A 72,089-nucleotide genomic window follows, 5' to 3' on the forward strand; every position below is an offset into this window, starting at 1 on the left:
TCAAATTTTAAAATGACAGTCGTGTTAGGTACGATGAGGGAGGCAGAAGAGACGCCAGGGTCAATCTCACTTTCCCGGATCGTTCGTGCAAGAGGTTCAGGTACTCAGAAGTATACACTGCCTTTCATACATGTTAAAACAACACAAGGAACTATACACACGCACCCACAGAAACCCATGCACACGTGGCACGGGTCATCCAGCCGCAAATGCAGAGATACTTTTTTATGCCCAAACAAGCTTTGCAAGGGTGGGCGCTGCTGAATAACAGCTGGAAAATGATGATGGTAAAGAGGTATCTTATCCAGGGAAAGCTCTGCTTAAGAGACTGTTGTTGTTCTTCTTCAGCCACTAAGCCATGTCCAACTCCTTGCAACCCCATGGACTATAGCCCGCTAGGCTCCTCTGTCCATAGGGATTTTTCAAGCAAGTATTCCAGGTTAGGTTGCCACTTCCCTTCTCCAGTGATCTTCCCAACCCAGGGATCAAACCCTTGTCTCCTGCATTGACAGGCAGATTCTTTACCATGGCCCCATCAGGGAAGCTGGCTTAAAGGAATAGAAACACTCAAATGCTACATAATGGCTACTCTAGTACCAGTGGTTGAATGCTCTCAGTTATTTTCCCCCAGCTTCATTTCTCTGATTTCCAGAATAGAACACATTTCAATTGTGTTTTGCAATTAATCCTGAACAGTTCCTTGAAGCACTGACTCTTGATGCTAAACACTGACATAAAAGAATTTATAACTTGGTAATTTTTTCAGGGCATTGGCAGTGTCATTACATGAAATTCAGGTGTCTGCTTTTGAGAAGTGTCCAATATGGAAGTTTACAGATTTTTTTTTTTTTTTTTTGCTAAATGAGTTTGCTGTGTGCTCAGTCGTGTTCAACTCTTGGTGACCTTATGGACTTGCAGTCTACCCAGACTTCTCTGTCCATGGGATTTTCCTGGCAGGAACACTGGAGTGGGTTGCCATTTCCTCCTCAAGGGGATCTTCCCCATCCAGAGATCGAACCCGAGTTTTGCCTGTCTCCTGCATTGCAGGCAGATTCTTTACCACTGAGTTCCCAGGGAAGCCCCAATGCTATTACTAATTATTTCTAGATTAAAAACAACAAGGAGTGGCATTACAACTGGGAGAAGAATTCTGGGTTCTGATTGCTTAATGCCACTAATGGGAAGCACAAATGGGTAGTGGATATAGTGAACCTGCCTTCTATCTTTATTTTATTTTTTTAGTGCACAACTGAATTGGTAGAATTATTTAGTCTCCTTAGATTTCTGCTTCCAGAAGTGTATCTTCTCCCCCATTATATTCATTTTTCTGTGGTTTACAAAAATGTGGGAACCCATTTGTCTACAAACATTTGCTGTATTTTTCATGTCTTTCTTTTGATATAATTTATGTCTGCCTTCCAGTCCAGAGGTACCTTTCATTTCAGATAGGAAGAAGATGTTGCAAAATGTTCACCAGTGGGGTCTTAGCAACCAACAGACTGTGCTGTTCTTTTAAATCCTGAGGAGAGAGTTTGATAACAACTGAATGACTTCTTAATAATTTGTTAGATCTAATTGAATTGAGAGTGTTGTATTTTTCTCTAAGCCTTTGGGAATGTTGGCCTAATGCAAAAATGCCACAAAGCTAGGTACTGTGGAAAATTGTTTTAAAAAAATTATTTGGAGAGTCATAATTTTCTCCTTAAATGTGCATTTTAAAAGATTTACTACATTCATATGTACAATTTTATTATATCTTAGGGCCAATTTGTTTTCCCACAGAAAGCACCTCAATTTTATAATGGAATTCAAATGAGTGTTCCACATTCATGCCATTGAATATCTTTTAAAAAAAAAATCGATGTCCAGACAGCTTCCCAGGAAGGCACAGGATGAGTCATAGGCATTAGAGGCAATCGTTGATGGAGATATGAACTCTATCAAATAGTCATTTAATGAAACTTCTTACCATTCAGAAAATATAGATAGAGAAATTATATCATTTCAAAAGCCCCACATGAAATGAGCTTTTCTAAAACTCAGAGGTCTTAGTCCACATGGTGAGGTCAATGCCCATTCATGTGTGCCTTTCTGGGGACTAGTTCAAGACTAACAGACCCAGAGGCTAATTCAGCCTCCAGCCTGTTTTCATTGCCTGCCCACGAGTATGTCATTTAATTTTGCTATGCCTCAGTTTCCTTATTTAATTTTGTGATACCTTAGTTTCCTTCAGTATAAAATGGATTCAATCAGACTTACTTTGTCTACCTCATAAGATTATTATAAATTTCAAATAGAGTCATCCCTTGGTATCAGCCACGGGTTGGTTGCAGGACGTCCCCCCATACCAAAATCAAGTCCCTTATATAAAAGGGCATAGTACTTGCACCTTCCTTGGGCATGTCTCCAGTACACTTCAAATCACTTCTAGATGAGTTATAATACCAAATACAATGTAAATGCTGTGTAACTAGAGGCCAAAACCCCGCAAATCCAAGCTTTGTCTTCTGGAACTTTCTAGAATTGTTTTTCCAACTATTTTCCATCTGATGTTGGTTGAATCCGCAGATGCGGAACCCAAAGATTGTATAATAAGTAAAGGCATTTTATAAATGTGAGGAAGGATCATAGTTTCAACAGGATAGGATACCAGATAAGGAATTAAAATCAATATAAAATGCCTAAACATTTTCCTCTTCTTTCTTGCTCAAAAAAAAAAAAAAAAAAAAGCAGATACTTAAGTAACCACCTAGAAATCCACGTGTAATCTTTGTTCTTTGTCCATGTATCTTGATGGAAAAGGATAAGACACTTATTCCCAGAGCAGAAAGAAGCTCATTTCTCCCAACCCTGATCATTACGACAGAGTCAGTGTGAAGGATGTGAGACAAACATGGCAAAGACTGCAGGGTTTGGAATGAAACTACTGCAGAAGAGCAGTAAAATGCAAACCGAGTCAGATTCATCCGTGAAATATGGAAGAGGGGACTTTAAGGTTCCTGGGGTGGGACAAGGTGGAGAGAGTCTGGCTGATGTCACAGCAGGAGATGCCATCAACCACTCATGAAACCCATGACCTCTTCTGAGACCCAGCTCACTCTCCATTTCTTTCTCTTGCTTCTAGGAATTTAATTCAGGTAACATGAGACGTAAACGTTCAAGAAGTCTCACCTTCCAGAGCCACTTTCGTGATCGTATAGAAATGCTGCTCTCGGCACAGACCTTGGTGGGACAGGTATTGGTGAGTACGTTTCCAGTGACCACTTGCTAAAAGACTTTAGCCACGACTGTGATGCATGGTCCACGTAAAGGCATCTGCTGTTCCCTGGCGGCCTTTCCCAAAACATCACTACCTCCCAACGGCTGTCTCCCTGCATCTGTGGTCTCCAACTTATGCTTCTGCTTGCTTTTTCCTTTGGAGTGAAGAGACTCATTTGGCATTGTGTTTTCTATTTGTTGTCAGTCTATCCCCCAGAAGAAAAACTTTATTAGGGCAAAGGTTGTGTGCATTCTGTTCTCCTTGTATGTAGATGGTTTGTTCTCTTTGTAATGTAGATCGATGCCTGGCATATAGCTGATGCTCAAATAATGTTGGTTTGTAGTGGATTCTCTGCTCTGTAGGGGACAGGTATTTCCCCCTCCTTTGATGCTAACAGCTTCCTTTCTTCAGCGTTGACGTATATACACTACCATATGTAAAACAGATAGCTAGTGGGAGGCTGCTGTATAGAACAAGGGGTTCAGCTCAGTGCTCTGTGATGACCAGGAGGGGTGGGATGGAGGGGTGGCTGGGACGGAGGCTGAAGAGGGAGGGATGTATGTATGCTAATAGCTGATTAATGTTGTTGTACAGCAGAAACCAACACAACATTGTATAGCTATTGTCCTCCAATTAAAAGTAAATTTTCAAAAGCTAGTCTTTTTTGCCTCTGAATATTTATCATTTACTTCCTATTTTCACCCAGGTAAACTCTGATGCATTAAAATTCAATCAAGGCATCATCCCATCAGGGAAATTTTACCTTATCTCCCTAGCTCTCTTGGTAAAGACTCTGCCTGCAGTGCAGGAGACCTGGGTTCAATTCCTGGGTCAGGAAGATCCCCTGGAGAAGGAAATGGCAACCCACTCCAGTATTCTTGCCTGGAAAATCCTATGGACAGAGGAGCCTGGTGGCTGCAGTCCAGGGGTCACAAAGAGTCAGACACGATTTAGCGACTAAACAGCAACCACCATATTAAGCTAAGAGTCCCCACCTCTAGGTTTCTATCATTTCCACTGTTCTTAAAATTATCTGTGCATAAGCCTGTCTCCCCGCACTGCTCCATGCGCTCCTTGAGAGAAAAAGACCATGTCGGGGGGATGGGGGGAAGTTTATACCCCATTGTCTGGAAATAGCAGACGCCCTGTAAATGCATATCACCCTGATCATCATTTCAGTAGTATTGTTTGATCTGAAACATTCAAAATCAGAATCCGTAATGTGAGGGTGTGCTGCCATCACGTGGTAACACAGTGGAAGGAGATGTATGTGAACCAACGACGATCGTCTTTTGTGATTCATACATCGTTCTTTTCTAGAAAACTCAATGTTACTTAATTCAGATCTAACAGCTTTTAAAACTTAAAGTACATAAATAAAATTGCGTTGATGAACTCTGCAGTGAATACTGAGTCATCTGAGAATGTGCCTCTCCTTTTTTTTCTGGTCTCTTTTTTGAAATCCTTAACCCCAAGACCTGTTAAAGAAGGATTTTCTGGTTCTTTTTTTAAAATTTTATCACGGATTTGTTGGTTAGATCTCTTCAAGTGTTCAAATCATGTTAGATTATATGTGGACAATGTTGGGACTAAAGTAGTCAAGGTGACTGGGGTGAGGCAAAAGAGAACTCTACACCGTCTACCATATAAGCACTGCGTATACAGAGTGGGTGGCAAGGAATAAGTGTTGAGTACATGCCAATATATAGTACTTCTTTAATGACGGAAAAATTGTTCTTTTGATCTGACATGGGTTATGATTAAATAGTTGGAAAACAGGAAGCAGAATAGTCTGGCACTGAAAGACAGAATTGAGAGTCTCTGTGAGGGTTCCAAGCAAGTGTGTATGAAAGGATGGGGGGCGGGGAATGGCTCCTTCCTTCCACCCACCCTTCCTTTGTAATTTCCTTTCTTCCTTCTTTTCACAAATATTTATTGTTTGCAACTACATGCGAAGCATATATTCTAGACATGGTGAAAAATGCAGGCGAGAGTCTTACACTTATGGGACTGAAATTCTCGTGGAGGTAGAAATGATAAATATGTACATAAACAGAAAGGATAAATTCAGATGGTTACCAGTGAGAGAATGATGAGGGGTATGTTTGAGAATTTTGGTGGTTTTGGAGTTAGACCACATTAGATGCAGTGATCTGAGAGGAAATCTCTGAAAAGGTAAGATTTGAGCTGATACCTGAAGAATCAGAAGAATAAAGAGATTAAAGAGCAGAAGGAACAAGTTTCCTGTTTGAGAGAAGAGACTTGTGGAAGTAAGGGCTCAAATTACGGTAAATGCCAAATGGGGTTCCTGTGTCAGAGGCCAGGAGGTAGGAGAACAGTGAGGTCTGAGTAGAGATGGGAGGGCCCTGCAATGCGTAGGTTGCTCAAATGGAAGGATTTATTCTGATGCAACAGGGAGTCATTGAGGAGTTTTTAAGAAGCATGGGTTGACACAGTCTAATTATGTTTTAGAAATTCAAGAGGCACTAAAGTTTGAAAATAAAGGAACTGTCAAAGGCAAACTAGTTTGTTTCATGATATACATGTGTGTGTGTGTGTGTGTGTTAATCACTCAGTTGTGTCCAACTCTTTGTGCCCCCATGGACTGCAGCATGCCAGGCCTCCCTGGCCATCACCAACTCCCGGAGCTTACCCAAACTCATGTCCATTGAGTTGGTGATGCCATCCAACCATCTCATCCTCTGTCGTCCCCTTCTCCTCCTGCTCTCAATCTTTCCTAGCATCAGGGTCTTTTCAAATGAGTCAGCTCTTCGCATCATGTGGCCAATCCTTACCTATTGGTTAAGGTGATAGAAGCTGCATTTTGTCCAGGGGCAGAAGAGGCTCTGCCCTCCCCCTACTACCTGTGGTACCCAGCCCAGGTAGAGGTGGCCTTGGCCATCTTGTATTCATCACGCTTCCTTTAGATCATCACTGCGGCTCCCAGAAGCCTCCAGCAGCAACCGTGACACTCCTCAGACAACACCATCCACAGGTACTTTTTCCTCTCGAGGCCAGGAAGCCACCACACTGGTCAGCTCGTATCACAGGGGCCTGGTAGGAATGGGCACCTTTGAGGACGGGTCCCCGCCCATCCCAGGCTCAGTTTCTCAGTGCCCCATGCAAGAGAGTGCAGGAATGGAGTTTGATGTCTCTCTGTTCCTCTGCAGAAACAGTGTGGTACTTCTCAGACTGCTTCCTTTCCACACCTTCATCATTCTGTCCCGGGGTCCTGGCCAATAACTTCAGTTCAGTTCAGTCACTCAGTCGTGTCCAACTCTTTGTGACCCCATGGACTGCAGCACGCCAGGCTTCCCTGTCCATCACCAACTCCCAGAGTTCACTCAAACTCATGGCCATCAAGTTGGTGATGCCATCCAACCATCTCATCCTCTGTCATCCCCTTCTCCTCCCACCTTCAATCTTTCCCAGCATCAGAGTCTTTTCCAATGAGTTGGTTCTTTGCATCAGGTGGCCAAAGTTTTGGAGTTTCAGCTTCAGTATCTATCCTTCCAATGAATATTCAGGGCTGATTTCCTTTAGGATTGACTGGGTGGATCTCCTTGCAGTCCAAGGGACTCTCAAGAGTCTTCTCCAACACCACAGTTTAAAAGCATCAATTCTTCAGCGCTCAGTCATACATGACTACTGGAAAAACCATAGTTTTGACTAGATGGACCTTTGTTGGCAAAGTAATGTCTCTGCTTTTTAATATGCTGTCTAGGTTGGTCATAGTTTTTCTTCCAAGGAGCAAGTGTCTTTTAATTTCATGGCTGCAGTCACCATCTGCAGTGATTTTTGAAGCCAAAAAATGTCTCTCACTGTTTTCATTGTTTTCCCATCTATTTGCCATGAAATGATGGGACCAGATGCCATGATATTAGTTTTGTGAATGCTGAATTTTAAGCCAACTTTTTCACTCTCCTCTTTCACTTTCATCAAGAGACTCTTTAGTTTTTCTTCACTTTCTGCCATAAGGGTGGTGTCATCTGCACATCTGAGGTTATTGATATTTCTCTCGGCAATCTAGATTCCAGCTTGTGCTTCTTCCAGCCCAGCGTTTCTCATTATGTACTCTGCATATAAGTTAAATAAGCAGGGTGACAATATACAGCCTTGACGTACTCCTTTTCCTATTTGGAACCAGTCTGTTGTTCTATGTCCAGTTCTAACTGCTGCTTCCTGACCTGCATACAGGTTTCTCAAGAGGCAGGTCAGGTGGTCTGGTGTTCCCATCTCTTTCAGAATTTTCCACAGTTTATTGTGATCCACACAGTCAAAGGCTTTGGCATAGTCAAGAAAGCAGAAATAGATGTTTTTCTGGAATTCTCTGCTTTTTTGATGATCCAGAAGATGTTGGCAATTTGATCTCTGGTTCCTCTGCCTTTTCTAAAACCAGCTTGAACATCTGGAAGTTCACGGTTCACGTATTCCACAGTTCGTTTCCTCCTAAATCATCATGTTGGTCAATTTCCTGATCACTGGGCTTATTTTCGTCGCTGGAGCAGCTTGGATGAGCTTGGTTTTCCCGAGCTCGTGCTCACACTTCCTCCCCAGTCGGCTCTGCCGAGGGCCACCAGTCGTCTTTCTTGTCAACCTGGAGATCCCTGAACCGTGAACCTTGGCGGCCTCATCTGGCCGGGCGCAGCCTAGAAGCCACATCACGGTACTGCGCATGCCCAGCTCAGTCCCACTGCGCCTGCGCAGCCTGCACCTGGCCAGTCATCTGGGCTGAGTGCTTTTCAACAGGTTATTCAGTTGAATTTCATTTATAAAAACTTCTTCCTCTGAGCACGTCTTTGGTCACATCTCATAGGCCTTGGCAAGTGATATTCTGGTTTTTAGAAATGCCTGATCGTCTTTAAGTTGTTTTAAGTTTTAATTTTGATTTCCTGTTGGATTCCTATTCTATTGAGAAGAAGCGTGCGTGCTTTTGTTTCCTTAGGAATGGAAAACTCTCTTTTCTATTTTGGTGGAATTGATGGACCAAGAATATCACTGCCTTTATGATCTCTAGTTGATGGAATTTATGGGGAAATTCTTTGTTACCTAGTACACGGTCAATTTTTATTACTGTGTAATGGACTTTTGAGAGAATGTTTATGGTTTGACATATAGGCACTATAATTATATGTATTTTCCCTACCCTTAATTAATTACTGACTGCTTGAAAAGGGCATGTCAAAATTTTTCATTCATGATTTTATAGTTTTATCAAATATCTTGCATTTCTATCAGATTTAGATATTTTATATAGCATCAATTGATGCATAGTTACCTATTGTATATCCATGGTTGATAGTGCATTTTACTAATATGAAATATCCATTTTTGTCACATTGACTAGGTGTTTTTTGTCACATTGAGTGGGGATTTTTTGTAGTTTTTTTTTTTTTTAACTCCTGGCATGTTTTGGGATATAATATTAGCATGTAACATTGCTTTCTTTTTATTCATACTTGATTGGGATGTCTTTGCCCAGCATCTTTCAGTCTTTATATCTTATTTCCTCTTATGTGTCTCTTTAAATATCATGTAGCTGGATTTTTGTGTTTATTGATTTAAGAATACATTTATTTGTTAATTTACCAGGAGGATTTAATTATTTTCCTTTATGGTGATCTGTTTTGTTGGTCTTTATAATATTTAGAGATTGAATTTACTGCATAATAGATTATCTAAATATCTGTGGCTTAAGCAAACAAACGGGAGTTCTGTTAGTAAGAAAAGGGAGAGTGGGTGTTGGATAAACAACTAAAACCTTTGTAACGTATTTGTTCCTTACTGGGGAGGCAAAATGACATGGTGATTGAGAATTTTGAAAGACGTGAACTTAAAACATTGGCTTCTGCACTTCATCTTGAGCAGATTAATTTTTCCCAAACTGAACTTCTTTCATATAATGTGAATCAGATCAGATCAGATCAGTCGCTCAGTCGTGTCCGACTCTTTGTGACCCCATGAATCGCAGCAAGCCAGGCCTCCCTGTCCATCAACAACTCCCGGAGTTCACCTAGACTCAGGTCCATCGAGTCAGTGATGCCATCCAGCCATCTCATCCTCTGTCGTCCCCTTCTCCTCCTGCCCCCAATCCCTCCAAGCATCACAGTCTTTTCCAATGAGTCAACTCTTCGCATGAGGTGGCCAAAGTACTGGAGTTTCAGCTTTAGCATCATTCCTTCCAAAGAAATCCCAGGGCTGATCTCCTTCAGAATGGACTGGTTGGATCTCCTTGCAGTCCAAGAGACTCTCAAGAGTCTTCTCCAACACCACAGTTCAAAAGCATCAATTCTTCGGCACTCAGCCTTCTTCACAGTCCAACTCTCACATCCATACATGACCACAGGAAAAACCATAGCCTTGACTATAAACTTCCTTAAAATGCTGCAGGGAGTATTGTAAACCCTTCATTCAGTTAAGTTCAGTTGCTCAGTCGTGTCTGACTCTGAGACCCCATGGACTGCAGCACACCAGGCTTCCCTGTCCATCATCAACTCCAGGAGTTTACCCAAACTCATGTCCATTGAGTTGGTGATGCCATCCAACCATTTCATCCTCTGTCGTCCCCTTCTCCTCCTGCCTCTGATCTTTCCCAGCATCAAGGTCGTGGGTGTACTAAATACTGACAATTGGATGATATCTACATTCCTTATTTGTTGAGGTGAGTGAAATTTGCTCAGTCGTATCCAATTCTGTGACCCCGTGGACTATACAGTCCATGGAATTCTCTAGGCCAGAATGCTGGAGTAGGTAGCCTGTCCCTTCTCCAGTGGATGTTAGTGACCCAGGAATCAAACCGGGGTCTCCTGCATTGCAGGTGGATTTTTTACCAACTGGTCCTCATTTGTTGGTTTTTATTAATTTTATTTCTTTTGCATTTTTGGGGTAATATGAATGGCATTTATTTTAAAAGTCAAACTTTTCCAAAACTTAATTAGAAGAGTACTACTGTTTTTCGGAGAAGGCAATGGCACCCCACTCCAGTACTCTTGCCTGGAAAATCCCATGGATGGAGGAGCCTGGTAGGCTGCAGTCCATGGGGTCGCTAAGAGTCAGAGATGACTGAGCGACTTCACTTTCACTTTTCACCTTCATGCATTGGAGAAGCAAATGGCAACCCACTCCAGTGTTCTTGCCTGGAGAATCCCAGGGATGGAGGAGCCTGGTGGGCTTCCGTCTATGGGGTCGCACAGAGTCGGACACGACTGAAGCGACTTAGCAGCAGCAGTACTGTTTTTATAATTTTGCAAATGTCTTTACTGTCTGGTCTAGTTCAAGACAGCTAGAATCTTAAATTTGTTTCTACAGGCAGTATGTTGTTTTGAAACATGCCAAGAAAACCCAGCTTCATGTAGGTCTGTAGTTAGAAAATAAATGCTGCTGCTGCTGCTAAGTCGCTTCAGTCGTGTCCGACTCTGTGCGACCCCATGGACCACAGCCCACCAGGCTCCCCTGTCCCTGGGATTCTCCAGGCAAGAACACTGCAGTGGGTTGCCATTTCCTTCTCCAAAACATGAAAGTGAAAAGTGAAAGTGAAGTTGCTCAGTCATGTCCAACTTAGCGACCCCATGGACTGCAGCCCACCAGGCTCCTCCATCCATGGGGATCTCCAGGCAAGAGTACTGGAGTAGGGTGCCATTAAATGATCTCACAGATTTCCTTTGAGAAGCCTTTGGGATTCCTAGAGCTGAGTCCTCAGATCACACTTTGATAGTATGCCGAGGTCCAGCCCCGGCTGATCCAGGGTATTCGAAGGGGAGACGGCATCGGCGACTATTTATTTATTTATTTATCAAAGATATAAAGAATAATAGAATGAGGATAGCTCAGTAGGAATTCAGTGGAGAAAAGAAGCTGAATAGCTTGGTTTATGCGGAAAATCAATATAACCTGTGACACCAGGTTAGCTCTGACCACGGAGGCCGCAGGCACCCTCTCGAATAGCGGAAGGTGCCCCACCTTAGACACCTTCTCAAGTGGGTCTTAGAAGCCCAGGCAAATAAATGGTCGCAGAGGATATCCGCACTCCAGATGGAGACTCAGCTGGAAGTTAAGGGGAAGAATGACATGGGGAGACCAAGCATTGGTGAGCAAGGCCTGTAGCTTTATTTTCAACAGGGGCTTTTATACGCTAAGTTACACATAGAGGATAATAGGGGATGCAAAGTCAGCAGTCTTTGATCCTTATCAAAAACTAGGGTTTCTATCCTGCAAATTTATCGTATACAAATGGTTTAGGTGATTTACATCATTTTCTGGCCAGAAGGCCTATTAACATTTTATGACTCTTGACAAAGACTTATCAACAAAGACTTATTTTCTCTAAGAGTAATTATTTTAAGGTTTGGCGCCATCTTCCGAAGATAAAATTGCATGCCTATAGGGCGGATGTGTAATGGGTTTACAACAAAGAAAAGAATTTATTACCTTAAGGGTCTAAAATTACTAACACCAAGGCCACTGCTTATTTTTTCTACATACCAACTGTATTAATTAATACACATTCAAGGATACAATTCAGGGGATGTGAAAACTTGACAACAAGCATTGGCTCATCAATGAAATCTTTTACTAGTTTTATTCTGACAGTTTCTAACTCTCTGAGAGGCTCTAAGCTATTTGAATATCTTAAGCTTCCCGTGCCTCTCGAAGCTGGGAGACTGTAAACAATCGTGTGCATAGCTGTAGGAGTCCGGGTAAACTTGCCAGGCGAGTTAGAGAGCTATCTGAGGGGTCTGGATTTAAACACTCCTAATGCCCAGGAACTTTATTAATTGGAGCTGTAAGTTAACTCTTTGACAGAGAGAGCGAGATGGTGGTGGGGGACAGCCCCCAGTAAAGTCAGAGGTGAGAGCACAAAGCAATAAAGTAGGCAGACTCTGGTTTTTTGGGGGTAGATGCTCGAGAATATCCAGGGGGACTCCTGAGGCTCGATCCCGCCTTTGTGTATGCCGAGCCTCCTTCCTCATGACCTTTGTCACGAGTGGAATGTCTCTCGCCGGCTCCCGGCAATAGTATGTGGAAGGAATGTGCAGTTTGGGACCAGAGAGGGCAGAGGGCTTTACCTAGCTCTGGGCTCATCCCCTGCCTCGTTCCCCCAGAGGCCTGTGTTTGCCTGGCAGCATTAGCTTCTGGCCTGTGAGCTCTGAATCCATCAGCCTACGGCATCAAGGGGAGCCACTGGTGCGTCTCCACCCTCCCAGGTGAAGCGGCTTAGACTACAGTGTTGCAACTGGCCTGACCATGTTGTAAGTGGCCATGGAACAGCAAACAGACCCACTATTAGTATTCCCATGACAGATTTCTGGATTTCAGCTACCTTTTCTGCCTATCTGTTTTGGATGTGGTTGTTGGTTTAAACCCCTCTCAGTGTTAGTGACAAGCCTCTAGCAGTTGGGCTGAATTAATTGTGGTTAAGTCAATACACAAGTGGCCTCGTGAGTGTTGAAATTGTTATTGTTGTTGTTGCTTTGTCGCTAAGTCGTGTCTAACTCTTTTGCAACTCCATGGACTATAGCCCACCAGGCTCTTCTGTCCATGGGATTTCCCTGGCAAGATTATTGGAGTGGGTTGCCATTTCCTTCTTCGTCTTTTGCATCTTTTGACTTGGGTTTTTCCATTTTTAATAGAATATCATAAGCATTTCAGTAAATGAAGTTCAGAACAAACTCCCCATCTATATTTCTCTCCAATCATACCTCTGCGTGTTTTATATCTGTATACTGCTCTCCCATGAGACTATTGGCACATTTTTCCTCCACACCACCCCTCTTTCCTTCCTGAAATTGTTGCATTAATCTGAACATTCAGTTCCAGATTGCTACTGTTTTTTAGGGGCTTTGTTTTGTTTTGTTTTTGGCTTTTAGCATTGTACAACTCATTAGATTTCCTTCTTAATATTTTCTTTAGAGTTAAAAATTCCATTAATTTTACCTGTTTTATTAGGCATCGCTTTTCTTACGTAACTTATTTTAACTTTCTATTTTTTTTTTCTTGAGTACTTGCCACATTCGTTTGCAAGGGAAACTGTAGGTGTGTACTTTCTGAATTCTTGGATGTCCAAGAATTCTTTTCTGTTGCTCTCAGAAGTAAACTATAATTTGGCTGGGTTTAGAATTCTTGGCTTATAATCCTTTTCCCTAAAATCTCTGGAAGTGCTGTTCCAAAGTGTCCTGGCTCCTTAAGGATACTTGCTAGATGCATGTCCTTGCTTCTGGTCTCTGAATCCCCCCTCTCTCCTCTGCTTTGGCATGTGAGGCTAGTGCTCAGCAGCCACAGGTCCCTTGTCAGCTCCCTTGTGCTCTAGAGTGGGGGGAGGAACTGCTCCTTCTGTGTTTTGCGTCTGTTTTTTTTCAGCCTCACTTCATCAAAGTTTTTTCACTCCAGCAGCCATGTCTGGTTTCCATTTCCAGTTTTTGCCAACACTGCTGGAACCAAAGCTCACTAGCCAATCCAGGATGCCTCCGCCCAAGTCTGAAGCCCACCTCCAAGGGCACCTCTTTTAAGATGCTAAATACTGAGAATCCTGACCTTTCTTTGTTGATCTCCCAGCACCCGGGGGTACAGCTTCTTGCAATACTGCCTGTGTTACCCCATGTTCCTCTGCCTTTCCAATCCTCCAGTACTGTTTCACAGATTTTTAGAATTTCACCGGAACACTAATGGGAATTCTGAAATGTTTGATTATATATTCTGTGTTCACTCTTTCCCTGGAAGTTATGTAGTCTGTTTTGTCGGCCCGATCTTCCTGTTTTCTTATCCTTTCTATGTAATTGTCAATTTTCTGTTGTCTGCTCATTTTCACAAAGGAAGATCTAGGGTTTTCATAGTGCCCCTTGTCAACTGCATTGGCGGCTGTTTGTATTCTGAAGACACCCATAACCATCCACCAGCTGAACAGGGGTTTTAAGCCCCACTGGGGTTTCCCAGGTGGTTCAGTGGTAAAGAATCTGCCTGCCAGTGCAGGAGATACAGGAGACATGGGTTTGATCCCTGGGTCGGGAAGATCCCTTGGAGAAGGAAATGGCAACCCACTCCAGTATTCTTGCCTGAAAAACCCCATGGAAAGAGGAGCCTGGTGGGCTACAGTCCTTGGGGTCTCAGAGAGTTGGACTGAGCATGCACACACGCAGGTAGAAATCAAAGCCCAGATGGAGGGCTTCCCACCTCTCCCAGCCAGCCAGCACTTCCAGACTCTGCTCCTTCAACCCAAGGGAAATTCCTAAGTCTTCTCAGAATATCTCCCATTTTCACCTGAACAGCCTTCACAAGCTGTTAGCTCCCAGAGCCTTACTCTGCTTTGGTACACATTTTGTTGTTTGTTACACATAATTTCTGGATCATCCTTTTTACATTTACATCCTTTTTACTTTTTACATGAAGTTGATGTTCTTCTTGAATAAAGCTAAAATTTCCCTCTTTTATTTATTTTTTTGTTAATTTCTATGTTGTGGATTGCTGTAAATATATGGCCTTGCCACCATGTTTCTGGAGATTTGTCAATACATGATTTACACATGAATAATCACTTATGGAATTTAGCCTTGGAGAAAAATATGTAATTATATGTAAGGAGGAGGAAAAATATTTCATGAAAACTATTAATAATGATTAATCTACTGATATATATATATATATATATTTTATATATATATTCACCCCCAACATATTTTCCTGAACTTCAGACTACATTTGCAACTGAATATCTCCATGAGACCCACTAACTTAGTGATGTCTCCATTGATTCATGATTCAGATGTTAGAACTGACAGTAAGAGTTGAGACCCCAAGAAAAATAGATGTCAGTAACTCCCAGTAAGCTACAGCTTCTGCCACTTACAAAGCAGTTGAAAGAAAACCATTTGAAAGTCTTAGCATCTTGACCAATCCCATGTAAATCAGGGTAAATTGGGAATTGGAGGGAGCTCTTATTGTGGCGGGGTGGTGGTTGGGGCGGGGGGGCATGGAACTTTCCTCTCCTGGCAAGTGATAGACCACTTAGAAAGATCAGATTGCATCTCTTAGAACTTTGGGGATGCAGAAGCTGAGTCTGGTTCATTGGTGAAGAGAGATGGCCACCCTGAAGACAATCGGTCCTTAAGGAAAGCCCCATGCCCCCCGCCCCAACCACCACCCCACCACAATAAGAGCTCCCTCCAATTTCCAATTTACTGATCACCTCCTCTTGGCAGAGAACTCAAATTCTGGTTCTGGTCTGGTCTGATTTCTGGTAGGGCCGAGTTCCAGTCCTCCCTTCTCTGGAGTCCCAGAGAAAAGTCCCATAACGCCTGGGTATCTGCAGGTGGCAGGAGGCGTCTGTAAGGCCACCCCTTTCGGCACCCCCCCACCCCCCGCCTCCTCCTCCTTCTTCTTTCAACTTGGCTTCCTTTCCTCTCTTGAAATGTTTGATGTTAGTACTTGGATCTGAAGTTCTGTGTCTCTATAGGAGGTTTTCTGAGAGACTGTATTCTTGTATTTAAGGGCTTCCCTGGTGGTGCAGAGGTTAAAGCGTCTGCCTGCAATGTGGGAGACCTAGGTTCAATCCCTGGGTCAGGAAGATCCCCTGGAGATGGAAATGGCAACCACCCCAGTACTCTTGCCTGGAGAATCGATGGATGGAGGAGCTTGGTGGGCTACAGTCCACGGGTCGCAAAGAGTCGGACGCAACTGAGCGACTGCACTTTCCTTTCACTTTCACTTTTCTAGTGTTTCTTGGGGCACAGGGTGCTCGAGCTGGTCCCTGGGCCACACATGGGTCACGGGGGAGAGTCTTCTGGAACCTGTCCAAGTAGGCCTCTGGAGGGAGGAGTCCCAGCAGAATCAGGAGTGGGAAGTGCACTGAGAAAGGAGTTGTGAGCAGCCAGCGAGAGAAGATGCTTCCACTCAGCGCAGGAGAACCGCAGTGGGGACACTTAGCTTTAAATATTATCTAGATGGCAGCCAGTCTGCCCCCTCACCTTGCACTTCTGATCTTTTCAATTGCTCTCCTTTCTTTTCCTAGCACGCATCTTCTCACATATCACCTAAGGTACGTGTTAATTACTTCATTGTCCAGACCCTGAGCTCCATAGGGCAGGGATCTTTGTGTATATTTGTGACAGATATATCCCAATCCCCAGAATGATTCTTGGGGCATGAGAGGTACGAAACAAATAGCTGTTGAATAGGAATAGAAATTAAATCGGGATCTCTACAGAGCAATGAATCAACCCAGGAAAGCAAACTAACACCTCCCTTGCCTGGAGAGCCCAAGGGTGAGAGCCTAGTGATCTAACACCAGCCAGGTCCAACATTTCTGGCTGTTACCTGTCCTACCTCCCCTTTCGATTCACTGCCTGACACTGATCATGAATCTCAAATCTCTAGAGGCCAGAGGCAGCCTAGTTACTAGGCTGGTGCTGCTACTGCGGCTAAGTTGCTTCAGTCGTGTCCGACTCTGTGCGACCCCATAGACAGTAGCCCACCAGGCTCCCCCGTCCCTGGGACTCTCCAGGCAAGAACACTGGAGTGGGTTGCCATTTCCTTCTCCAATGCATGAAAGTGAAAATTGAAAGTGAAGTCGCTCAGTCGTGTCCGACTCTTCACGACCCCACGGACTGTAGCCTACCAGGCTCCTCCATCCATGGGATTTTCTAGGCAAGAGTCCTGGGGTGGGTTGCCATTGCCTTCAACTAAAAAACAAAAAAGCTTAATAGAGAAAAGACATTGACCACTTTTCAAATACAGGTAGCCTGTCCAAAAGGCACCTGAGTTGGAGGGGAGTGAAGCTTTAATTGTAAATAAAATTCTGAGTTTTACACTGGACTGAACATATTTTTTTTAATGTTTGGAAACTAGAACTAACTGATTGTGTATAATTGATCTAAAAAATCACGGAGGCTGCAAAAGATTTCATCCAAATGCACTGAAGATTCTGAATGGGTAGATTTCTCATTGCACTCCACAAGTTCTTATTTTACAGACCGGATACATTGGCAAGTTCAAGCACTTGTTCTTCTCTTCTCACTTTATAGCACATTCTCTCCTGTCAAGAGTCTGATCGTCCTTTAGAGGGGCAGGTTTGGGACTGTTTCTTCTCCACCATCACTGGCAATTCAAATTCAGAGTCCTAGTCCAAATTCAGGCCCTCATTTTCTAGCGTGTAATAAAGTGAATAACACATATTAAGCACTATAAATGTTTGGTGAATGCGTGAGTGAACGATAGGACTTCCAGAGCTCAGAAAACCTTAGAAGCAGCAGAAAGGACCAATTGTTTATTCTGAACTGTGTGAAAGTTAAAATTAAGGAAGTTATGGGAGGATACAGGTTCATTTATTGATTATAGTAAAGGTCCAGTCAGTTTTTATTTAAATTTGTCATTTATTTAATTTTTTTATTGTTGTAAAATTCACATAACATAAAACATATGCTCCTAGCCATACTCAGCTGGAAAGCTCAGTGGCACTAAGTATAGTCACATTGTTGTGACTCTCACCATCATCTGTCTCCCAAATTTCACCTTCCTAAACTGAAACTCTGTCCCCATTGAACACTAACTCCCCATCCCCCCCACCCACCCCTCTCCCAGCACCTACCAATGTACTTTCTGACTCTATAAATTCAACTTCTCCAGGCATGTCATACAGGTGGACTCAAACAGCATTTGTCTGAACCAATCCATTTTTCTTGAATGAATGAATGAATGTTTGAAAAAATGGCCACAGATATATAAGGAAGGGAAAAAGGGAAAACATAATTTTGTTGGTATGTTTATTCATCTATGTTCATGTTAACAAAATGGATCTGTACATCTCTCTCTCTCTTTTTTTTTTTTTTTTCCAGGTTATCCTTGTCTTTGTCCTAAGCATCGGGTCTCTTATAATCTATTTCATCAACTCTACTGAGTGAGTAAATTTCCCCAGTCTTGTCTGCTTATATCAGTAGGCTGCCAGCTAATTTGGAATTTTCTCTCAGGAATAATGTTTAATATACTTTCACAGATACTCACACACAGAAGCTCATAAAAAAGGATAAGTGTTTCGTTTCCCCCAGAAAGTACTAAACCCAGCTCCACACACACATACACACACACACACAAATGCATGCGTTTCCTCTGTATCCTGTCATTCTGCACTGCTAGAAGCTGGGGTGCTGTGCATAAGACTGTTTTAGTTTCTGGGACTACAAGCCTCTAGCTGTTACCCCTCCTTTGGATCCTCTATGTGGGCCATACAGCCTTTGGGCTCCTTAGGTGTTGACGCAGAAGTTCGGTAGGCATTTCAGCGTTTCTCATAGATTTCAGACAAGTTTGGATGGTCTTGAGAAAATTCTAGCCCTCGTCAGGAACATAGGAGCACATTATCCTGTGTTCTTCCCTGCAGGCACTCCCCTCACTTCTGCCACAGTCAGGACAGCCTCTGGGACACAGCCCAACAGAGTCTGAACTCCATGCTGATCCTCTGGGAACTGTACTGGGCTCCAGCTAAAGTAAAATGAGATTACAGGGCCACACAAGTCAGGCAACTTCAGAGATCTTACAAAAACTAGTCATCTTTGCTTCGTGAATTCCTTACTGATCTATTAGGAATGTTTTCTTGGAATTTGGTTCAGATCAGTTCATTTGACCTGGAGTAGCTCTCTCTCAGAAGTATACTGAAGCCAAAATGTCCTGGCTGGGTAGATGGTCTTGCAAACCTTAAAAAGCCATGTAAGCCATGTGCCGCTCAATCCCATTGATAAAATGGAAATGCAACCAACAAACCCTATGAAAAGAAGAGCAGGTAATTCTGTTTTTCTTAGCTCCATTCATAGTGCGGTGGTTTTGTTCATGCAGACCTCTGCTCCCAAGAGAAAAGTAATTTCCTCGAGATGTGCACATAAGAGTCTGGGTTGACCATTCATGGTAAATAAATAGAAAATTGCCCACCTATTCTCTATTGTGTCCTCTGTGGTCACAGCTTTTAAAATGTCCATCTTTATAAACTGTCCTTGTTTCTTTTCTAGCCCAGTAAGAAGCTGTTCTTCATACAAAGACAGAACCATCCCGATTGATTTGACCTTCAACGCTTTCTTTAGTTTCTATTTTGGGCTGAGAGTAAGTACCTATACCTATCGAATGTTGGAGTAAACAGAGGCGCTCACTGGCATGTCCAGAAGAGATCTGTGTGATACTAGGAGATGCCTTCCTCAGACAATCTGCCTCGGCTCTCAGGCTCTACAGCCAGAAGGTCTAGGTCCTGAATTGTCAAAGTTATAATGAGACCCCAAAACTCTCACCTGCGCTTGAGCCTGTAAACCAGGCCAACAATGTCAGCATGAGTGGAAAGGATTCCTTTAGAAAATATCATCGTCCTGTCATCCTGAATTTTTCTCACTGGCTTCCCACCTGCCACCGAGTAAGAGCAACTAGTAATCACAAAATAGCAGAACCTGGGTAAGAAGCCTCTGAAATTGTCATCTGCTCCACTGATGGCTTCTGTGCCATATAACTCCATAAAATACTCTGTGCTTTTAACTTTGTTGCATTCATATATTCAGTAGTTCTCTCATTCCACAAGCAATTTTTGAGGGCCCACCCTAGATCTAGATTTTAGATTTATCTATTCCATGTTTTAGAGAGATGTGTATGTATATATACATATATATGTACACACACTCTCACATATGTGCATATATACGTGCAAACATGTGTACACATATATGTGTATAAATATGCATGTATTTTTAAGGATATATATGTATTTCTATGACCTCGCTTCAAAATTTATTCAACCGCAATAGCCATCACAATCTTATTTTTATAGCAGATCCTCCCTTCTGGAAGTGCTTCCTTTCTTAATCTAAATAGGGAAATTCATAAACACAGCCTTGGCCAGCCGAACTTGTAGACCTTTTCTATTGAAGACCACACATAAATATACATTATCTGTTGTGTGTCTGTGCTCAGTCAGTCATGTCCGACTCTTTGCGACCCCATCAATTGTAGCTCACCAGGCTCCGCTGTCAGAATTTTCCAGGCAAGAATACCGGAGTGGGTTGCCATTTCCTCCTCCGGGGAATCTTCCTAACCTTGGGATCAAACTTGCATCTCTTGCCTCTTCTGCACCCACAGGCAGATTCTTCACCACTATGTCACCTATATAGTTATATAAATACATATAAGTGTATATGCATATATATATATATATATATATATATAATGTATGTATGTGATACAATGAGTTCAGAGCTTCAGTTAATGAATGAAAAGTACCTGGAAAAAGCCACTTTAGTGTTCACTGTAAAATTCTTGAGGGTAACAGAATTCAGGGTCTTGTGCTTTTATTTCATAGTTTCTGGCAGCAGATGACAAGGTCAAGTTCTGGTTGGAGATGAATTCGATTGTAGACATCTTTACCATCCCACCCACGTTTATTTCTTATTACTTGAAGAGTAACTGGCTAGGTAAGTGAATTGTGGGAGTTAGAAGCAATTTCCAAAAAAATTTAAAAAAAACCCTCAACATTCATTCCGAAGTATTCTTTATTTACTTTCAAAGCCTGTGTGCACTCAGTTGCTCAGTCATGTCTGACTCTGCGACCATATGGACTGTAGCCCGCCAGGCTCCTCTGTCCATGGGATTCTCCAGGCAAGAATACTGGAGTGGGTTGTCATGCCCTCCTCCAGGGGATCTCCCTGCCCCAGGGACCGAACCCTCATCTCTTGCATCTTCTACATTGGCAGGTGGATTCTTTACTACTGCGCCACCTAGGAAGCCCCCATTTAAAGCCTAATTTCCATTAAAAAAATTCCTCACCATGTTTGTATGGTTTTGTAATGTATTTTCAGAACCCATTTTTTTCATCCCAGCCCCTAGTGATGGGCCTGATGTCATCTGATATCTAAGGTTTTTATTGTTTAGGGATTATCTGCTCCTGGAGGGAAATCACCACCCAACATCACCACCCACCTCAGCACCTTTGTGCTAGGATCCCACGTGACGGGAGAGGTGAAGAGCCTCCCAGATCTAAAACCTATAAATCCTCATATCCAGATATGCGGTGACCTGTTAGAGATTTTTAAAATTAGTTACTTTGTCTTTAAGGTAGTTGTATTGACAGTACATGAGCCTGCTGTGGCCTTTGTCAGTTTTTATGTAATCGTATTATTTATTATCTACAAAAATATTCCTTACTGATGCTGTTATCAAACCACATAAATGCAAATAGCATGCAAACCCTGGGGAGTGTATCACAGAGATTCTGCAGTCAGGAATTTAAGTGGTTTACGGATCATTTGCTCTCCATTCTAAAAAAGAGTTAAACAGAGTAAAATGTGAGTTGTGCTTATTACATGCTTTGTAGTAATGATAATTCTCAGCAGCACTTTGAGGTGGGTATCATTATAACTCCCATTTTACAGATGAGGAACCAGAGGAGCTAAGGGTGTTGCTTTAGATGACAATAGCCATTAAGTGAATCAGGATTTGAACTAGTCCTCATGGTCTTAAACTGATGACATTGTGATATATTTGAGCATTTCAGGGAGAGAGAACATGAACAGTCCTAGGTGTGGGGTAGTTCAGACTGAAGCTTTCTTTTTTGATTGCTTTTAGGTTTAAGGTTCTTACGAGCATTGCGGCTGCTGGAACTCCCTCAAATCTTGCAAATTCTGCGAGCCATCAGCACCAGGTAAATGCCAGGCCTGCCCCAAGTATGCCTTACTCGTTTGGATTAGGAAATTCAAATGTTAACTGAACCTTCAACTCAGCTCATTTCCCATCAGAAACTTCAGCGGAAACGTCATGAAATCCCTCACTTCCCAAGGTAGCATTCGCTTACTTTTCTCCCATTGCATTAACCTCACACACTGGCTGGAAATTTGCAATCATCTTAAAGAGTTTGTTTCTTCTTTGTTTCTTGGACCTGCAGTGTATCCGTTCATTTAGGCTTTAACTCTTCCCCCTCCCCCCAAGTTTTTTTTCTTAAATCAAAGCAATTCAGACAAAATAGACTTTAAAATAATGACTGTTAAAAGAGACAAAGATCACATAATGATCAAAGAGACACAGACTAGATAACGATCAAAGGTTCAATCCAAGAAGATAAGAGTTGTACACAGGAATGTACTCAACATAGGAGCACATCAATACTTAAGGCAAATGCTAACAGCCATAAAAGGGGAAGTCAACAGTAACACAATAATAGTGAGGAACTTTAACCCCCCATTTATGCCAATGGACAGATCATCTAGATGGAAAGTTAATAAGAACACACAAGCCTTGAATGATGCATTAGACCAGATAGACTTAATACTTATAGGGCATTCCATCCCAAAGCAGCAGAATACACTTTCTTCTCAAGTGCACACAGAACATTCTCCAGGGTAGATCACATCTTGGGCTACAAATAAAGCCTCAGTAAATTTAAGAAAATTGAAATCATATCCAGCATCTTTTCTGACCACAACGCTATGAGATTAGAAGTCAATTACAGGAAAAAAAAAAAAAAAAAAACTATAAAAAATACAAACACATGGAGGCTAAACAATATTTTACTAAATAATCAGTGGATCACCAAAGAACTCAGATACTTTAATTCTACACATTCATTGTCATGAAATACACCACAGCTGTCTAGGAATGTATGACAGTTTCTCCAAGCCTGAGAGCTGCCCAGTAGCAGCAATGAACTCATTCTTACAGAAATAGAATCATTTAAATGTCTCCACAAAATTAAAATTACAGTTACAAAAAAAATCCAAATATTGGGTTGGCCAAAATGTTCATTTGGGTCTTTCTGTAACATCTTATGGAAAATTCCGAACAAACCTTTTGGCCAACCCAGCACCTTTAAGCTCCAGTCCTGTTAAAGCTGTAAGCATTTTGGTCTAACATTACCTACGCACCATCTCCATGACCCTGCATTCTCACTAGAAGCATCATCAAATAGTTCTGGCCAGCTGGGTCTCACTGCTATAAGTTGATGCTTTGTGGAGAAAGGGCTGTTTTTGTGGGACAGGCAGCCTTGCTGAGAACCCCAGAGATTTCAGCTAAACTCGGAGGCTTTCCTTAGGAGACAGGAGCTTGTTTGATCTTCTTCCTCCAAGGATCCTCTTGTGAGTTTAGCGATATGGAGCTTAATTTCTGTAATCCACTTCCATTTCTTCATTTAATCCATTTCTCCATTAATCCATTTCTTCATTTCTGTGATCCACTCAAAATTTTATTTTGCAAATCCACTCTCTGGCTTCTTGAGATTGTGCCTTTGGTCAATATAATATCAGGCTAGGGATCATCCCCCAGAATCTACCAAGGGTTTTGAACAAAAGTGTGTCACGGGGCTGTGCTTCTCCACCTGTAAGGTGTATATGCATAAGGAGAGGGGATCCAGGAATATTGCAGATCAGAGATAAAGGCAGGGCCTGGGACTCTGCATTTCCAGGATGCTCCCAAGGAAGGTGTATCATTGCTCTTGGTCTAGAAGCAAGCTCTGAGGAGCAGGAGTTTAGAGGATGAGGTATTTGTATTGTTCTGGAACCTGCCAGAACCCAGCAACACTCCTTCTTCCCCTAGCAATTCAGTGAAGTTTTGCAAGCTGTTATCCATCGTTCTGAGCATCTGGTTCACGGCTGCAGGATTCATTCACCTGGTGAGCATCTCATCCAACCCTGTGATGTTGCTGGTAAGCATGCATGTCTTTTCTGTGAAAAATGGAGGCAAATCTCCCGAGCTCCTGTCTCCATCATTGTGATCAGCGTGAGGTCTGTCTTTTTACCTCCTTTGGGTGGGTTTTCTCCACTCCATATTTCTCACAAGCATATATCTCCTGCACTCACAGTATCGATGTGTCTTCTCCAAACTCTCAAAACCTGTTCTTAGAGAAGGATTTAATAAGTGCATTCATCTAAAGTATAAGCAACAGGTAAAATGTATCACTGTATCATAGGGTTTCCAGCAATTTGAAAAAGAATAAAGGATCAGAGAAATAAAGAGATAAAGAAGTAAAGACATAATAAACAATGTTATAAATTATAATGAGTATATTGTACACTTACATATAATATAATAATATAAATAGTAATGTGTGTTTAGTCCCTCAGTCATGTCTGACTCTTTGTGACCCCATGGACTTAACTTTCCCCTATGGAGCCTGCCAGGCTCCTCTGTCCATGGGATTCTCCATGCAGGAATACTAGAGTGGGTTGCCATTTACTTCTCCAATAAATAGTAATAAATGATATAAATATCATTATAAAAAATAAATAGAGAAATAAATACAGGGTCAGAGAGAATTTCGTACTTAGAAAAGCTGGAGAGTTGCAGGGGGAGCAGTTGCTGAGTTGCAAAGGGAAGTTTGGGGACTTTCTTGGTCCTCCTGGAATCAATCTGTGTATGCAGCTGCCTCCTTTGTCTACAAGAAAGATTAGCTCTCATCTCACATAATCAGCAACATAATAAATGGATTTCAGCAATAGGAAAGAAACTCCTGGACTTAACTGCTCCAGGAAAGTTGAGGAGAGGTCATTAGAAAATGCAGAAGTTAAAGTGGGCTGCTAAAAGCTTGCAAAGGCCTTTGAGAAAAGCAAAGCAAAACAAAAAACAGACCAGAAGTCTTTTCTACTTGAGCTCTTCTCTCAAAAATCCATTTCAAAATAACAAGAAAAAGGAAAAAATAAGTAAAAAAAAAAAAAAACTTAGCCATGTTCAGTTCATCAAGGAAAATGTCAAACACCAAATGTGTTTGGTATTTCAAGAAACAAACTACAATGCACAAAATAGGTAAGCAAGAAGTATTTACTTTATAGGGCTCCCCAGGAGGCACTAGTGGTAAAGAACCCACCTACCAGTGCAGGGGATGAAGGAGACGTGGGTTCAATCCTTGGCTCAGGAAGGTCCCCTGGAGAAGGAAATGGCAACCCATTCCAGTATGCTTGTCTGAGAAATCCCATGGACAGAGGAGCCTGGTGGGCTACCGTCCAAGGGGTCACAAAGAGTTGGGCACAACTGAGCAGATTTATATATTCATATATATCTGTATATTTACTTTATAGCACAGGGAGTTATATTCAATATCTTGTAATAACCTATAATGAAAAATTATCAGAAGAAGATCACTGAATCACTGCGATGTATACCTGAAATGAACACAATATTATAAATCAACTGTACATCAATTAAAGAAGAAAGGAATTATGAAGGCTGCCACATCCTTCCTCCTCTTGCAGGCAGGAGACAGTTTTCCCTGAGAAATGTCACAGTAGTAAAGGTAGATTCCTACATCTAGAAGGTCAGCCCAAGGGCGTGGGTCCACCCCGGGAGAAGCAGTCACCAGTCTCCCTGTAGAGACCTGTTGGCCCTCACAGAACAGAGGGCAAGAGGATGCTAAAGGAGAAACCATGGTGACAAGGGTTTGTTTTTGGTTTTTTTTGCTTTCAGTAGCAGTTACCAGGCTGAATGGGGCCTGCAGCCCTATTTATTGGCCCTAACATGCTTTGCATTTTGTGTTTGCTATTTTTGTATTGGTCGCTAACCTTTTTATTTTTATTTTTTAATGTATTGATTTAATTGGAGGCTAATTACTTTATACTATTGTAGTGATTTTTGCCATACACTGACATGAATCAGCCATGGGTGTACATGTGTTACCCATCCTGAACCCCGCACCCACCTCCCTCCCCATCCCATCCCTCAGGGTCATCCCAGTGTACCAGCCCCGAGCACCCTGTCTCATGCATCAAACCTGGACTGGCGATCTGTTTCACATATGATAATATACATGTTGCCAACCTTTTTAAAAGGAAGTCACATTAAAAACCCAGACTTTGGGGTTCTTTGCAAAAACACACGTTTCTGGCAACCTGCTCTCAGAAGGCCACCTGCAGTCCTAGTGGATTAGCTGCACCCTAGACATACCACACAGAGAAGGCAATGGCACCCCACTCCAGTACTCTTGCCTGCAAAATCCCATGGACAGAGGAGCCTGGTGGGCTGCAGTCCATGGGGTCGCTGAGCGACTTCACTTTCACTTTTCACTTTCATGCACTGGAGAAGGAAATGACAACCCACTCCAGTGTTCTTGCCTGGAGAATCCCAGGGATGGGGGAGCCTGGTGGGCTGCTGTCTATGGGGTCGCACAGAGTCGGACACGACTGAAGCGACTAGCACATACCACAAAGCTTCCCGGTTACGCTAGTGGTAAAGAACCCACCTGCCAATATAGGAGACCTAAAAGATGAGGGTTTGATCCCTGGGAAGGTCTCCTGGAGAAGGAAATGGCAATCCACTCCTTGCTAGAATCCACATTCTTGCTAGGAGAATCCCATGGACAGAGGAGCCTGGAGTCTCAAAGAGTTGGACATGACTGAAAAGACTTAGCACAAATGCCATTGCCTCAGTTGCTCTTTTTGTTTAATGTAAAAAAAAAAAAAAATCTGATAAACTTAGTTTCCTTAAAACGTGAAGACACGAGGAACTAAGATCCTGCGTGTGTGTGGCCAAAAAAAAAAGTGAAGACTAATCGGGAAAATCAGAGGAAACATTTATCAGAGTTTCTTTTTTTAATTAAAGTATAGTTTCCATACAATATTATATCATTTACAGGTGTACAATATAGCAATTCACAATTTTAAAGATTGTGCACCATTTACAGTCATATCCAACTCTTTGCGACCCCAGGCTCCTCTGTCCATAGGATTCTCCAGGCAAGAATACTGGAGTGGGTTGCCATTTCCTTCTCCTGAAGATCTTCCCAGGAATCAAACCCATGTCTCTTATGTCTCCTGCATTGACAGGTGGGTTTCTTACTGCTAGTGCCACCTGGGAAGCCTTCAGGATAGCAATTCACAATTTTTTAAGATTATGCTGCATTTATAGTTACTATCAAACATTGGCTACATCCCCCATTTTATACAGTGTATCCTTGCAGCTTATTTCAGAGTTACTTTTTAATCACTGAAAATATTTTTCCAGGGAGAGAGGAAAAATAATCTGGAAAGTTTCTTTGCGCTTCCTTATACATCAACATCCATGTGCATAAGCTCCCTGAAATGAAGTGACCGTGTAACTGTGTATTTTCTCATGATGATCCTGATCTGTTGTAAAATGAGACTGAATAATAAGTGCTCAGCCTGACAGCCTCCGAGTCCCATGGCTCTACGGTTGGATGAGGTACCCACAGGAAAGGAAAAGAGAGGTTGTCAGCCATTTTCTCCAGAGAGCATCCCATCGTGGGCTCAAGTTACATGCCCCCTCAGATCTGAGCAATAATCACAAGGAAGGGAAACATGACTTCACAATCATTACCCACAATCTGCAAAACTTTGGATGGGACACACGACTTCACAATCACTACCCACGATCTGCACACCCTTCACAGCAACCTGGGAATCATGTACTATTTCATTTGGATTGAATTAAGTGAAACAAATCCAGTGTATTGCTTTTTCTTTATAAACGTTCCCTTGGAGTCCATTTACAGACCTTGCCTGAGTCTTCTTTCTTTGGACAGGTGGAAAACTCTGGTGATCCTTGGCTCCAAGGGAGAAATTCACAGACCATTTCATTCTTTGAGTCCATTTACCTGATCATGGCAACAATGTCGACTGTCGGTTTTGGAGATGTGGTACCCAAGACATACCTAGGACGGATTTTCATCATAGTCTTCACCCTCGGGAGTTTGGTGAAGAATATTTCCTATATCTTTTGAATATCACTTACATACACCCAAAACATTTGGTTAATGGGGAGAAATAAAGTGATGTAGGTTTAAGAGCAAGTGTTGCGTTGTTCAGAGCAGGTGTCAAATGAAAATGAAGGGATAAATGAATCCCATGTTTTTCAGACTGCATCCTCTGGAGCCCATGACATAATTGCTTGATTGCCAGGGATGAAGGTAGTAAATGAAGGAGAGCAGACCTTCCTAATTAGCCTCTACACTGATCGGAGCAACCTCATCTTCCTTCATCTTTTGCCCATCAGATTAAAGTCTTTCTTCCAAGGAGGAAGGGGACTTGAGGTTTGATCTGCTGGATGTAGTGTTCTTTCCAGCTCAGATGAGTAAGCTCTCTCCACACCAACATTTTACTACAGATAAGGGAACATCTGTGTTTGGTTCAGGAGTGTGTCCAGGACAAAGGAAGCCTCCTTTTTCCGTGACTTTACTTTCAATTCTTTAAAGACCATCCCAGAGTTCTCCATTCTACCTTTCGTTTTTTAACTTTTTACTTTGTATTGGAGTATGACCAATTAACAATGTTGTGATAGTTTTGGGTGGACCGCAAAGGGACTCAGCCATACATACACATGTACCCTTTCTCCCCCAAACTCCCCTCCCATCCATTCCAGTCTACTTTTCTGACATCCCGCTGTCCACATAATTGTTACATCCCCTCATTTCTATCATTTCCCCTTAGTGGGGTTCCACTCTGTCCCATTGCTTTTTTTTTTCCCCAAAGCCCCAAATAGGATCAAATGGAAGAGTCCGAAGGGCCGTTAGAAGTGATGGCAGGACCAAATGGATGGGGAGGTTGTCTTACTGCTTGTCTTTGCTTTCATCTTTTTGAAGGCTGAAATGCATTCTGTTGAATTTTAACCAAGTCCAAAGCCTGAAGTAAAGGAAGAAATTTCTTTAATTTTAAACTGTGCTTTAAAAAGCACGGTTCATAGTCATGTCTTTGTTATAAGAAAGAATATTTTATGGACCTTCCTTCTCCTTTGTCATCTTGGAATTTTGGAGTATCCTTGGACATAGTGAGACCTAAGGTTTTATTTGCTGATCATTTCTAGGTACTGTTCGCCAACTATGTCCCCGAAATGGTGGAACTTCTTGCCAACGAGAGAAAATATACCAGTTCCTATGAAGTGGTCAAAGGGAAGAAGTAAGTAGCTTTAGGGTATAATTTCTGCAGTTTGAGATACTCTGCTGGTCACTGTCTCTTTCTGAACACTAATGCCCGGCCTAGGTGGATGTATGGGCAAGGTCCTCACTCTCTAAAAGAGGGCTGTGCTAGAGTAGATACCACGAGAAGATGATATTTGCCACTTGATTCACGTATCTAGAGACACATAAGAATTAAATCAGTTAAAATTATTACAGATATGTTGTCATTCAGTGTCAAATGTTGATTGTGCCAGTATTTGCACATTCCTTATCATGACTGTTCTCTTAGATCCATTACTAATGGTTTTATTCATTCTAATCATGTGGTTGACTCATGACTAACTTTACATAGTGGATCAAGTTAAAGTCATGGTTTGAGTTGAAAACAATTCAATTCAGTCGTCTCAGCCCAAACTCCCCTAAAGCTTGTGGGGCTCATGACAGAAAAAGGTTTGCTCGAGTAAGGAGGAATTTCTTTTCTCCAGTCCTTCACAGATTACCTGTTCTGTCCACACCACAGCCATTTGTTCCCAGGAGCAAAGTGAAGTCAGAGTTACTTTTACACGATTTCTCAGTGGATGTATGTTACCTCCATTGCCATCGTGGTTTTTCACACCTAAGAGAAAGGTCAAACCAGTCAATCTTAAAGGAAATCAACCCTGAATATTCGTTGAAAGGACTGATGCTGAAGCTGAAACTCCAATACTTTGGCCACCTGATGCGAAGTGCCGACTCAATGGAAAAGACCCTGATACTGGGAAAGATTGAAGGCAGGAGGAGAAGAGGGTGGCAGAGGATGAGATGGTTGGATGGCATCACTGACTGTATGGACATGACTTTGAGCAAACTCTGGGAGACAGTGAAGGACAGGGAAGCCTGACGTGCTGCAGTCCGTGAGGTCATGGAGAGTCAAACATGACTTAGTGACTGAACAAGAAGAAGATAATGAATTGGAGATCTTAAATTTGGAACAATTCTTACCTGCTGTTGAGGAAAGAGGCACAGTGAAGATGAGCTCCTATGGAATGATGTCTTAACACAGTTGGATAAAAACCAAGATTGACTCAGGAGTAGGGAGAGAAAATAAAAAACCAAGATGAATGAAAAACAAATATTGAAAACAATGAAATGAACTAAATAAGCCAAAATCTGACCTGGCCCATCTGAAGAAAGGGATAAAACATGCCAAGTCAGTCAGTGAGGTCTGAAAAATTTAAGTTTGAGGCTAAAATTAGACTTTCAGCTTTCTTACATAACTAATGGGGTGGAGTGGAACAGCTTCCTTATGTAGACTAAGCCTAAGGAAACTGACAGCTCTTTTTCACTGTAAAGGTTACATGCATAGATTTGTGGGCCACTCTGAGATGTCTCTCCACTGGACTCACTGTTTTTGTGACTACTGGGTAATTTTAGATACAGGAGATAAACCAAAATAACCTGGATTCTGGTGCTGCTCAACCATACTATGTGACTGTGGGAAAATCAGTGAGACTTTCCAATGATCAGTGGTTCGTCAGTGAAAAAAGACTACACCAGCCAATCAGGAGTCAAGTAGAAAATCAAGTGTAATGAACACACGTGCAAGTCCATCATAGGTTGTAAATAAGCAAGAAAAATCTAGCGGCTGCAATAGTTGTCCACATATGCCTAAAAAGTTATGTGCAATTCAAAGTGTAGAATCATTCCCTACAGAATCTGAGCCTGCTTTTGTATATTAGAGATGTAGTCTTTGGTGTTTTTAAATTTAAAATCTTGGTGGAACATATACCAGCTTTATTTAAAACTAAGTTTAAGCTACGTTCAGTTCAGTTCAGTCGCTCAGTCATGTCAGACTCTCTGCAACCCCACAGACTGCAGCATGCCAGGCCTCCCTGTCCATCACCAACTCCCGGAGCTTGCTTAAACTCATGTCCATCGAGTTGGTGATGCCATCCAACCATTTCATCCTCTGCCATCCCCTTCTTCTCCTACCCCCAATCCTTCCCAGCAGCAGGGTCTTTTCCAATGAGTCAAGTCTTCTCATGAGGTAGCCAAAGTATTGGAGTTTCAGCTTTAGCATCAGTCCTTCCAAAGAAATCCCAGGGCTGATCTCCTTTAGAATGGACAGGTTGGATCTCCTTGCAGTCCAAAGGACTCTCAAGAGTCTTCTCCAATACCACAGTTCAAAAGCATCATTTCTTCGGCACTCAGCTTTCTTTATAGCCCAACTCTCACATCCATACATGACCACTGGAAAAACCATAGCCTTGACTAGACAGACCTTTGCTGGCAAAGTAATGTCTCTGCTTTTTTAACATGCTGTTTAAGAGTCCATCTCTAAATCTAGACTGGAAGATGCTACTGTTCCTGGGATGACCCGCTGCACCTTGCTCTCACTCTCTAGGTTCATCGTGGTGTGCGGAAACATCACTGTGGACAGTGTGATGGCTTTCCTGAGGAACTTTCTCCGCCACAAAGCAGGGGAGATCAACACTGAGATTGTATTCCTGGGAGAGTAAGTATATCTGTACGGCCCATGAGCGGGGGACACTTAAAATATGTGCAAATATTTTTAATGGAAGAAAATTGCCCTTCCGCCATTGATCTTTAAAAGTAGGAAGTAATTAATCAGCAAAAAGTAAAGAAAAAGCAGTTCATGACGAGAGTTAACCTATGAAAATATTATTCTGGACTATAAATTGCCGGATTTTTTTTCTGTACAGGTTTTAATATTATTTAAGTGAGTGAAAAAGACTGATGCTGCGAAAAGCTGAAGGCAAAAGGATAAGGGAGTGCCAGAGGAGAAGGTGGTTAGATAGCATCACCAACTCAATGGACATGAATTTGAGCAAACTCCAGGAGAGAGTGGAGGACAGAGGAGCCTGGAGTGCTGCAGTCCGTGGGGTCACACAGAGTCAGAAGCAACTTAGTGACTAAGTAACAACAACAATAGCATGTACTATTATGTATAACCATAATCTTGTGCGCTAGTCTGGTGCAATTCATGGTTATTATTCTGTCAGTTCTCAGAATTGCAAATGCAAAGTTCAGCTGGACGCAGAAGGCATGTGTTTGTTCTTTGTGGTTTATCTTTTTATGACCAGAGTCCAAGTCAAATATTTTGTGAAACACCGGTAAGTGCCTTTTTAACACAAAAAGAGTTTTAAGTAGGCAAGATGGTTTCTAATTGTTCTGTATTTACAATTTTGGTTCCTAATGAGGTTGAGCAATTTTTGTGTTTTGAAGATTTGCTGATTTTTTTGGAATTCTCTTCATTTCTTTTATGTAAGGAGGGTTGTCTGTTACTTTACTGACTTTTAAGCACTTAGTATACTTTTACAGTAGCTTCTTTGTGTCATATGTTGTAAATTTCCCTCCCCTTTGTCTTTTAATTTTTGTGTGTGCTTTTATCTTAAGGAAGAAGCATTCAATTTACACAGATTCCAATCTATCAACTCTTTCCCTTTTGACTTCTTGCCTTTCTGATGTTCTTCGATCTGTCTGTTCTAAAATTAAGTAACTATTTTAGGTTTTTATATTGAAATATTTTGTATTTAAGCTCTCTGGAATTGACTTTGTGTAATGTATAGGGAGGGCTCAGTGATTAAAAAAAAAATCCAGCTGCCAATAACAGGAGATGCAAGAGATATGATTCAATCCCGGGGTTGGAAAGACCCCATGGAGAAGGAAATGGCAACCTGCTCCAGTATTATTGCCTGGTAAATCCCAGAGACAGAAGAATCTTGTCTGCTACAGTCCAAGGGGTTGCAAAGAGTCAGGCACAACTGAGCACGCACACACGCGAATGTGTAGAGAACTAACTTCTTTATTTTTCTAAATTGTCAATCCATATCCAGAGATCACTCACTAAAGTCAAGCAGCTATGAGATGACATTTTGGTCTTATCCATGATTGCATGTGGGGTCACCTCAGCCTTCTTCATGCCTTTCGTAGTTGAACACTGTACTCTTTACATTATGACACCTTCAACCAACCGTTACCTTAGGCTCTCGGTTATGAGATGACCAGTAAGCCTTCTGAATTCCTTTATGGTGCTGCGGATAGATAGCCAAGAGTTCTGCTTCAGAATCATTGTCATGCCTGTCTTTTCAGCAATTTTGCATTGCTAGGCCCCTAATTTAAAACATAGTAAACAAACAAAAGACCCAAAGTGTTAAAACCAGTGATAAAACACTAATAATTGTAATCCAGTTGAGACAGAGAGGAAATCATTAAATGTATGGAAAGTTACATCTTTTACCCACTGCTGTATTTTCATAGAATAACGTAGGTTATTGTAGGTACTTGTCAAGATAATGATTGAAATGTCTTAAATGGCACAAACATTGGGAGTGGCTTGTCCAGACTCTGTCAATTACATCTATATTCTGAAGACTCCCCTTCATAGCTCAGTTGGTAAAGAATCTGCTTGCAATGCAGGAGACCCTGGTTCAATTCATGAGTTGGGAAGATCTGCTAGAGAAGGGATAGGCTACCCACTCCAGTATTCTTGGGCTTTTCTTGTGGCTCAGCTGGTAAAGAATCTGCCTACAATGCGGGAGACCTGGGTTCGATCCCTGGGTTGGGAAGATCCCCTGGAGAAGGGAACGGCTACCCACTCCAGTATTCTGGCCTGGAGAGTTCCATGGACTATATAGTCCATGGGGTCACAAAGAGTCGGACATAACTGAGCAACTTTCACTTCACTTTCTGAAGACTCCAAAATTGATATCCCCACTGGACATTCTTTCTGGCTTCATAGTCACACAGCTAGTAGCTTACTGGATATTTCCATCCCAGTGTTTCAAAGACCCCTCAGACTCAGCATTTTCAAAAGTAAATTCATGATCTCAAGTCCAGCTTTCCCATTTCACAAGGCAAATTAAAAATAAAACAAGAAAGAAAGCAAATAGCATTACTTATCTCAGCAAGTGGCATCTCATCAATGCCAGTCCTTAAAACAGAAAACTAAGCGTAGTCTTGGACATTCCTTTCTTCCTCAGACCCTGTGTACGTGTCCTAATTCTGTTGCTATCATTTCGTCTGCCCTGAAGGTGAGAGTGCTAGCTACTCAGTCATGTCCGACTCTTCGACCCCATGGACTGTATATAGCCCGCCAGGCTCCGCTATCATAACCCGATTCAAAGTTCCTATCTTGTCTCTCTTGAACTTCTATAAAGGCTACTTTACTGATCTGTTCTTTTTGCTCAGAAGCTCTCCTACTGGATGTGAATGATTTATTTTCATCCCCCAGCACTCAGAGTCCTTCTCTGGCCAAACTGTCTAAGTTAGCCTGTTGGAATCCTCCTATCTCATCACTCCATTTGTTGGCTTTAAAGTGATTATCACAGTCTGTGATTCTGGTGGACTTTCCTTTGATGCCAAAGTTCACGTTGCCTTTCCTCACTGTACATTCATACTGCTTCTCTCAGTGAATCCAGGCTGGCCTTTGACTTAACTTGATAAAGAGAATGTAGCAGACGGAAAACAGTGGTAGTTTTTTTTTTTTTAATAACTACCAGAAATACCTCCCAGCTGTTTACACACATTCTCTTCCTCCCATCAAGAATGGAGTCTTCTAATCTCCTTTCTCTTGATCTGAGCTGGCCTTTTGACTCCTTTTAACCTGTAAAATATATATAAATGACCAAGCCAGTTAAAGAACCAAGCCATAAGAAGCCTGGGCGCTTCTGCACTCAGTATTTTGACGCCATGGAACACTATGTGAGAAGTTCAGCTGCTCTGAAGGGCATGAGGGCCATGCAGCTGCCAGCTCCTCCGGAAGTCCAGCCGAGGGAATGGACGTGTGTGTGTGTGTGTGTGTGTGTGTGTGTGTGTGTCTATGTTTATTAGCTGCTCAGTTGTGTCTCACTCTTTGTGACCCCATGGGAATTCTCTGGGCAAGAATCCTGGAGTGGGTTGCCATTCCCTTCTCCAGAGGATCTTCCTGACCCAAGGATCAAACCCAGGTCTTCTGTATTACAGGCAGATTCTCTATCATCTGAGCCACAAATTTCATCTCTAATGGACATGTAAATGATACTTTTTCAGAAATTGTTCCCACTAGGGTTCTCAGCTAAACACAGTCATGTACTTGACTCCAGTGAAACCACACGGAGCAGAAGACTTACCCAGCTGAGCTCAGTCAAACATAAATATTGATTTGTTATTCTTTGTATTGAATGTATGCATCCTATGTACTTCATATACGTGCAATTTTTCACAATTAAATGAAAAAGTAAAAACTTCCTAGAACCAAAAAATGATATCAGTTGTCAGATTGGAAAGGTACCGTAATGCTGATCAGGATAAAGGAAAACCATGTACACACAGGCACATTGTCATCACACGTAAAATCATGTACACACAGATGCATTGTCATCACATGTAAGAGACACCTAATTCAACAATCGTTGGGGGGTGGAGCAGATCCATGTAGGAATCCAGAAGATAGCACTGCTCCAGAAGGCAACATATGAACATGCACATCAATAGCAAAATGTTGTTGTTCAGTTGTTAAGTCGTGTTCCACTCTGCATCCCCACGAACTACAGCACACCAGGCTTTCTGCCCTTCACTATCTCCCTGAGTTTGCTCAAACTCATGTCCATTGCGCTGGTGATGCTGTCTAACCATCTCATCCTCTGCTGCCCCCGTTTCCTTTCACCTTCAGTCTTCCCCAGCATCAAGGCCTTTTCCAACGAGTCAGCTCTTGGCACCAGCTGACCATTATACTGGGACTTCAATGCTTACTACCAAATATTTAATCCCTTACAATTTTTTCCAGCCTTACTACTCAGATAATTAACCTCTTTCATTTTTAATATTTCTTTTGAGTTTAAATTTATGTTTTATCACTCTTTGGACTCCTCAGTTGTACACAGTATTTACTTATCACCTGATATTTTTCAGATGAATATTATTCAGCCCTCTGCACCGCTTTGTCTCCTTCACTTGTTCCATCAGAGTTATCTTCTAATTTGTAATTACAGCAGCAATGAGTATTTATATCATTATGGCTAATAAATGTTGGTTTTATGATAACAGTATATTTCCTCAAATTTTTTTTTTCAGTATGTAGTGGTCACCTCGTTTTCATATGTGTATCATTAAATATTTTCCAATATCCATATCACATGTGTAGCAATAAATATTTTCTAATTTCTTCAACATTAAATAATTTCATAAGAGTAAAAGTTAAGTGAAAAATTCCCAACAGTTGTGCATGGGTCATTGGAGCATAGGTAATAATTAAGTACCATGTTTAAAACTCTTTATCCTAAATTATAACTCAGAAAATTACACAGAATTACAGCGTACATTAAAATGAATTATTGTGATGCAAACATCCATGTAACCATCACCAAAATCAAGATATATTCTATTGCCAGCTTTGCAGCAAAACCCTCCCCAACTGTTGCCCCATCTTTAGCTCCTAGAGGTAATTATGATTTTGACTTGATACCTTACATTTATTAATTCATATCTCCTGACATTTTTCCTGTTTTTAAACTCACAAAAATGGGATACAGATTGATTTACCTCAATATTGCGTTTGTGAGATCCGTCCTTGTTGCAGCTGGGTATAGCGGTACCTATTCATTTTCATTGCTGTGCGGTAAAGCATTCCATTATGTGAATACACCACAATTTTTCTTAATCCGTTCTACTGTTGGTTGACATTTCTCCTCAATTTCGGCTATTATGAAGAATGTTGCTTTGAAAGTTCTTGTATATGTGCCCTGGTCCCCAGGAGTAAAGCTGCAGGGTACTAAATCTTCCTGTAATAGAACTGTCAGTCGTCCAGAATGCTTTTTCTGTCTTGTCTGCACTTCCCCAGCAGCCCTGAGAGTGCCTGCTGCCCTATAGCCTTACTACCAGTTAAAACGTAACTTCCCACCCTACCTGATGCTTGGATACATCAGTCTTCTTCATTTGAGCCATTCATTCTTCAGAATAGCATTTGTAAGACATTGTCTCATATTGTGGTTTTTCATCTCGTTTTTCTGGTTGGTAATGAGGTCAAGAATATATTCAAATGTATAAGCCATTTGGATTCCTTCTTATGAAATTACTGTTATCCTGCCCCTTTTTTAAAAAATTGGAGTGTAGTTGATTGATAGCATTGTATTAGTTTCTGGTGTACAGCAAGGTGATTAAGTTATACGTATATATACATATTCTTCTTCATATTGGTTTCCATTATGCTTTTCCCCTCTCATTTTTATCCTGAATTAAATATAGATCTGCCAGTAACAAATTCTGTTATTTAAATGTAAAGACATCTTGATTTTTTTCTCATTCTTAAAGATGATTTTATGAATATAGGGTCTTAAACTGCTACCTTTCATCTTGGAGAACCATGAAGTATTATTCTGTTGATTTCCTGGTTTTGTTATTGCTATTAAGAAGTCTGTTCAATGATCTTTAATGAATTTTCTTCTCAAAAGACCATAGTGAAAGTGAAAGTCACTCAGTTGTGACCAACTCTTTGCAACCCCATGGACTGCAGCCTGTCAGGCTCCTCTGTCTGTGGAATTCTCCAGGCAAGAATACTGGAGTGGGTAGCCTTTCCCTTTCCAGGGGATCTTCCCTACCCAGAGATCAAACCTAGGTCTTGTACATCACAGGTGCATTCTTTACAATCTGAGCTACCAGAGAAGCCCAAGAATATTGGAGTGGGTAGCCTATTCCTTCTCCAGGGGGTCTTCCTGACCCAGGGATCAAACCAGGGTCTCCAGTATTGCAGGTAGATTCATAAAAGATTATATGTAGTACTTAATATGAAAGTATGTTATACTTTGACTATGATGTGTGTAGATTTGAATTTCTGATAATTTATTGTGCTTGGACATGAGTTTGAGTAAACTGCGGGAGTTGGTGATGGACAGGGAGGCCTGACGTGCTGCAGTCCATGGAGTTGCAAAGAGTCAGACACGACTGAGTGACTGAACTGAACTGATTGTGCTTGGTATTCATGAATCTTTCTGAGTCTCCAGATCAGTGTTTTCCACCATTTTTGGCAGATTCTCAATTATTTCTTCAAATATTGCCCTTGTCACTATGTTCTTCATCCTCCTTTCCTGGGGATTCAATTTTACGTGCATGAGTCCTTTTTCTTCACTGTACCAAATGTATTTCTTATCTTCTTTTTTATATTTCCCTTCTTTTTTGTATCTTGGTATTACGTTCTGGATAATTTATTCTGACCTACCTTCCAGTTTACTACTTCTCTCTTTGTGTTTAATCAGTTTATAAATTCACTCATTGAGTTTTTCATTTCAGTTATTGTATTTTTTAGTTTTCTAGAGTTTCTATTTGGTTCTGTTCAGATATTCTGTTTTTAGATTCTTGTGTTCCAGGCTTATCATTTATTTCAATAAAATAAATATAATTATGTTGTAATTTGTGTGTAGTAATTTGATGCCTAGAGTCTTTATTTTTTTTTTCCAGCTGACCTTTAGCATGGTGATAGCATGTTTCACACGTTTATTTTATTTATTTATTATTTTTCAATCTTATAGGAATTTTTAAAATTAATTTTATTGGCATATAGCTGCTTTACAATGCTGCGTTAGTTTCTACTTTACAGCAAATGAATCAGCTATATATGTACATATATCCGCTTCCTTTTGGACTTCCGGTTCAGATCACCACAGTGCATTTAGTAGTGCTCCCTGTGCTATAGAGTATGTTCTTGTTAGTTACCTATTTTATACATAGTATCAATACTGTGTACTTGTCAATAAGTCTTTGGTTTTTATTGTCAGTTATTTTTACTGGATGTTACACATAGTATCTTGTTTTTTGTGCCTGCTTTCTTATCATAGATTATGTGCTGACTCTTATGTTAAAAAATATATGTAGATAACTTGTGGCCTAGAAAAATATTACATTCTTACAGAAAGGGTATTTCTTTACTTCTTCCAAGTACAATGGGGCACTTCTGTCTCAAGACCACATAAATCCAAATTCAAGGCTTGAGGTTCTTTGTACTATGCAGGCGACAAGCTAAGGATGGAAGTCTATCTGAAAACTAGCTTATTCACTTTTACACTTCTATGTCTCCATACTTCAGTTATGCCAGGTTAAAATTTGGAGGCGTTATCAAACTCTTCATTTTGTACATCAGCAGAGCTGTTGCCCTGTGATACCACCAGCTGACCTTTAGCATAGTGATGGCATGGTTCACATGTTTATTTTACTTATTTATTCTTTTTCATTTATAGGAATTTTTAAAATTAATTTTATTGGCGTATAGTTGCTTTACAATGCTGCATTAGTTTCTACTTTACAGCAAAATGAATCAGCTATATATGTTAGCTCATTTTGGTTAGTGCTTCTTCTGAATTACTCAGTGCTTTCAGGGGGCGGAAAAAAAAGAAAAACAAAACCAGACTTAACCTCTAAGACCTTGATTTGTTCTCAATTTTGGCCTGGTAATTATTCATGGTCTGGTTTTATCTCTTATGATTTATTAGGAGATGTTTTCATATTTCATCTAGTATTTTTATTTTTATATATCCTCAGTAGAAGACTGGCTGAAGTTACCTAATTTACTGTTCCTAGAAACAGAAGTTCCAGCTCTAGTGATATTTAATATATGGGAATATGCAAAGCTCTCACTTGTCCACATATGTTTTAAGGGAACAAAGGAAGTTTTAGTCAAGAGGATTGATAATTCTCTTTTACTCAGAGAATTTCAAAATACTGCAGTTGGTAGTGGGCCAGATGATAAAAGTGTTATATAGTGTATCGTAAGGATTTGGCTTTAAGGAAGTTGTCTTTTCTCCAAGTCAGTTCTGAATTCTTGGTGATTTTGAGCAGAGGGATGACATGATCAGATTTAGTTTTCTTTCTTGGTGTTGAGAAATTGGAATTGGATTTATCATAATTCTTACAACAGCCTTAGTAACTGACTTACACATAAGCACATTGTGGTTATTTAATTTTCTGATTAGTTCATTTTAATAATGTTCTAAGCCCAGTACATGAACTCACCAGGCTTCCTAGGTGCTGCTAGTGGTAAAGAACCCCCCACCAATGCAGGAGACATAAGAGATGTGGGTTCGATCCTGGGTCAGGAAGATCCCATGGAGAAGGGCATGGCAACCCACTCCAGTATTCTTGCCTGGAGAATCCCCATGAATAGAGGAGCCTGGCAGGTTACAGTCCATAGGGTTGCAAAGAGTTGCCACAACTCAAACGACAGCCCAGCACAGCATGTATGAAGTCACCATCAAGACAAAATTTAGGACACAATCTATATCTAACTATATGGTCTTTCCCACATTTCATCCTGCTCTGTTTTTTGTCCATCATTATTATCATTCTTTATCTCTCCTGTAGTTTTATTACATTTATATATACTCTTTAAAATGTTTAAATATATTTACCTTTGCAGAAGGAGGATCTCACCCATGAAATATTGTAGTACTTAGACTCTCCTTATTTTATATTTCTAAGATACACTCATATTTCTGAGTGTTGCTATAGTTAATTGGTGTTTGAAGAAGGGAATGGCTACCCACTCCAGTATTCTTGCCTGGAGAATTCCATGGACAGAGGAGTCTGGAGGGCTATAGTCCATAGGGTTGCAAAAAGTCGGACACGACTGAGCAACTAACACTTTTACTTTTTTGTTTCATTGTTATAAGATTTCATTGACAGAGTAAACTTTATTTATCCACTCTTGGTCTGATTTGAGTTGTTTCTAGATTTTTCTGTTGGAAGTAGTTTTGTTATTAACATGGCCTGTATATGGCTCTTGGTGGATCTGTGCAAGAGTGTCTATGTGTATGGGGGGAGGAGTGGTGGAGGTTTAATGGTATAAAAAAATGTGAATGTTCATTTTAGGAGATAATAGCATGTTTTGCCAGGTGTTTACACCATGTTTGAAGCTTACTGGCAATGTGTAAGGGACTTTGTGTATCTAAACATCTGTGCTTTTTTCTAACAGTTGACATGGTCATACTTTTTCATCTTTGCAATGCAATCAATGTAAAATGGAATCTCATTGCGGTTTTGATTTACACGCCCCTTATCACGAAGAGTATAGTTTCTCTTCATGTTCATTACCCATATGTGTTTCATCTTTCTGTGAAATGCCTATCCATGCGTTTTGCCCATTTTCTTACTGGATTGTTGGTGGGGGTTTTCTTACTTAATTTCTGCTACTGCTACTGCTGCTAAGTCGCTTCAGTCGTGTCCGACTCTGTGCGACCCCATAGACAGCAACCCACCAGGTTCCTCTGTTCCTGGGATTCTCCAGGCAAGAACACTGGAGTGGGTTGCCATTTCCTTCTCCAATGCATGAAAGTGAAAAATGAAAGGGAAGTCGCTCAGTCGTGTCCGACTCCTCGCAACCCCATGGACTGCAGCCTACCAGGCTCCTGCATCCATGGGATCCTCCAGGCAAGAGTACTGGAGTAGGGTGCCATTGCCTTCTCCACATAATTTCTAGGAGAGCTTAAAATATTCTGACACTAATTCTTCATCAATGATGTGAACTGTAGCCATATTCTTCCAGTTTGTAACTTGTCTTTTCTCAGAGTATTAGATGTCTTTTGATATTCAAAAGGTTTTAATATTATAGTTCATATTTTCAATATTTTCAACTATATTTAAAAACTTTTTAGTTTTTGCTTAGAATTTTTCCCTATCCCAGTATTTAAAAGATGTTTAAAATATTTATTTTTATTTATTTATTTGGCTGCACCAGACCTTAGTCGCAGCATTAGGGGTCTTTTTAGTTGCAGCATGTGAGCTCTTAGTTGCCGCATGTAGGATCTAGTTCCCTGACAAGGGATCAAACCCAGGCCTCTTGCGTCAGGAGCTCGGAGTTTTAGCCATTGGACCACCAGGGAAGTCCCTTTAAATAAGATAATTAACTGCATTTCCTATAAAGAATTTTGGATTTTCTTTTTTTGTTTTAAATTCCTAATTCTACAGCAATGTGCTTTTTGTGTGACATGACACATGAATAAAATTTCATCTTTTTCCATAGACACCGATTTTATCAATGCTAGTTTTTGAATGAATCCTTTTCCCCTCACTGATTTGACATGCTGCCAGTTGAATAGATCTCTTCTGTTTTTGTTTTTTTTTTTAATAAGTTTATCTGTCACTGCGTTAATACTATACTTTTTTAATTACTAAGGCTCATAATTAATCCTTACATATCTTAGGGCAAGTTTTTCCTCCTTGCTTATCTTTATTCAATAATTGACAAGCTCTTCTTGGCCCTTTATCTTCCATATAATTTTTATAATCATTTTATCATGAACTATGAAAAACTGCAAAAATTGATGAGAATCTCATTGCATTTTTGACTCAAAATTTACTTCTTTGTGTTACAATTTCTAACTCTGACTTCTATTTCTAACTCTAAGATAACTTATGGTTATCTATTTATGTAGTTCTCAATTAGTGTTTCTTAATAATATTGCAAAATCTCCTAGCTTGCTGATGTTTATTATATATTATATAATTTTACATATTTATATTGTAATAAATGTATATGACATTTTATAGGTAATTAATATTTTCTGATACTATTGGAAACAGTGTCTTATTAATTGTATTTTCTAGTTGTTTGCTTTTGGTATAAAAAAAAATTGACTTTTGTATATTAATCTTCCATTCATCCATATTGTTAAATTAGAACATGTTATCACTTACATCTGAAATCTAAAAAAAAGTCACCCTTACATAAACAAAATGGAGAGATGGTTTGCCAAGGGTTGGGAATTGGGAGAAATAGGGAGAGATTTGGTAAAAGGGTACAGATGAATAAAGTCTGAGGATCTAACATAAAACATGGTGATCATAGTTGATAACACTATTGTATAATTGAAATTTGCTAAGAGAGTAGAATTTAAATGTCATCACCCCCGCAAAAGGTGAATGCGTGAGGTGTGATCGATGTGTTAATTAACTCAGTGGGAGGAGTCTTTCACAGTATATACATCTATCAAATCATGTCATACACTAAAGTGAAAAAGTGAAAGTTGCTCAATTGTATCTGACTCTTTGCGACCCCACAGACTGTACAGTCCATGGAATTCTCCAGGCCAGAATACTGGAGTGGGTACCCTTTCCCGTCTTCAGGGGATCTTCCCAACCCAGGGATCAAACTCAGGTCTCCCACACTGCAGGCAGATTCACTAAATATTTTACAATTTTAATTGTCAATTTTGCCTCAACAAAAATGAAAAACGTTCTAAAGTTGTTTGCAGAATTTATAAATATCAAACAATTATCATTTTCCCCTTTGATCCATCAATAATTGAGAAGATGCATTGAGATACTTTATTACAGTGGCAGATTCATCTATTTGTGTCTCCAATTTTGTTTAAATGTTTACATATTTAGAAACTATTTTATTTAGTTGTTTTAAAATGCTATGTCTTTTTGAATAATTGAAATATTCTCATTTGATCCTGAACTTCCTTGTTCTTAGTAATTCTTTTTTTTTTTTTGTATTAATCCATTTGTATCTTTTCACGTCACTATGATTGATGTACCTGAGCTCAAGACCCATTCCTAGAATTAGGCTAATGGTATCAACATCACCTGAGCATGGGGATTAGTAATGGAAGATGTATATTTTCCAAGAGTATTAGGGTTTTTATTAAATGCACTAAATAATATAATGGTCTCTAAACCGAAGCCACTCTTCTTTTTCCGTCTTTGGCACGGCATCCTGTGTCCAGGGTCTCTCCTTCGTTGGAATTGGAAACCATATTTAAGCACCACATGGCCTATACAACCTTCATTTCTGGGTCTGCACTCAAGTGGGAGGATCTGAGGCGAGTTGCGGTAAGATCTAGTTCTTTTCCTCCTTGTCATTTCCCTGCTGCTGCTGCTGCTGCTGCTGCTGCTAAGTCGCTTCAGTTGTGTTTGACCCTGTGCGACCCCATAGACCGCAGCCCACCAGGCTCCCCCGTCCCTGGGGTTCTCCAGGCAAGAACACTGGAGTGGGTTGCCATTTCCTTCTCCAATGCATGAAAGTGAAAAGTGAAAGTGAAGTCGCTCAGTCGTGTCCGACTCTAGCGACCCAATGAACTGCAGTCCACCAGGCTCCTCCGTCCATGGGATTTTCCAGGCAAGAGTACTGGAGTGGGGTGCCTAAGCTACAACAATTAAGATGATAGTGTGTTGGTCTTCCCAAAGGTATTACTCCAGACTCTTAACTGGAGTAAATACAACTTCTTCAACTTACTGATCGTAGAGGAAATGTTAGCAATTGGCCTTCAAATCCTTCTTGACAAATACCAAGTTGACCTCACTGTTTACATACACTTACATTTAAATTTTTATTTCACTGAAATCTCTGTCTACAGCAGTTTTATTTTATTGTTCTAATAGATCTGGAAAAGTTGTGGATAGCAGAAGTCTGTTAGATCTTTCTATCCAAGTAGGATTCTTACCAGATGACAGATTTCTAGGAGTCTGTCAGCTTTCACCAACTTCTCTTAAACACACTGATATGTCCTCTCATAGAAAGGGCATGAATGAAGATAGCAGAGATCCCATTTAGGCTGAGATTAAGACAGATACAAACCCTCCAGATATCTTTCATTTAAGGCCAAGGCCAGCATCCTTTCATGTTTTAGGTTTCACAGAATCGTATATACCAAAAGCTTCAGTTTTTAAAGCAGAGATTTACAGAGTCAACACAAAGAAGTGAAGCAAAAACTGACACAGGCAAAATAATCTTTCTCCTTCCTGCAACTTGGGATAAGAACCTCTTCAGTATTTATTTATTTATTTTTTTGCTAAACTGAAAGACAATTGCTTAAAAGGTCTTATTGCTCATGCAATTGCTTAAAAGGTCTTATTGCTCATCACTGCTCATAAATTGATGTTTTTGGATGATAGGAAAAATATCACTATGCACTATTCCCATTTTAAAGCAATCTGCATCTGTGTCAGGGACCCTGTTCATCTAAGGTGCCTCTCTCAGGTATCCTTATCACCAGTCCTTCTCGAGTGCGCTCTCTCTCTCATTGGAATTCTATGACAAAACCATGGGCTGTCAAGGTGGCTCAGTGATAAAGAATCTACCTGCTATGCAGGAGATATGCGATATGCAAGTTCAGTTCCGGGTTCGGGAAGATCCCTGGAGTAGGGATCTTCTACTCCAGGGCCACCTACTCCACTATTCTGGCCTGGGAAGTTCCATGGACAGAGGAGCCTTGAGGGCTACCATCCACAGGGTTGCAAAGAGTCAAGACACGACTGGGTGACTGAGCATGCACCAGGTAACAGAACCCTAAGAAAAGCCCAAATGGGAACAGGCAAGCATGGCCCATGCAATTAACAAGGTGACTGCCATTTCATCTTGAAGAATAGGTGGACTCTGCAGAAGCATGCCTGATCATAGCCAACCCCCTATGCAGTGATTCACATGCTGAAGACTCTTCAAACATTATGAGGTAAGAAGCCGGTGCTATGTCTTATATGCTCAGATTCTGGTCTTTATTTTCTCTCCTTTAAAATAAAGCCCAGTCCATAGGACTAAACAGGTGTCATCTATCATAGCACAGAGGAGTCATCATATTCCAGGTTTCTGCCTTATTTTTTGCCCCCAGAGACAGCAGATGTATGAAAAAAGGAAGTCAAAATAGAGTTTCCTGTATGTTGATGTGCTTTTCCACTTACTTTCCTGTAGTTTTATATGAATAACAGCTGTGTAAATTTAAAAAGCAAACATACAGATAACTGATAAACTGTTCAGATAGCGCCTTTCTCACTAACGTCATCTCAAAAATAAAGATAGCACGTGTGATTTGTGAACCTTATTCAGAGACTTTATTTACTGGGTTTTTTTTCTAGGAGTCTTAGTGAAAGGTTGTGTGTGGTTCAGTATGGTGCACTTTTGACTTTTGGCTGTATTTTCAAGATGGCTATGGGTAGTGTTACCATCCTGAACTGAACTATCCATGAGCAAGAGCTTAATTTGTGGTAACAGATTTAAATGCAATGCCATTGAACCTAATCCAGACAACCTGTTGGTGCTCAGAGCAAAATAAATGTATATAGCTGAAGGTTACTCTACAAAAAGCAAGGAACAGCTATGCAGTAAATATGAGAAGGATCTTAGTTTCTTATTTTGTAAAAGTTATTTTGAGAAAGTTGTGTTAGACAGTCTATGAGCTACTTCAATGATAGACAGCAATTCGGTCCCTATTTTTTTTTTAATTAATGTGTTTGAGTTTGAAAGCTACAATGTATGAAAATTCCTCCTCAAGAATTGGTCCCAGATGACCACAGCTATTAATACCAAGAGCTGGCCTTACCATAGATATAATTTGCTAAGTCACTAAAATCATAGTATTCTTCCACATGTATGCTATTAAAGATCATAACAAAGAACTTTGTAATATGTGCTTTTCCTGTACTTATGCACACATCAGTTTAACTTTGAATTGAATTATATTACAAAGATGTTAGACATGGCACATCACTAATGAGAATATTTGTTGTTTATGTAGGGTGCTTTCTATCAAGAACTATTACCCTAACACCAGGATCATCATACAGATACTTCAGTCCCATAACAAGGTATTGCAACATTATAGCCTGTTCAGTCTCCTCCTATTTTGGTCTACAGACCTAGGTGAACCTTAGTTCCTCCAAGTAATATATGAACTTACTATTTTCTAGTGGGTCTACACACAAAAGGTTTTTGCCAGTTGTACGTGAAATTGGGAATCTCATTAAGATTATTAATCACATAAAAATGTCAATTTGGCAAGAGTTATGTTTATATACTTTAAAAGCTGCCTGATGGTCTGGAATCCGGTCATCCTGAATTTAGATGCTGACTCAGATCCTTCCGTTCGGGTCACCGACAGGTCTTGACACAGCCTTAAATATTGAGAGCCACTAAAATAAGTAGTCAGGTTGGGCAGTGACAAAGGTTTAAGAGACAGCCAAGGGCTAGGGCAGGGTTGAACAATGAGATTCATCTACTGCACAAGTCCACTCATTCAGGACTAGGAGAGATGGCTATTTTATCTGATTTATAGAAACCGACACAGAGAGTCAAATAAAAGGAAGAAACAGAGGACTATGTTTCAAAGAAAAGAATAAGATTAAACCTCAGAAAAAAAACTAATGAAAAGGGGAAATAAGGACACACACAAGACAATGTGTGAAATGAGGGGATGCATGAATGAAATGAGGGGATGAAATAATGAAAATGAGGGGATGGAAAAATACATTACGTGCTGTTGGAGAACAAAATAAATCCGAAGAAGCTGTACCTGTATCAGACAAGATAGACTTTAAAACAAAGACTTTAATCAGATTAAAAGAAGAGCATTACATATGATAAAGGAGTCAATCCAGCAAGAAGATATAACTTTTGTAATTATTTATGACACCAACATAGGAGGACCTAAATTTATAAAGCAAATGTGAAGAAATCTAAAGGGAGAAATAGACAGCAATACTTTGTTTTGTTGAAGAACAGTTGATGTAAAATGTCATTTTGGTTTCTGGTGTACAGTATTCAATATTTGTATATGTTGTGAAATGATGTAGTAATTCAAAATTTTTATGGATTATACTCCATTTAAAGTTATTTCAGAATAATGGCTATATTTCACTCTGCCATACAGCATATCCTTGCTTATCTACTTTGTATGTAGCAGTTGGTATTAAGAGAATTCCCTGCCCCTGTCTTGTCATTCCCTCCCTTTACCCACTGATAGCCACTAGCTTGTTACTAGCTTGTTTTCTGTGTCCATGAGACTGTTTCTCTTACTTTCTACCCTGAAACAGGCCTTTCTGCCAAAGATCCCCAGCTGGAACTGGAACGCTGGCGACAACATCATCTGCTTTGCTGAACTAAAGCTTGGATTCATCGCCCAGGGCTGCTTGGTGCCAGGCTTGTGTACCTTCCTGACGTCTCTATTTGTTGAGCAAAACAAGAAGGTAACCTTGTAAACTGATGTTGAATCTTGGCTCTGTCCCCATGTCCTCCTAAATGTAGGATCAGATATAGAAAATAAAAATTGAGGAAAGCAAGAAGGCCCTGAGAAGTGAGATTTGGCTTCTACTTAAGCTGAGAAGGGATTGAGAGATGTGGATTGAAGTCCCAGGCACCACACTGACCTTAAAGAAGTTGTTTACCTGAGTCTTTCCCAAGAATTATTATTGTTGTTTAGTCACTATGTCATGTCTGACTCTTTTTTTGCCGCCCCACGGACTGTAGCCACCAGGCCCCTCTGTCCATGGGACTCTCCAGACAAGAATCCTGGAGTGGGTTGCCATTTCCTTACCCAGGGGATCTTCCTGACCCAGGGATCAAACCTGCGTCTCCTGCATCGACAGATGGATTCTTTGCTGCTGAGCCACTGGGGAAGCCCTTACCTAAAAATATTTACTTGCGAAATAAAAACCATAACTCTGCTTCCTCCTTGCACTCCATGATGTTATGAAACTAAATGTATTTATAAATGTAGAAGCACTTTGAGTTACTGAAGGTAGAAATAGAAAATAAAACTTATTAGTGGAGATTTCATATATTAACATATAAGTTAAATACAAAGTAATGGACAATAATAAATAATTATTTTCATCAGAGAAATAATTATACAAATAATCATTAAAATTTAATTTTGCAGATTACTTTGGGGCATTCTATGCAGTAATAATAAGAGTAGCCACGTGTTGAATGTATACTGTGTGTCATACATTTTAAATACATGATGTTTTAGTCACAGAAAACTAAACAAACTGATCACACGGACCACAGCCTTGTCTAACTCAGTGAAATTCTGAGCCATGCCATGTAGGGCCACCCAAGATGGACAGGTCATGGTGGAGAGTTCTGACCAAACATGGTCCACTGGAGAAGGGAATGGCAAACCACTTCAGTATTCTTGCCTTGAGAACCCCATGAACAGTATGAAAAGGCAAAAAGACTGACACTGAAAGATAAACTTCCCAGGTAGATTGGTGCCCAATATGCTACTGGAAGAGAGTGGAGAAATAACTCCAGAAAGAATGAAGAGATGGAGCCAAAGTGAAAACAATGCCCAGTTGTGGATGCGACTGGTGATGGAAGTAAAGTCCGATGCTGTAAAGAACAATATTGCATAGGAACCTGAGATAAACTGGAAGTGGTCAAACAGGAGATGGCAAGTGTGAACATCAACATTTTAGGAATCAGTGAACTAAAATAGACAGGAATGGGCAAATTTAATTCAGATTACCATAACATGTACTACCATGAGCAAGAATTCCTTAGAAGAAATAGAGTAGACCTCATAGTCAACAAACGACTCCAAAAGGCAGTACTTAGGTGCAATCTCAAAAATGACAGAATTATCTCTGTTCATTTCCAAAGCAAACCATTCAGTATCACAGTAATCCAACTCGACACCCCAACCACTAGTGCCGAAGAAGCTGAAGTTGAACAGTTCTATGAAGACCTACAAGACCTTATAGAACTAAAAACCAAAAAAGATGCCCTGTTCATCATAGGGGACTGGAATACAAAAGTAGGAAGTCAAGAGACACCTGGAGTAATAGGCAAGTTTGGCCTTGGAGTACAAAATGAAGCAAAAGCTAACAGAGTTTTGTCAAGAGATCGCACTGGTCGTAGCAAACACCCTCTTCCAACAACACAAGAGAAGACTCTACACATGGACATCTCCAGATGGTCAATACTGAAATCAGATTGATAATATTCTTTGTAGCCAAAGATGGAGAAGCCCTATACAGTCAGCATAAACAAGACTAGGAGCTGACTGTGGCTCAGATCATGAACTCCTTATTGCAAAATTCAGACATAAATTGAAGAAACTATGGAAAACCACCAGACCATTTAGGTATGACCTAAATAAAATCCCTTATGATTATACAATGGAAGTGACAAATAGACTCAATGGATTAGGTCTGATAGACAGAGTGCCTGAAGAACTATGAACAGAGGTTCATGACACTGTACAAGAGGCAGTGATTAAGACCACCCCCAAGAAAAACAAATGCAAAAAGGCAAAATGCTTGTCTGAGGAGACCTTACAAACACCTGGGCAAAGAAGAGAAGCGAAAGGCAAAGGAGAAAAGGAAAGATAAACCCATCTGAATGCAGAGTTCCAAAGAATAGCAAGGAGAGATAAGAAAGCCTTCCTCAGCGATCAGTGGAAAGAAATAGAGGAAAACAATAGAATGGACAAGACTAGAGATCTCTTAAAAAAAATTAGAGATACTAAGGGAATATTTTATGCAAAGATGGGCACAATAAAGGACAGAAAAAGTATGGACCTCACAGAAGCAAAAGATATTAAGAAGAGGGGGCAAGAATACGTGGAGAACTATACAAAAAAGATCCTCATGACCCAGATAACCATCATGGTGTGATCACTCACCTAGAGCCAGACATCCTAGAATGTGAAGTCAGGTGAACCTTAGGCAGCATCACAATGAACAAAGCTAGTGAAGGTGATGGAATTCCAGCTGAGCTATTTCAAATCCTAAAAGATAATGTTGTGAAAGTGCTGCACTCAATATACCAGCAAATTTGGAAAACTCAGCCATGGCCACAGGACTGGAAAATGTTAGTTTTCATTCCAATCCCAAAGAAAGGCAATGCCAAAGAATGTTCAAACTACTGCACAATTGCATTCATCTCACATGCTAGCAAAGTAATGCTCAAAATTCTCCAAGATAGGCTTCAATAGTACATGAACCAAGAACTTCCAGATGTTCAAGCTGGATTTAGAAAAGGCAGAGGAACCAGAGATCAAATTGCCAACGTCCATTGGATCATCAAAAAAGCAAGAGAATTCCAGAAAAACATCAACTTTTGTTTTATTGACTATACCAAAGCCTTTGACTGTGTGGATCACAAGAAATTGTGGAAAATTCTGAAAGAGATGGGAATACCAGACCACCTGACCTGCCTCTTGAGAAATCTGTATGCAGGTCAGGAAGCAACAGTTAGAACTGGACATGGAACAACAGACTTGTTTCAAATTGGGAAAGGAGTACGTCAAGGCTCTATGTTGACCCCCTGCTTATTTAACTTATATGCAGAGTACACCGTGGGAAATGCCAGGCTGGATGAAGCACAAGCTGGAATCAAGATTGCCAGGAGAAATATCAATAATCTCAGATATGCAGATGATACCACCCTTATGGCAGAAAGTGAAGAGGAACTAAAGAGCCTCTTGATGAGGTGAAAGAGAAGACTGAAAAAGCTTCCTTAAAACTCTACATTCAGAAAATGAAGATCATAGTATCTGATCCCATCACTTCATAGCCAATAGATGGGGAAACAGTGGAAACAGTGACAGACTTTATTTTCTTGGGCTCCAGAATGACTGCAGATGGTGACTTCAGCCATGAAATTAAAAGACACTTGCTCCTTAGAAGAAAGATATGACCAACCTAGACAACATATTAAAAGGCAGAGACATTACTTTGCCCATCAGAGGTCCCTCTAGTCAAAGCTATAGTTTTTCCAATGGTCATGTATGGATGTGAGAGTTGGAACCTAAAGAAAATCAAGTGCCAAAGAATTAATGCTTTTGAGCTGTGGTGCTGGAGAAGACTCTTGAGAGCCCCTTGAACTACAAGGAGATCCAACCAATCAATCCTAAAGGAAAGCAATCCTGAATGTTCATTGGAAGGACTGATGATGAAGCTGGAGCCTCAATACTTTGGCCACCTGATGCAAAGAACTGACTCATTGGAAAAGACATGATTCTGGGAAAGATTGAAGGCAGGAGGAGACAGGTATGACAGAGGATGAGATGGTTGGATGGCATCACCGACTCAATGGACATAAGGTTGAGCTCTGGGAGCTGGTGATGGACAGCGAGGCCTGGCGTGCTGCAGTCCAAAGGGTCGCAAAGAGTTGGACAGGGCTAAGTGACTGAACTGAACTGACCTGAAGTTTCTCTCAGTATTTCAAGGGAGTATCCCAGTTGTGGAAGCTAACTAGTTGACTGTATGATAAGTTAATGAGTAACAGACAGAAAATTGTCTGACTTACAGTCTTACTACTGTACCATGTGCCTCTGGCTGTTGGATATCTACTCCCAGTCTCCTACATCAGGTCTTTTGATACCTTTGCTTGAGACAAATTAAGTGGCTCAGTGGACCACCAGGATGAAATATGATAGCACATAGCATGGCCTTCCAAATGCCATCCCCATGAAGCACTTCCAGGAAAGATATTCTTAACGCTCAGCTGGGTCTGGAAAACTCAAAGTTTCTCCAGAGAGTGACCTTTCTCTCCATCTAATTATGCATCCACATTTGACTTTTCTTATGCTCAATTTTCTTTATGACTTCTCTTTGCACTTTATTTCCTTTTTTCAAATAAATGTTTAAAAAACTGGCATTCCTTTTCTGGTCCCTTCTCCAATACTGTAAAGAAAAAGCAAAAGAAGTGAAAGATTCAAAAGATAGTCTGGCCAGCAAAATGCTCACTGGCAACCACAGAATTCCTTCTGTGAATACAAGGAGATGAGGCTTCCCAGATGGCGCTAGTGGTAAAGAACCCGCCTGCCAATGCAGGAGACGAAAGAGATGCGGGTTTGATCCCCGCATGGGAAGATCCCCTGGAAGAGGGCATGGTACCCATCCCAGTGTTCTTGCCTGGAGAATCCCATTGACAGAGGAGCCTGGTGGGCTACAGTCCAAAAGGTCGAAAAGAGTCCGACATGACTGAAGCGACTTGACGGGTAACACACGCATGTACAGAGAAGTAGAACCGGCCGTCAGGCAGTCAGCATGAGCCTTGGTGATGCTACAGCGAACAAACTTTAACGTTCACTTAGCGGTCACTGTGTGTGACCCAGAAAGTGGCTGGGGAGGACATTGTCTCCGCCTGTGCATTATAAGTTTAGAAAAGCAAGAGTTAACTCAGTATCTGTTGTGATGACTGTGATTTTACTCTCCGTGTCTGGAGAAACGAGAGTGAGAACACTACATGACGACTTTGTCTCCTTCGTGGAAATACAGACGGTACAGATGTACAACCTGCCCTGTTGTGGCTTTGTTTTCTGTCCTTGTTTGTTGTTGGTTTTTCCTACTGTTTGTCTAAGTTGGAACCTCCTCAGTGATGATGGGCACCTGTCAGTATTCATACAGTGGCTTCTGGAAGCTAGGAATTAAGAGAGACTCGGGGTCATGATCATCTGTTGATCAGGGAGTTGAAGTCTGAAACCCCCTTTCAGGAATTCTAAACTGGTCAGAGTCAGGGCAAAATTTTCTCATGTTGTACTCTGCTCTGGTGCTTTAGATTCTGTAATTAATTAACTTAATTAACTAAAATTAATTCAATTAATTATTAACTTAAATTAATTAAACCTATTAACTTAGATTTAATGGTCAGGATGCCACTGTCTTAGGGACTACTTTGCTCGGATAAGGCATTTAAACTTTCTCTGACAGTTTCTGCATCTGTAAAATAAGACTTGCTAATCCCTGGTGGCTCAGAGGTTAAAGTGTCTGCCTGCAATGCAGGAGACCTGGGTTCGATCCCTGGGTTGAGAAGATCTCCTGGAGAAGGAAATGGCAACCCACTCCAGTATTCTTGCCTGGAGAATCCCATGGATGGAAGAGCCTGGTGGGCTACAGTCCACAGGGTCTCGAAGAGTCGGACACGACTGAGCGACTTCACTTCACTTCACTTCAATCTGATCGTAGGCTTCCCAGGTGGCGCTAGTGGTGAAGAATCCATCTGCAACGCAGGAGACATAAAAGACGTGGGTTCGATCCCTGGGTTGGGAAGATCACGGCAAGAAGGGAATGGCAACCCACTCCAGTATTTTTGCCTGGAGAATCCCATGGACAGAAGAGCCTGGAGGGCTGCAAGTCCATGGGGTTGCAAAGACTTGGGCATGACTGAAGCAACTTAGCACGCATTCTACTTGTGACCTGATTTTTCCCAGGTATTGAGTTAATATTTGTAAAACTTCTGAGCAGTCAGATTAGAAAGCCTTGGGTCAGTGCCACATATTCTGACTCTACTGATCTATATTGAATATATGGTGAGAAATTGAAGTCTGAGCAGCATTTCTGGTTGGTTCTAAGCACAGAGCATTGCCTTAAACTTAAACTTGGATTAGATTTAATCCAACTGACTTACTTGAACTCCCTGAGTCTACTATCTAAATCCCAAATCTGTCTTGTCTTCCTGTTTCTTTTTCTGATTTAAAAAAAAATGATACAAGAAATCCTCATGTCTATGGTTATTTTTTGAGCCATGTGCTCAGTTGTGTCCAACTCTTTGTGACCCCATGGACTGTAGCCCACCAGCCTCCTCTGTCCATGGGATTTTCCAGGCAAGAATACTGGAGTGGGTTGCCCTTTCTTCCTCTAGGAGATATTCCTGACCCAGGGATCAAACCCGCATCTCATGTCTCTTGCACTGCAGGCAGATTCTGTACCTGCCAAGCCATCAGAGTTTTACTTTATTGCATAAGCTGGAACCTTTGGGTTGGCAGCACTAAGCCAGGTTCTGTAGTCAATGAGGACTTAAATCATGGCCTGAACTGCCCAAGGAGGTGAGCCTTCCTCAATTAAGGATTTTAAGAAAGTGGGAGGGGACTTCCTGGTGGTCCAGTGGTTAAGAATCCGTCTTCCAATGCAGCGGATTCGGGTTCAGTCCCTGGTCAGGGAACTAAGACCCCCAATGCTGTGCCTGTGCACTAAAAGTAGAGACCCTCACGCACCCACTAGAGAGAGCTCAGGCACCACAGTGAAGACCCAGTGAAGCCAGTAATAATGGTAATTTTTAAAAAAGAAAATGGGAAAATGCAGGAGAGCCTGCAGCTTGGGACTCGGATAAGGTATGCTAGAAAGAAGTGGTCCTTTTTAGCAGGGCAGAATTTTTTTGTTCATCTGTTTGTTTTTTTTTTTTTTCTTCCTGAACCACAAGATGGCCATCTGAGGCATGTTTCTGGGCTGGCCTTAACTCTCCAGCACCAAAGTGTTTCACAGTTCCTAGAAATTCTAGGCTTCATGGGAGATTCTGAGCTTTAAGGGGCCTGTCCTGCTCAGAGCAGCGTGATGATGATTCTCATGGCTGCAGAGGGAGGAAGAAGAGGATGACGCAAAGAGAGAAAAACAGAATCCCGGGGGTCTTGCACAGAAGAGAGCAGCATTTAGCTTTTTCTGAGAGAGAAATCCTTCCATCACATTCCCCTTTGTCTAGAAACCTGCCGCTGTTCTTGATTTTTACATTGTCATGTCCAAGCATTGGGACGGCTTTTTGAGTTTATTAGAACCAAGAAGGGTTCTGATTCTGAGCAGAAGTCATTGATATTTTCATCCTTGTGGTATATGATTAGTCAGTGACTAGGAAACTAATATTTTTTTTAATAATCTTAAACAGCCATATCTAGGAGGAGATAAGTTAGAGTGCACATTCCCCTTCCCATCTTGTTGTTCCTGACTCAAAAACCAGTCTACCTGCTGAAATAACTGGAAGAAGAATTCATTTCTAGCAGGAAGCATGAGTAAATCATGATGCTTCCTCTTCGTTATCAGAGTCATTGAGATGTACGATGGAGTTTTAGTTCTTCCTTTGACATTTGTCCAGTTAATCATGAGGACAAAGCTCCTTTCTTTTCATTAAAAAAAAATGTTTTATATGGACTACTTTAAAATCTTTACTGAGTTTGTTACACTGTTGCTTCTGTTGTTTATGTGTTGGTTTTTTTGGCTACAAGTCATGTGGGATCCTAGCTCCCTGACCAGGGATCAAATCTGCACCCCCTGCTTTGGAAGGAGAAGTTTGAACTCCTGGACCACCTGGGAAGTCCTGACAAGTGTCCTTCCTGGGACCTGAATGCCAGTGGGTACTGGTTTGGTACTGGGCAGAACACGCAGCTTGAGCTAGTAGACCCTGAACTCCACGTCACCCTGCTTCCCGTGGCCTGGCTGTGTGTTCCAGATCTGTCCTCACGAGCCCTGGCAGCAGCTTTTCTGCAACGGCCTGAAGAACAAAATCCTGACGCAACGTCTCTCCAATGACTTTGCTGGGATGACCTTTCCTGACGCTTGCCAGTAAGTGAAGGGAAAACCTCTCCTCGGTTTCGTGCCACGCGCTCTTTCCCCAAAGCTCACGGAGGGCTCGCTGTAGGCTTGGTGGCAGGCTCCGAAGGCCTAAGGATGAGTAAGTCAGAGCATCTGCCGCCTGGGCTGGGGGTTACAGTCCGTGCGGGACAGGTTCATGGCTGTCCCAGTTGGCTCCCTGGCTGTGAGTTACTGCAGGGTGGACTCACTCTCCGCCAATGTCCAAATGTTCAGAGAACGTTTCCTGTTTGAGAGGCCCTCCCCCTGCCGAGGGGCGGTGTCCCCCCGGGCGCAGAGCCCAGCACAGCACCCGGCCCCCCATCACTGTGAGCGGGTGCTCTGCTCTCCTGTCTCACCTCACCCCTCCTCGTCTTCTCTCCAGGCTCTGCTTCACAAAGATGCACCTCATGCTGATCGCCATCGAGTACAAGTCCGCCTGCCACGGTTACTGGTATCAGTGAGGCTTCAAACCTCTTCAGATTCTTTGAGGACACTCTTTAAAGATTACGATTTCGGCAGAGACACAGCCGTAACTAAGCTTGTGGCCCTGTGGTGAGAGCTGGCCTCTCGGGCACCCAGGCAGCTGTGGTGCCTTTGATACTGTCTATGAACACTGGGGTTCGAAAGGTTACCCTAGTGGGTGGGCAAAGGCTTTGCCTCTGTTGCGGTGGTCTTGCCCCAGTGTCTTTCATGATCAGGAGAGAGAGACGACAAGATCACCTTCTCAGATCTGTTCCTCTTAATATATTCCCAGATCTTGTAAGGCTTGACCATAGATCACACCATGAAATAGAATTATTTGTGATCAAAGTGTTCCCACAAACCTTAGAAAGCCTTAGAAACTAATCTGAAAAATATGAAAAAAAAATGGGGATTTGACTGACCTATGGGGCAAAGTTTGCTATTGATCAGGTAGATGAAAGAAAAAGATACCCTTATTAGCATTTCCATAAGAATTTCCTGAAAATGCATAGGATAATATAAGAAGTATAAGAAGTGATCATACAATAAAAAAAGAAAATCCAGAATCAGCCACAATGATTTAGAGATAAAAGATGCTGGAAAACAAGAAAAAGTGGGGCTTAAGTGGAATGGGAAACAAGAAACATGCGGCTTGTTTGTATTTTTTTTTTTTAGTGGAAAACTTCCTTTAATTCTGAATTAAATTGTAATCAATAGACTAGGTTCAGAACCTGGCTCTGATTTGCCAGATCAGTGGCCTTGGAGAAGTGTCCATCACCTGTAAAATGAGGATGTCACGCAAATGAATTCCTAGGATCACTTCCAGCTCTAAGACTAACATTACCAGGAACCTAGAATCATAGGAAACCCTCAAAAGTTCAGTAATTTGAATGATATCAGGATAAGTATCTGAAAAGTTAGAAAGAAGGAATAATGTGTCATGTACAAAGAGTGTAGAAGGTATCTGAGGGAAAGGACTCAGCAGGGTATGTCACAAAGCAAGTCCTTAAGGAGAGTGAAGACTGGTATCCTCTGGCTGCTACATTTTATTTAACAATTCCACCATGCTCATGAAAATTTCAAAATCTAAACCCATGTCCAAGTTCCCTTTCTGCTGGAAATAGATGAGAGTGAAGAAGTTGGTGTCTTACTTCACAGGGAAGGTAGTTTGAGTTTCAGAGCAGCCTGAAGCTTGATCAGGGTTTTAACATCTGATCAGGTTTTAACATCTTTGGCCTTCAACGACTGGGATTATACATCAGAATTATTTGCAAAGTTTTAAAGACAGAGAATTCAAAACCCCACTTCTGAAAAATAGACATAGAATTCAAAAATACCACTTATAAAACCCAAATCTGTGATTTGGTTTTGAATCTCCATAATACAGTCATTTTTGTTCACTGGCAGTCAGAAATGACTGGGCCAAATGCTCTTAATACCGTTTCCACGTTTAACATCCCAGATTTCTATCAACTTTATTAGGGTGACTGTTAGGACACTGTGGACCAGAAACATGAGTGAGCAGCTAAGTTTCATGTATATTCAAGAAGTTCTGATGCTGTTTATTTCCTAGCAGACATCTACCCCCAAGGAGAGAGACACCTGCTCTGACATAGATTTAACTGGTTTCTCTTGAAAGAATCAGAGTTGCATCAAAAGAATAAAATCCTGATTTGGCAAAGATATTGGTAGTAGCAGTCTTACATGATTGCTGGTTCCTGAGCAACACTACTTTAAGCATTTCACTTACATGAACTCCCGAATCCTCACAACAACGCTGTAAGAAGGGTACAATTATTTGCTCCATTTTAAGGAGGAGGAGCTAAGAAAAGGTAAATAGTTTTCCCAAGCTTGCACCACACCCAAGGGGCAAAGGAGACTCTGAACTCAGTCTGGGCACTTACGTGATTGGAGCTCTTCTGGTCACCTAGCTGTGCTAAATCCACCCAGTCATTACACAGAATAAAAGCAGGGCAACTCAGTGCTGCACTTTAGGCAAGTATATTGAAAAACTAGGGGAAACCTATCTCTCCTCACTTTTTATTTTCTTTTCTAATTGATACACTTGAGTAGGCTCTAGGATGGGCAAAAGCCCTGGGTAATCCTCAGAGTCTGTCTTGGGGAATAATTTATCACCTGGTAAGCGGTAAAGCTGGATCAGATCCCAGTTAGAGAATTTCCTGAGTCTGTTCCAGGGGCCAGCATTTTCTAACAGAGCAGCTTGTTGTGATTCATGAAGACAGGGGCAAGTCTTTGGAAAAAGTTCACCTTTTCTTGCAAATGCAACCAGAGAAGTTATCACGACAGTATCTTCATAACTAAGTATTCGAGTTCAGAGGACCCTGCCTTTAAAAAAGGACATATTAAGATGCAACTTGAGCATATGCTTCTTGAGCGGTGGACATCAGCCCATGATATTGGAGCAGGGGAGGCACAATCCATGCTTTTCAGGCTTAAAAGCAATCATTCCATGAATGTGTTAGTCAGTCAGTACTCAGAGAAAGCGCCACACAGGGTTTCATATAACAATCTACTTGAACACAGCTATTCAGCATCTTTTACTCTCGGCATAGATCTGAAGAGCTTTTGTTGCACAAGCTCTTTTATTTTTGTAAGGCTCTCATACTTGCACATTACTTCGCAATATCCTAACAACAGACTAAGTTTTGCCCAAATGAAGACTTGACCTCTTTCCATTGTGAATATGATAGGAAGGGTGTGTTTTAAAGGAGGAAAGGAGAACTTTGATCATGTACAAACAAAGTGAGGGAAGGCACAGGGTTATAAGACCTAACAATATTGGAGGTCTAAATTAAAGGAAATAAAAATGGGAGAGCCTGACAAACAGGGAGAGTTTGAGGAATTCAGATAGTCACAATGGAGTAGCCCATCAAAAAATATTATGGTTGAAATTTATAAGACAGTGTTTGCAAACACCCAAACCATAAGAAAACAGAAAATCAAAATATTCAAGTGGTGCAGAAATAGAAACAGTTCATGTGGTTCCTGCTTTCAAAAATCTTACAATCAAGATAGATGAAAGTGAAGTCAAAGACAAAAGTGAAGTCAAAGACATGAGTTTAAAAATTGTACTGGCCAATAAAAGGAATTTTTGAATCCAGCTATTAATAGATAATCTAAAGGGCAAAAAGCCTAATGATGTATGTACACCACTAGAATGACAGTAAGACTAGCAACTGTGCGGCCTTGGCCTCTTTGGCTTTGGATATCTCAAATTAGCAAAGCTTCCTGCATCTGCATTGCTTTGACTGTTTCTGATTCAGGGCATAGTCCAGGGAATGTATACAGCTCAGGTACTGAGTTTTGACCTGGCTCCCTCTCAGGATATTTGTCCACAATGGATCAATTAAATGCAGTCAAATCCCCATTTTCTACTGTAAATTCCTGCAGTAAAAGGGGACTGAGTCCTATTAACTCTGCAACTTAGAGAATCCATTGGTAAAAACAGATATTGCCCCAGAATTTGGAGGGGGAAATTACTGTATTTTTATTTTCTGTTTCCAGTGGGCTGATATTAAATCCACCTGCTCAAGTTAAACTCCGTAAGAACACACTAGGGTTCTTTATCGCTGAATCTGCAAAGGATGTCAAAAGGTAAAAATTTTTTTATCACTTTACGGGGAGAAAGCCCTAAAGCAAATACAATTTAATGACAGACGGGCTGAGTCAGCCCCGTGCTGCTTCTGCGTGAAACCTCACGTAAGTCATTCTTGATTTGCTTTCGTTGTCCAGAGCCTTCTTTTACTGTGCCATCTGTCACAGTGATGTGCAGACTCCCGAGCTAATTGAAAAATGTGACTGCAAAAGCAAGGCTCGACGCGCGACAGGCAAGTGCGCTTTCTGTGTCCTCAGCCCAGCTTCGGGGGGTGTGGCCAAAGAAAGGGGAGGGGCTTCATCTCTTAAAGAAGGTATTCTCTTGAACTTGGCCAAGAAGAGACAGATACTTCCCCACTGGGCATCCCAGACCTGAGAATCTGTCTTTTAGAGCTGGAAGAAACCTCACTAGTTCTAGTTCTCTAGTACAACCCCTTCACAGGCTAGACAAATGAGCTCTGGAAGAGATGCATTAATTTTATCCAAGGTCACACAGCCAGCTGCAGCCTCCTCCCAACTCAGTCCCAGGCACACGGGCAATGAGCCTGTTGACTTTTCTCTATGTATTTCCCTCCCTTTAGTCTGAAAGTTCAGCCTCTGTTTGACTGCTTGGTGGGCCGTAAGGGTGGCCCCTCATGACCATTTCTTTTTTTTTTAATTTTATTAAGATGTCTTTGACATACAACAGTACTCTTGCCTGGAAAATCCCATGGACGGAGGAGCTTGGTAGGCTACAGTCCCTGGGGTTGCGAAGAGTCAGACACGACTGAGCAACTTCACTTTCACTTTTCACTTTCATGCATTGGAGAAGGAAATGGCAACCCACTCCAGTATTCTCCGTCCCAGGGACGGAGGAGCCTGGTGGGCTGCTGTCTATGGGGTCGCACAGAGTTGGACACGACTGAAGCAATTTAGCAGCAGCAGCAGCAAGGTGTACAACATGATCTGACTGAAACATTTATATCACAATATATGATTGCCATTGTAGCATTAGCTAACACCTCTGTCACAGGGCATAGTTATCATTTCTTCTAGTGTTGGGAACAAAACCGTTCCCTGAGGACTCTGTTCCTTTGCGGATTGTCAGGAGTGTAAAATTTTCTCATTCTGACACAGTAATGAGGAAATGAAACTTTCTCCCTTTACTCAAATTGAACGGGATAGCTCACCAGCAAACCCTTACTACTTAATGGAAGGAAGAGTTAACCTCGAGAACTCACAATAATTTAGTCCCTTCTGTTTGAAAATTTAGTCTCTTTCAGGTACATTAAAGATGGTTTAGGTTAATTCCCAGTGTTTCAGCATTTAATTCAGAATTTGAATTTCCCATCAGCATTCTTCTTCTCCCTAAGGTTCTTCTCTTCTCCCGAGTGGTAGTCTCTCTGAATGCAGGCATAAACTTGCTAAGCCCCGTGGACAGGAGCATCCTTACTGGCTCCTGAGCTCTGTAACTGTCCGCTTCTGTGGCCTCTGCATCAGCAATGAGCGACTGTTCCTCCTGGATGTAGGTCACCTGCCTTGCTGAGATCCATCATCCCTGCCATAGCTACTAGACTTTTTTTTTTCCCCCAGATAGAATTTTCTTTTAAAAAATTATCTTTTACTGAAGTATAGTGGATTTACAGTGTTGTGTTAGTTTCAAGTGTATAGCGAAGTGATTCAAACACACACACACACACACACACACACACACACACTTTCAGATTCTTTTTCCATATAGGCTATTACAGAGTATTGAGTATAGTTTCCTGTGCTATGCAGTACGTCCTCATTTTATCTATTTATATACGGTAGTTTGTGTATGTTACTTTCAAATTCCTAATTTATCTCTCTTCCCCACCTTTCCCCTCTGCTAACCATTAGTTTGCTTTCTATGTCTGTGACTCTATTTCGGTTTTGCAAATAACTTCATTTATATCACGTTCTACCCCTCCAGATTCTACCTATAAGTGAGATCATGTAATATTTGTCTTTGTCTGACTTACTTCACTTAGTGTGATAATCTCCAGGTGCACCCATGGTGGCTCAGATGGTAAAACGTCTGCCTGCAATGCGGGAGACCTGGGTTCGATTCCTGGGTCAGGAAGATCCCCTGGAGAAGGAAATGGCAATCCACTCCAGCACTCTTGCCTGGAAAATCCCATGGACAGAGAAGCCTGATAGGCTACAGTCCATGGGGTCGCAAAGAGTCGGACACAACTGAGCGACTTCACTTTCTTTCTTTCTTTCCACCCATGTTGCTGCAAATAGCATTATTCTATTCTTTTTTAGGGCTGAGTAATATTCTATGGTATATATTTGCCACATCTTCTTTATACGTCCTTCTGTCCATAGATATTTAGTTTGCTTCCATGCCTAGGCTCTTGTAAATAGTGCTGCTGTAAAGATTGGTGTGTGGGTATCTCTTTGAATTATGGCTTTCTTTGGATATATGACCAGGAGTGGGATTGATGGATCCTTAGTCTTTTAAGGAACCTCCATACTCTTCTTCATAGTGGCTGCACCGATTTACATTCCCACCAATAGTGTAGGAGGGTTTGCTTTTCTCCACACCCACTCCAGCATTTATTATTTGTAGACTTTTTGATACCTTACTGTAGTTTTTAGTCTCCAGTCTTGAGGTCTGCAAAGCCCCCTTTTCCTATTGTTCTTGTTCAGTCACTAAGTTGTGTCTGACTCTTTGTGACCCCATGGATGCCAGGCTTCCCTGTCCTTCACTATCTCCCAGAGTTTGCTCAAACTCATGTCCATTGAGTCAGTGATGCCATCCAGCCATCTCATCCTCTGCCGCCCACTTCTCCTTCTGCCCTTAATCTTTCCCAGCATCAGGGTCTTTTCCAATGAGCTGGCTCTTCGCATCAGGTGGCCAAAGTGTTGGAGCTTCAGCTTCGGCATCAGTCCTTCCAGTGAATCTTCAGGGTTGATTTCCTTTAGGATTGACTGGTTTGATCTCCTTTCAGTCCAAGGGACTCTCAAGAGTCTTCCTCAGCACCACAGTTCAAAAATGTCAATTCTTCAGCACTCAGCCAACTCTCACATCCGTACATGTGATGGACCAACTCTTACATCCGTACATGACACAACCTTTCCCTATACTCCTAGTCTTTTTATTCCTTATGTTCTTTTGGTCTCTTTACACTGTGGGATTTGTTATAATTTTTTAAAATAAATTTCCTTCATTTGCTGCATGCCTGCTAGACAATTTCCAGAGACTTTAAATGGGCTCGTGTGTGTGTGTGTGTGTGTGTTTTGATTTTCACTAGTTACTCTTGTTTCATGGAGGAGCAGGTTCATGGATCTTTTCTGATTCCATTCCAACCTAAAGGCTCTATCTTAATCCTGTTTATTTTCTCTGACTTTTTGGATTTTTTCTAGAAAACCTTAGACGGTATTGGGTATAGAAAGAAACTATTCCTGTGTCATTTCCTGAAATCTCTATTACCTGTAGAATTTGCAACTGAACACTTAAGTCTAAAGAACACTGTTAATCAAAAGGACTTAAAGAGCCTGTTTGGGGTTCAAAAGTTAAACGTTGACTCTTTTGCCTTCTGTAACAATATGAATCATTCTTAAGGCAATGGTTGAGTCTGACTGGATGGTTGAGTCTGACTGAGTGCAGAAATATCTGATTAAAGAGGTGTGAGTAAGAAAAAAAATACATTGCGTATCATCTTATTATAGTATCTTTTTCCCTTATGAAAATTCAGCAAGGTTTCATGAGGTAGACATATCCCTGTAAACACATTGTATGAATCAAACTTTTGCAAATCAATTATACTCACTTATATGCATGCAGTGCTGGCAGTCATTTTGAAAAACAAAAAGTGTTTTATAAATTGAATAACTTCCCCTTTATTTATCTGTCTTTTAAGTGTGTTTTATTATATTCTAACAATGGCACCCCACTCCAGTACTCTTGCCTGGAAAATCCCATGGATGGAGGAGCCTAGTGGGCTGCTGTCCATGGGGTCGCTAAGAGTCGGACACGACTGAGCGACTTCACTTTCCCTTTTTACTTTCATGCATTGGAGAAGGAAATGGCAACCCACTCCAGTGTTCTTGCCCGGAGAATCCCAGGGACGGCGGAGCCTGGTAGGCTGCCGTCTATGGGGTCGCACAGAGTCGGACACGACTGAAGTGACTTGGCAGCAGCAGCAGTAGCAAAGCAGGAAGTTAAGTGCTCTAGTATGAATTGGAGAGATTTTGGTGTAAAGAAAAGGGTTATGCCTTCATATTTGTAGAAATGCAAATTTCATCCACTTCTATAACATGTAATTTATAGTATCTAGGGAATCAGTACACCTTTCAGTTTATAATCTAATGTTTGATCTTCCCCAGAATCTTTCATTCTTTTCACAATAGGATCATTTTTTTTTTGTTCTTGCTCCCTTACTATTCCTCCATCACCACTTCTACTGCATCCAGGACAATTCTCATAAATCTGGTACCAAGATTCTTAAGTAACAGGCAGTGAGTGAGCTAGCTGTTCTTACTTCAGTCTGCCAGATGGTGGCAGCAGAGTACCATTAAACACTCAGGGGCTGGCCGTTCAGGGGAGTGGACTTGAATTTGAATATGAATCTGGAGAGTTCCAACCAAAAATGTGCCAGAGAGGACATCACTGTAGAAGGCGACTACTAGGCCTTATGTATTTAAAAATCATGATAATGTCTTGGAAATTCTCCCAGAGACTAAACTTTCTAAAAGGACTTAGGAATGTACCAATAGATGACAAGAGAAAATTTACTGACTTCAAGTTAGTATACAGATTTCAGGTTGAATATTTTACATTTCAGAATCAGATGAGGTGTATGCCCGGTCCACTCCCATTGCAGAATTCTCTCTTCATTGAGCTAATCAAGCTCACTCAGCCCCATCAACTCCTTCAACCTCCCACGCGTGTGTGCGTGCAAAGTCACTTCAGTAGTATCCGACTGACTCTTTGTAACCTTGACCCCTTGGACTGTAGCCCACCAGGCTCCTCTGTCCAGGGGATTCTCCAGGCAAGAATACTGGAATGGGTTGCTATGCCCTCATCCAGGGCATCTTCCCGACCCAGGGATCGAACCCACATCTCTTATGTTTCCTGCATGGGCGCCTCCTGGGAAGGAAGCCCTTCCACTTGCTGGACTCAATGAGAATTCAAAACACTTGAATTCTGACCACAGCTGTGCCACCGATTGGCTGTGCTTTGGAAGAGACACATCAGCTTTTGGGATGTCAGCGTCTTCCATTCCAAACTCAGCTGTCTTCATCACCACTATGGCCGTTTCAGTTCTGATGTTCTGTGATTTATAATCCCTCCTCCATTTTTTTCTGAATAGAATCATACCAGAGGTCCTCCCCTTAAGTTCAAACTCCAACATTTGAGAGAGGCAGCAAGCATGTGATGGTTAAGAACGCTCGGTTCTGCATTGATCATTTCTTTGCTGTGTGACTTGAGGCAAATTATTTAAGCTCTCAGCATGTTTTAGATTTCTGTAAATAATCTTTTGGTGACAATATTATATATTTGGTGACAATATTGGTGACAATATTATATATTTCAGAGGGTTAAGTGAGAGTATTAGTACATAAAGAGTATACAAATTGAATATATTAATATTGAAAGCACTAAGACCTGTTCCTGGCCAATAGTAAGTAGTGCATGTAAGATAGGGCTTCCCAGGTGGTGCTAGTGGTAAAGAACCCACCTGTCAACGCAGGAGACATGAGTTCAGTCCCTGGGTTGGGAAGATCCTCTGGAGAAGGGCATGGCCACCCACTCCAGTATTCTTGCCTGGAGAATCCCACGGGCAGAGGAGCCAGGTGGGCTACAGTCCAAACGGTCGCAAAGAGTTGGACAGACTGAAGCGACGTAGCACACACGTGCATGCACACACACACACAGTAACAATCACAGAACCCAGGGGAACACAAACTCAGAAGGAGTCTCATTATTTTGCTCACCAATGAAATTCAGATGAAATAAGAACTGGCAGAAACGTCTTGGTTCAGTTCAGTTCAGTTCAGTCGCTCAGTCGTGTCTGACTCTTTGAGACCCCATGAATTGCAGCACGCCAGGCCTCCCTGTCCATCACCAATTCCCGGAGCTTACCCAAACTCATGTCCATTGAGTCGGTGATGCCATCCAGCCATCTCATCCTCTGTTGTCCCCTTCTCCTCCTGCCCTCAATCCCTCCCAGCATCAGAGTCTTTTCCAATGAGTCAACTCTTCACATCAGGTATTGGAGTTTCAGCTTCAACATCAATCCTTCCAATAAACACCCAGGACTAATCTCCTTTAGGGTGGACTGGTTGGATCTCCTTGCTATCCAAGGGACTCTCAAGAGTCTTCTCCAACACCACAGTTCAAAAGCATCAATTCTTCAGCGCTCAGCTTTCTTCACAGTCCAACTCTCACATCCATACATGACCACAGGAAAAACCATAGCCTTGACTAGACGAACCTTTGTTGGCAAAGTAATGTCTCTGCTTTTCAATATGCTGTCTAGGTTGGTTATAACTTTCCTTCCAAGGAGTAAGCGTCTTTTAATTTCATGGCTGCAGTCACCATCTGCAGTGACTTTGGAGCCCAAAAAAATAAAGTCTGACACTGTTTCCACTGTTTCCCCATCTATTTCCCATGAAGTGATGGGACCGGATGCCATGATCTTCATTTTCTGAATGTTGAGCTTTAAGCCAACTTTTTCACTCTCCACTTTCACTTTCATCAAGAGGCTCTTTAGTTCTTCACTTTCTGCCATAAGGGTGGTATCATCTGCATATCTGAAGTTATTGATATTTCTCCCGGCAATCTTGATTCCCACTTGTGCTTCCTCCAGCCCAGCATTTCTCATGATGTGCTCTGCATATAAGTTAAATAAGCAGGGTGACAATATACCGCCTTGACATACTCCTTTTGGAACCAGTCTGTTGTTCCATGTCCAGTTCTAACTGTTGCTTCCTAACCTGCATACAGGTTTCTCAAGAGGCAGGTCAGGTGGTCTGGTATGCCCATCTCTCAGAATTTTCCACAGTTTATTGTGATCCACACAAAGGCTTTGGCATAGTCAATAAAGCAGAAATAGATGTTTTTCTGGAACTTTCTTGCTTTTTCGATGATACTTATTCAAACCCATTCCTCGATCTCTTTTGGATTCAGAGCATGAAGATTGTGGTAGGACCAGCCCTCAGAGCAGGAAGAATCCTATGTAATTAGATAAGTTACTGGGCAGAAACTTTCCCAACCTCAGCTATGCAGTTCACTGCCTGCCATTTCAGCACTGAATTCTCTTAATACCTAATTTTTTGAACAGTGGTCCTCATCCAGAGCAGGGAGGGGCACACGGGGTTCTCTGGACGAGATAGGCTGGAGAGAGAGGGCTTAAGGAAAGTCGTGTCCAAACTCCCCTAATCGCCACCCTCTAGAGCTAATTTATATTCCTCCTTAAAATGTTAATGTTCATGATGGAGTCGCCAAAAAGGAGAGAGGAGTGATGAAGAGGAAACTGGAAAGAAGGTGTGAGCGGAGCCAGGGACAGGCAGTGTGGAGTGTGAGTGTCGCTCAGTCATATCCAACTCTGTGTGACCCCATAGACTATAGCCCGCCAGGCTCCTCTGTCCATGGAATTCTCCAGAAAAGAATATGGGCGTGGGTTTCCATGCCCTTCTCCAGGGGTTCTTCCCAACCCAAGGATGGAACCCGGGTCTCCTGCATTGCAGGCGGATTCTTCACACTCGGAGCCACCAGGGAAGCCCTCAGGGAGAGGCAAAAATGATGTTTTGAATAGGAGGCCCTAATTTGAATTTATCCTACTTCACAGTTTTCTTTAGATCTGGCCTCGGGTCGCTTTTTTCATCTTCATCCCATACTAATTGACCTCTTTAAGAAGGGAGTCAGCGCAGCCAGTGTTCCCCAGGGATGGGCATTCCAAACCCAGAAGCCTGAGTTCTTACCCCTGTAATGAGTCAAGCAGCTCATCTCTCTAGCTTGGCTAAAAGTTGTCCAAGATCTCCTGCAGCACCAATGGCTATGGGCAGGAGAGAGCACAGGTGTTCCTAAGTGGTTCTTCATCTCTAAAGCAGGGTCAGGGATCATATGTCTACCTAATTCCAGTAAAATGGAAAACAACCTGATAATAGTCCACCAAGACCACACACCAGTATCTTGTGTTCCTGTACTCATGACAGTCGCCATTGTTCTTGTGGCCAATCCAGCACTTGGCTGTAGGGCTGCCTTTTTTGCAGTCTTCTGTGTCCATCTCCACCTGCTCTGTGGCCCTCTCCATATTTCTTATCCCAATGATTACGATAGCATCCTTGCTGTATCTAGTAAGGTATCTAGCAAGATACAGCATCATTGCTGTATCTTTCCCTGTATCTAGCCTCTCTTTAAACCAATCCATGCCATCTTTCATAGCTATAATAATCTTCTTGAAGTTTTGATCATAAACAGATATATAAATAAAAAATCAAAGATGGATGAATGTTATCCCTCCTTTTGCAAGAGGAAGGCATGGGCTTGATTGCTTGTCCTGCTGCTGCTGCAGCTCCTAAGAACAGTGTTTCTTGTCTGGAAGACCTGGTATCACTTCTTAGGTGTGTCCCAATGACTGGTAGATTGCAGAATTTTCCAACAGTGTACCTACTGAGTAGACTGGAGCAGGTTCAGAATCAGCCAAATAAGGCAGAAGTTATTTTCACTCATTGGGACTCTGGTAAGATTTGAGGGAGATAGAAAGGCATAAAATGATTGCTCTCGACATGGAAGTCATGTATGGGGCGTGTTTTTAAAGGTAGTTCTATCGGGTGTGCCAGGAAAGGAGAACGGTTGGCTGTCGTTCTCAAGGAATCATTTCTTGAAGAAGAGAGAAAGGTAATCAAGATGTTGGCGTTACATAGGGCTTTTGTTTTTTGGTTCAGTCACCCACAGGTCTTAGATATCTTAGTTGCCGTGCCTTTTTTGATGTCTAATGCTTATAAGGAAACCCTCTTTAGAATATCCATAGAGAAGAAGTCATAATAAGCCTTTAGCTTAGAGCGTTAGGCAAATTTCATTTCATTTTCCCTTGCCTAAAATATGAAAGCATAATTTTTTTTCCACACTGTCAGCTGTAGATAGATTAAAATATAAACAAATCAAGTGGTCAAACTTTCTTAGAAAATGAAATCAGAGAAAACTCAGTTGCTTGTCTATTTCTTTGAGAGAAGGGGAGTTTGCTTCCTAGTTTTATTTTATTCTGAGCTCTCGCCCTCTGAATGTCTGAAGCAGTGAAGAAACTGGGGAGAAAGTCAGTAATAGACCGTTGCACATTCTTAACAGCCTCCTCCTCTGAAAGAGGACACTTTCAGACTCCTTTTCTGAAACCCATTATGATTATAGAATTTAGAGATGAAGGGACCAAAGAGATCATGTGGAACAGTTGTTTTCCATTTGGAGCAGCAGCACCCAGCCAGAGACTCCACCCATTCTCAGGCAGACTGTGCCTTCCAGCCCCTATGTCCATGCAGGAAGCTGCCAGCATTATGCAAATCATTTATGTATTCTAAGGAGAGGTTTTATCCCAAAGGACACAAGGGAAGAGTCAAAGCTTTATTTAGCAGAAATTTTGAGAGGTCCATACCTAGTACTCACTGAACCCACCCACCCTCCTCCCACCTTTTTTTAATGCCTGGCACTCGTCATCTGCTGGAGAGTCAGGCTCTGAGAAAGCAGAGACTTCCCGAAAGTTCCATTGTTCTCCGGCCAGTTTCGGCTTGTTGCCTTCTGCATTCCACAGCTCACTTTCTCTCAGGAGCCCTAAGCCGGCTAGCCTTGAAAGGCTGACGGTTGGTAAAACGCTAGTCCTCGCTCAGATATTTCTTAAGAAGTTCCCTTCCTAAGCCACTTTCCCGCCCAGGGCAAAAAAAGTTAACAGAGAATAAGGAAACATGAGTCAACTTCAAAACCCCATCAAAATTCCATATGTAAAGTGAAGGCTTTCTGAGGATTACAGTCAGGAGCGATCTTATTCCAAACCTGGCTGTTAGCACACCTGTATGACGCAATTACTGCCGATTTAAGCTGACAGATCACATCTGCAAAGGAGGTCCTTCTTCTTTCGAAAGTGTGTTTTGACTCGGTTGATATTTTCTGTAGATTAAAATGGCTCAGAAGGAATTATATCAAAAGAAAAGGGATAGTAGAATATTTCTGTGGCTCATTCTGTCTGCCATTGTCCCAAACCTGGTGAGGTGCAGGCTTAAAGGATTGTCCCAGAGGAACTCTGCATTCTGAGTAGTCTCAGTACAGACAGAGTCTTAGATTTCCAGGAGGAAATGTGTATCTTTTCTCCACTTAGGTGGGCGGCAGCAGAGGAGTAGCCATGATGGCTCTTCTTTGACTTTGTCCATCTCCTTGATAACTTCTTCCCGGGCAATGTCCCCCTCTCTGATCATCTGGCAGTCAGGTTCAGGAAAGCAAATCATGCAGGGTTTTCGAACCATGAAAGAAAAGCATTTAACTTCCAAAGCATCCTTTAGAATGTTACTTTTCATCACAGTACCAAGTGCAAATTCTTATTGAGCAAGCATGGCTTCCTAGCCCAGCGCTTTGAAAGGATTCCTAGGTTAAATCTCTGCTCTAGAATAAGAGGGACAAGATAGAGTATCAACATGTGGGTGCGGGAAGGAGTCATGGCTCACATGTCACGTTTTTGCTTTTTCCATCTCCAAGCAGCTTCCTGTGGCTCATCTAAAGACTACATGTCACCCGTCCGTGCGTTCATCCTCCTCAATCACCCTTTGAAGCCCCATTCTCATCCCCATTTTGCAGATGAGAAGGTGATCTGCTCTTGTGTTGTTTCCAGATGTCGAAATTCGCACGTTTTGCGACATATCCCGTGTAAGATCAAGATCCTTCAAAGTTAAAAATAAGAAAGGAAGCCTTGAAGGAAAAATGAAGTAAAAGGAAGCAGAATTGGAGGACAATGAATTTCAGCCTGACCAGTACCTGGGGAGGGAGAAGGGGACTTGGCTGAGATCTTTTCTTAGAGCCCATAGAGACACTAGTGGTAAAGAACCTGCCTGCCAATGCAGGAGATGTAAGAGACACAGGTTCAATCCCTGGGTGGGGAAGATTCCCTGGAGGAGGGCATGGCAACCCACTCCTGGAGAATTGCCTGGAGAATCCCATGGACGAGGAGCCTGGCAGCATACAGTCCATAGGGTTGGAAAAAGTTGGACATGACCAAAGCAACTGAGCATGCACCTCGTGACTGCAGACCGCGCTAGCAGCAGAAGGCTCCCCAACGCTACACTCGGGGGTGAGATGGGAGGAGCGACAGATTACAAAGGTGCAGAATGGATAAGAAAGTACACAATGTGTACTTATTTTAAACAGACCATATGGTAGTAACACCTTCACAATCATTTTCACCCACTCTTTAACTCTGCAGAGGAAAATTAAAGAGCTCTCTACCAACCATCCTCTTAGAATTAGACTATAGCTTGAAATTCTCAGCCTCTCCCTAGTCAAGGATGTAGAGCTGTCTCAGTCAATAGGAATAATCCAGAATGAAGGGGTATTATGCCAACTCACCAAGATGGCTCTGCCATTGCAGGGACATCGGTCGTGGTGATGAGAGACAGCCAGGAGGAATACTGTGAACTCCAGGACCCCTACTCAGAAACACGTATGAGCTTCTATAGCGGCTTGAGCGTTACTACCAAGTAAGCACCTCAGAGAACCCCGGTTCCCTATCAGTTTTTAAGAATCGCTGGGCAACAACAATTTGACTTAAACAGGAATATTAGCTTTATCAGCTCCTATCCTGACTAATGCAATTGTTCCTCACCAACATGAATGCATCACAGCTTCTCCCAATATCACTTAGCTAAGCAAATATACCTGTCTCCGGCATTGTTCCA

At 41.6% G+C, this 72,089-nt stretch overlaps 1 protein-coding gene across 1 annotated transcript; it reads left to right on the forward strand.

Annotated features, from left to right (window-relative positions):
* Positions 1-2,893: 2,893 nt before the first annotated feature.
* LOC147343750 (potassium channel subfamily U member 1-like) lies at positions 2,894-56,584 on the forward strand. The gene is made up of 11 exons (XM_086380420.1): positions 2,894-3,004; positions 3,125-3,241; positions 20,571-20,682; positions 21,833-21,908; positions 23,792-23,900; positions 29,003-29,094; positions 31,480-31,590; positions 43,790-43,895; positions 47,868-48,020; positions 56,002-56,114; positions 56,506-56,584. The coding sequence occupies exons 1-11, from the start codon at positions 2,894-2,896 to the stop codon at positions 56,582-56,584; spliced, it is 1,179 nt and encodes a 392-aa protein (XP_086236546.1).
* The last annotated feature ends 15,505 nt before the right edge of the window (positions 56,585-72,089 follow it).

Source organism: Bos grunniens, chromosome 27, assembly GCF_055505025.1.
Source record: "Bos grunniens cultivar Pamir isolate PY7600 chromosome 27, Bosgru_T2T1.0, whole genome shotgun sequence".
In the NCBI taxonomy this organism is placed as follows: domain Eukaryota; kingdom Metazoa; phylum Chordata; class Mammalia; order Artiodactyla; family Bovidae; genus Bos; species Bos grunniens.

Bases quoted from the DNA above. Each gene is read 5' to 3' on its own strand.
- LOC147343750 (XM_086380420.1), top strand. From the start codon at position 2,894: ATGGCAAAGACTGCAGGGTTTGGAATGAAACTACTGCAGAAGAGCAGT. The intron at 23,901-29,002 runs GTAAGCATGCAT...GATCATTTCTAG, and splicing joins CCAACCCTGTGATGTTGCTG to GTACTGTTCGCCAACTATGT. The intron at 31,591-43,789 runs GTAAGTATATCT...TCCTGTGTCCAG, and splicing joins GAGATTGTATTCCTGGGAGA to GGTCTCTCCTTCGTTGGAAT.